The sequence below is a fragment of the Malus domestica genome, chromosome 15 (genome assembly GCF_042453785.1).
Source record: "Malus domestica chromosome 15, GDT2T_hap1".
Taxonomy (NCBI): domain Eukaryota; kingdom Viridiplantae; phylum Streptophyta; class Magnoliopsida; order Rosales; family Rosaceae; genus Malus; species Malus domestica.
Window position 1 is genome coordinate 4308081 of NC_091675.1, and position 70158 is coordinate 4378238.

Sequence of the window (70158 nt, forward strand, 5' to 3'; positions counted from 1 at the left end):
TATGTCACTACGATAAAACGCCATTTACGTATAATAATACACATTCACACAGTTTAAAAGTTTACGTATAATAGTTATTGAGGAGTATAATGATATGATACGTAGATTCGATGTTAATAGAAAAAAATATATGTCCTATATAACTACATGGGCGTATTATAATAATATGTGCTTAGTGTGTATATATGTCCCGGAGTACTAGACGGTGAGGATCTTATTGGAATTGTAGTTCCAAGAAAATCAGCAAACCTGATGATCACACAAAAAAAAGGTGATTCCAGACTAAGAAAGACAAGAAGAAAATTCTTGCTTCCATTCTGGCACACTCATTTTCCTCCAATTTTCTATTGAAGCAGACTTCTTTTTGCCACACCCTTTTTTAATTCCAATTGGCCCCGTTCCGGGAACCATACTTATCCCTTTTCATCACAATTTACGATTAATCAATTTACTCTTCCTCTCTCTCAAAATTTATGTGTATTGGAAACACATGTTACGTGATGTATAATTTTATGTATTATTATATAAATAGAGGATATGATTAATATATTTTACTTTTAAAGTTTACTAACAAAAAAATACATATATTATAATGTGAAAGAACTAATAACAATATATGACAATGGTCCACGTACACAAATTTCTCAAAAACTTCTCTCTCCAAAAAGTTGTTACTATTACTATATAAATGTGGAATAATTGTTTATCCTATAGTATATCAAGGTAGCTATCTTAGCTCCAATTAGATTCCAACAAGAAAGTAAAGATGGGGAGAGCTCCTTGCTGTGATAAAGCCAACGTGAAGAGAGGTCCATGGTCACCTGAAGAAGATGCCAAGCTCAAGTCTTACATCGAGCAACATGGCACCGGCGGTAACTGGATCGCTTTGCCACAAAAGATCGGTATGCAGATCTCTACCTTCTTCTTCTTCCTCTTCCTCAAATTAGTGTCCTGGTTAATCTATATCAAATTAATTAGTTAGAAGTTGCCAGCTGTATAAATTAGATGAAATTAGGTTTTTGCTAATTTAATTCTTTGATGGATGATTTAGGGCTTAAGAGGTGTGGGAAGAGCTGCCGGCTTAGATGGTTAAATTATCTCCGCCCAAATATCAAGCATGGAGGGTTTTCTGAAGAAGAAGACAACATAATTTGCAGCCTCTACATAAGTATTGGGAGCAGGTAGACACATACATGAATTTAGCGTTGAATATCGCTTTTATATAATGAAAAAAAGCATATATAAATATAACCACAATATCAATTACACATGTACATGTAAATTAGTGTAATTTAGTTCCTAGCTAGGGTAATTAATTATTTGATTATTTCATAAATATAGATTATGTATGTATGTGTATATGTAGGTGGTCTATAATTGCAGCACAACTGCCAGGAAGAACTGACAATGATATAAAGAACTACTGGAACACGAGGCTGAAGAAAAAGCTTCTTGGTAGGCAGCGGAAAGAACATCAGCTAGCTCGTAAATCGGGCCTAGTTAAACAAGACATCATCAAAAGGTCAGGCGGTGTTGGGGGAAACAGTAACTCCCATTCTGGCATTCTGGCCGCAGACGGTCAAAACTCTTACTGGCCGGAGCTTCCAGTGCTTGCAGTACCCACAGTACTACCACAACAACAACAACAGCCTTGCTTTAATGACCATGCTTCTATCAGAAAGTTGCTCATCAAGCTTGGAGGGAGGTTTAGTTCTAATCATGATACTAATCAAGCTACCCAAGATAGCTCCACCGATATTCAACCAACCTTTCAAGTTCTTGATGATAATAATAACATTCCCTATGCCGCTACTGCTGTTACTCCTACTCATCAAATGGATGAGCACTATTCTGGAAAGAACATGCAAAGTCTATTAGTTCCTCGACATGGGATTCATGCTCTCAACAGTTCTTCTGCTCCTGTGGCCTTAAGCAACATTGATGTCATTAGCCCTCATCAATTTGCACAAACACATTACATGGTCAACACGGATAATATTGATGGAGCTGGTAATGGTATAATGCATAATATGTTTCAAGGGAAAGGCGGTAATTATGTGACTGATCAGCTAAAGGAGATGGCGGTGTACAACAACAACAACACTGACAACCAACAGAGATTTGATGGGATGGAGTACTTGTATGGGGATGAGATGATGATTATGAATAATAGAATTGTTAGTAGCTATGGAGAAAGTATTGGGTGGGGTGAGATGCTGGGATGTCCTCCTGTGGCCTCCTCCTCAGACGACTATAATGCCGGCATGGACCGACTGATGCCGGCCGCACCCGTCCAAGAATGTGGTTTCGCCAACGACCAGTTGATGAGTAGTTACCCTGGGGCGCCATTATAAGATGATCATCGTGTACATTCAATTAATGTTATGTTAATATTTGGTAGCAATAGGGTGATCGGTGATGTTTTGCGCCAAATAGGGAAACCCTAATAATAAACTCATTAAATGATATGTTTGTTTCTTTCTTCTTCTATATTCTGTTAATTTTCAGACTGAATTTCTTCGTTAATGTATAATTAGCAGAGTTTGAAGCCCTACTAGCTACTTGGCGCAAATTTGATTTGTCAAGTACTGTAAAGCTTTTTCTCTGACTGAAAGAACATGCATGTTTCAGTGTGTTGTTCCAGTTGATTTTAGATGGTGGAGATCAGCATTTCTTGAAAGAAATTTACGAATAGGGGAAAAGGGTATGTATTTGTTGCCACTTGCCAGCGTGGTTATTAATTTATACTTATATATGTTGGTAAAAATGCATGTTCACTGGAAACCAAGATAGGAAAGCAGTTTCTTGGAACAAGTTTTATGAATCAGCATTCCAGGATTATGAAATCAAGGTAGTAAGGCTCGAAAACTAATGTCTTCAGTTGAGGAAGAGAGAGAGAGAGTTTTGAACACTTACCAGTTCTGAATGACACACATGCTTTGTAAGAATCATATGTCTTTCAGACTTTCATACTTTTTGTATGATTTAAACTTTTAAGACTGTCAGCTTTATTACTGTTATATAACAGTTTTAACTTTCAAGTATTATAAAAAAAATTAGTAATTAATACACGTAAGGTGTGCTTCAGTTTGTAAGACTTTCTCTTTTAATACATGCATGGATCATCCCCACTCTCTCTCTCTCCCTCTCTCTCAAGTCTGAACACACAAAACATTTGAAGTCTGACCACACAAAACATTTGGTTTAGCTTTTGACCTAGTTGATGATTCACATCATCTAGATGTGTACATAATTGCATATATATATTTTTGTTTGAATTTCTATTTCTGATTAAGCAATTTTTTTGTTAGATTTGAATATTGACAAAGTAGTAAACCCTATTCAGTATTTATTTGTGTGTATAGGTGCATGCAATACTCAACCTTAACTAGATATATACACAAAATGTATAGCCAACAATGTTGACTGAGATCTAGAGAACAATTCATCTTCTTCAGAAAAAAAAATAATAATAAAAATAAAAATAAATAAATAACATAAGAACAATTCATCTGCACCTATCAATACATCCACACTTCCAAAGATAACTGATTCAAAGTTTTTGTTATACTGCTAACTATAGGCAAAGCAATGCCATTGGTGTTTTGAGTATTATTTTTACTGAGTTTATACTAGGGTTAATGGTATGGGTGGGTAGGGTAATGAGTATGAATAAGCTAGAGATATAGGGTTCGAAACCCTCTGCGTAACCATAAAAATTCCACATAAATGAAGAAAATAAAGGAACTTCTGAGTAAGCTTTAAAATTCCACATGATCTGAGATATGTGCATATTTACATGTAATAAGTTATATAAAAGAGGATGAAAATAAGAAAGGCTCATATATGACTTGGTCTTTTTTGAGTACTTTAAATCAAGCTCTCGATATTTGTGTAACAAGCTCCAATCATATATGGTATGCAATAACTATCAATTCACCAGTCAAAAGAGTTGCATGTGCTTGGAGTAATGGATGTCAAATGAACATGCTTTAATTAAATTCAATCAATATCAAGTGACAGTAATTTCTTCTAGATCAATACAGCAGGCCGATGTTAATTAGCTGAGTAAGTTGCTTAATTTTGGTCTTCGATCATTAGCTTATTGTTTAACTACCACAATTATTTATTGCTTCCAGCTTCTCTTGTTAACTATCAAGCTCTTCCTTTCTACTTTCCAAATCCACTTTTTTCTTTTGCTTTTCTTTTTTCCAACAATTAGGAATCTAACCCTAGATCCCTAGGGTTTTTTTTCATAATCATAATTATTACTAGATGAAAACTACACATTATGTGTATTCCATTAATAAGTAGTATAAATTAATCGATGGATCTCATCTTCTTTCATAATTTAGAATATTTAAGTCTCTTTTTCATTACAATTGGTAATTCTAATGTAAACCACAATATAAGAGAATGATGGAGGATTCAAACTTGAGTGCACTAAAAATAATACAAATACCCTAACCACGAAGACAATCGACCATATTCGAATCTTAAGTCAAACAACATCTAGCTAGCTATGCCCAACATATTTGAAATGGCCTCCAGATTACTTAATTATGTAGTTATTTGTAGCTTAGGTCAGGAAGGTCAAAGAAATACATTGTCATCTGGACTCAAATGATCTCTTAGGTCTTCGCTGACTGCTACAAGTGCAAAAGTCGATTACAGTTGTAAACTGCAATCTTTGGATTACAATATTTACTTTCTGTTGACATTGCAAATTTTGCATTAATGTTTGGTAAGCCATGGTCACGATTTGTTAGAATCGGTTGACATATTTTGAAATTGGTAGTATAGTTGCCTCTTCAAGCTAGCGATTCAAATTAGTTGGCCCCATCATCTGGACCAACTCTTGAACTCAAAGTTAAAAAAAAAATGAGACTTTGGATGCGGTCCTTAGTTATGAATTTTATTTGATTGAAACCTTGTTGGTTTTTAATATCTGATCGAGGTCCCTGAAATTAATGTGATAATTTATTTCTATGTACATTACTATATTTTTTAAATTAAAAATTAGAAATTTTTGTTTTTTATATAAATGAGATTTTAAATAAAAAAACCATAATTTGTGGGATTAAAAATATTAAAATATAAATATACTATAGTGTGTGTGTAAACATGGGTCATCCAAAATTAACCAAAAAAATTATTGTATCAAAACATGGGTACATTCTTCAAAATCACAACAACAAAAAAAGATATTAGGCTTAATAACATTAGTAAATTTCTTCGATTAAACTTGACATGGATAAATTTTAAAATCAAAGAAAAAAGAATGTACCCATATAAGTTTAAAAATGGATTAGAAAAAAATTGAATAGATTTTATATAAAAAATTGTACATTTTACATATAACAAAATGGTATATTTAAGAATGAGTACATTTTAAGATTAAAAAGTTTTACATGAATGGGTACATATAATTAGCATGGGTACATTTAGCAAAATAAAAAGTACAAATAAAAAAAAACATATATGGGTACAAATACAAATAAACTTTAAAAAATATGGGCACAAAAAGAAATTAATATATGGGTACAAATTAAAACTGAAAAGAAAATTGGTACAAATTAAAAAAGAATTACATTTAAAAACTAAAAATAAAAATATATGATAAAAAAATTAGTCATAAATATAAATATACTAATTGTAACATTTTTAAAATTAAATGAATATATTTAGAAATTAAAAAATATTTTATTATTGAAATAATTAATGATGTTATTAATATCCAAGGACCTTGATAAAAATTTGAAAATGAATAGGATTTTAATCAATGGAGTAGCAAAATGAAGGATGAGAACCTAATTTCTCCTTAAAAAAATGTTCTTACTTAAGTTGATTCCACTAGCATATTCATCTATTTGCTTAATTATCATGAGTTCAATCATGAAAACATTACGGTTTTAAAAGGTAACCAATTCATACATTTCTCGAAGACGAGTATTATATCATAAAGAATAAATAAACAAGTCATTCAACTCATATTATAACATGTGAAAAATTATACTGCATAGTTGTGTTCTAGCTAGTACCATACAATAATTTTTTATGAAAAAAAGAAAAAGAAAAAGATAAAATAATGAGCTATTAATTAATTAATTTTTGGAATAATGTAAGCTCGTAAGTGGGATATCTGATCTAGGTAAAACATATCCATAAGATATACAGTCTCTCTGGCTTTCAGTATAGTATACTAGAATTATAAGCATACATAAAGCGGACATACACAAACTCCAGCAAGCAAATTAAGGAGACATTAACAGTTCTGAGGTCTAATACGAATTTAAAATAATCCCTAGTTATTCATCTAATTTCTTTCTGTAAAGTTAAAAGGAATATCCCAAACAAAGAAGAAACAGAACAGAAAAGTCCTCAAAGAAAAACCAACGTCTCAAAATTTGACTTCTTGTGGTTACCATACAAATTCCCGTCAACTTGGTGACGATAATAAACACCAGAAAAATTAATTAAACATATTAACTTATGAATATGTTAATGAGGCCTGGAAGTGACAAGAGCAAAAGGACGACTTGTGTCACTGCTTTTTAATTATTTAATCAACTGAATCAACCTCCCTTAGATATTTAAATCCAAAAAAATTGATCCTTAATTCACAATAATCCGCAAGAAATATAATATTTATTAATTGTCAATATTATAAAACGATAATGACACTCACTAACATGAAAAATTCTTGCACGTTTGTCGTGTTGTTCAGCTGTTGGACCAGAAAAAAAAGTGGGTTTGTAGGGTTTGTATTAAAAAATGAAAAGAAATTCATCAGAGAATAATATGGCAAAAAGACTGCAGAGCTGGAGTGCTAATTCTGCATGCGATATTCAAAATTATATACCAATTACGAGGTGAAGAATTAGAATTAGAATTAAGATAGAGCCGCCTAGGGTTGTGCTAATTTGATTGGTTTAGGGTTTCGAAATAAGATAAGGAGAGGATATGATAGTTTTTTTAACATACAATTCACTTGTCCGATTGATTTGGCTTATTTGGTTGCGTTGCGACAGTTTGTCGTTTGTTATTTTTGCTCTAGGGTTTTGGCCTTGGCTAATGCTTATGCGTTTGATGAAAGCTAAATGTTAGGTTGTATATCTTTTATCCAATGCCACACGCAAGCAAATTTAACACATGCTTATTGAATATTTAGTATTCCATAATTACTTTAAATTTGTTTGCCAAAAAATGATAGCGAAAAACTACTCCATCCTCGAGAAGTAAGACTTTAGTTGTTTTTGTTTTAATTTTCGTACAATTTTATTTCACAATCAATTTCTTCTTTATATCATAGAGTAGTGCTATATAATCGTCTAAACACGTATGGGTTGTTGTGGATTGTTGATGTCTAGCTAGCTATTGTGGTACTCAATTGAATTAACGACTGTTAGATACTTGCATACGTATAAATTATTGTCCTTATCATCTCTCTAAGAGCTTGTTTAGAATTGTTTTTGAAAAGATTAAAAGCAATTCATGATAATCAAAGTGCTCCTAACTACCCTTAACATAAAAACTTGAAAATATATGTGGGTCGTGGAAGCAATTTCATGAAGTAATTAGGGTGTGTTTATTGCAACATACTATTTCAAACTAGACTAATTTAAATGACTAAGCTGGACTTCTTACAAAAAACATTTGATGTTATATCGCGTACTAAAAAGTAGAATAATATAAATAACAAAAAATAATTATTTTTCTTTTTTACTTTTTTTTTCCTTCCCTTTTCTTCAAGACTCTCTCATGCTCTTTTTCTTCCCTCTCCCTCTACTCCCGTCCAACTTTCTCTTTTAGTGCAGTATACATAACTCAAAAATTAAAACCTAAAATCCAATAAAAATAAAAAAAAACTCAGAATCCTCCATTTCAAAAAAACCCCGAATCCAACACATGCAAATTGACTTGGCCATCCTTATAAATCGACTTCTCCAACACCTGTAAATCGACTTGGCCATCTCTGCAAATCTATTTCGATATCGATCTCTGCAAATTGACGTCAATCGATCTCTGCAAATCTGCAAATCGTTATATCAAGCGCACCGGGTGGCTCATGAGCCTCCTCAAGCTCTTTCTACTTCTCGAGGTATAATGACAGACCGAAAGGCTCGACTAGAAGGAATGGGCGGAGAAAATGCTATCCCCATTTGGACCAAGACATAACTTTTACTTGTTCAAATAACAATTAATGTGAAGCAGGATCAGGAACAATAAATATCTTTATGATGTTTCGGCTTATATTCCTACTAATGTAACTCCCATTATGGACAAATATTCTTATCTACCGATTTATTCAATTCTGGAATCAGACCGGCCATTACTTGATAAACTATGGAGGAAAGTAGGACAAATGGCAGATACTACTGGAAGGACTTAAGCCATAACATACATGAAAATGTATTGTTCAAGAATCCATAGTTCCCTTTTTGTTATTTATTTACTTTACTCCTCCTTGTTGCATTCACACCAACCATTGGGTTCATAAAGATCTCGTCTTTTGGGGGTATGGGTTTTGACGGAGCCCATTGGCTACGAGGACGATTCGAAGCAAACTGAGACGAGTTTGAGGCGAGGCGAAGCAAAACAGGTGTTAGAGACGAGATTAGCAATCCTCTCCATTCGCGCAGGGGGTGGGATCGCTAGCCAAGGATTTAGTCGGCATGAGTCCGACTTAATCCCTTTAAAGTAAGTCCCTGCTTACGCCATACACGAACTAGTAAGCTAGTCTATTCCAATTAAACTTAATGAGACCAAACAAAAGCGCCCTTAGAGCTTTAATAAAAAAAGGGAAAATTTTTGAAATGTCATATGAACTTGTATACATTTTTCAACTTGTCATATAAACTAAAATTTTAAGCAATTTGTCATATCAACTTTCCAAAATCATTAATTTGTCATCTCACCCTAACTCTGTTATGTTTTCCATCTAATATAAGTCATGTGCCTCGTACATGACTTGTATTCAGGATTATTTCAATCATTTTAGCATCTTTTTTTTTTTTTTTTTTTTTTTAACTTTTCCTTAGTACAAACACTTAAATTTTGTGTTCGAGGGTATTCACAGGGATCGATGTGAACAAAATGTCTGAGAACAAGTATAAAGTAGTAGTATGCCCTTCTATGGCTTTAGAAACCCTATAGTTTTTTTGTCAAATACAACTTAATAAAAGGGAAGTGAAGTTTTAGAATGACCCAAATAACCCTATACACAAGTCATGTGCGAGGCACATGTCACACATAACTTATATTGGATGTAAAACTTAACGGAGTTAGGGTAAAAGGACAAATTAATGATTTCGAAAAGTTAGTATGACAAATTGTTGAAAATTTTAATTTATATGACAAATTGAAAATTATGTATAAGTTCATATGACATTTTAAAAAATTTCCTAAAAAAATAATAAAAAATCATTCTCCTTAAATTATAAAAGTAAGCTCGAACGAGCCCTAGGCAATCAAGTCCATTCGGATACGAGGCCTAAGAAAAAATAATATAAAAGTTTACTGATTGAGTGAATTAAACATGCGGCCCAAAATTAAAAGAATATGAAAGGCCCAGTACATTTTTAATGAGTCCAAACTCCTCATACATTAACCAGCCCGGCCCAAATTAATATTTTAGAAAAATACAAATCTAGTGAACTTTACGTTGACGACAGTGGGAAATTCGAATCCCCAATTTGTCACCAGCTGATATATTAACCCTAGAAAATGAGGAGAAAACTCAGGCGATAAAACAGGACCAGCCAGACACCATCAATGGCGTTTCCGGCGTCAATTCTGTCGCCGCCGTCCGCAACCCCCAAATTTCCGGTATCATTCTTCACTCTTCACTCTCCCAAATTCCCAATTGCTTAAAACTTTGAAATTTTCAGGTTTTCGATTAAGTAATTATGATTGTTTCCAATTTTCCTTCTTTTCCTTCATTTCAGATTTACCTATTCAATCAGAAGCCCTGCCGAATTCGAAACAGCTTCCACCCAAGCTGTGTAAAAGCAGTTTCATCCACGGCACAGTTTGGAGAACCCAACAAAGAAAATAAGCAGAAGCTCCAAATCAAAAGCACTTTTGTGAAGGAGAAGCTGTGGGAAGCCGTACCTGCCCCAGTGAAGGAGCTTCCATGAAAAAAAGCGGCAGATACAGCGCCGGAGCAGCTACTTTTGCTTGGGAAAAAAGCATATATATGGTTATTTGTTACTTTGGGCATCCCTGCTTCTTATCAGACATCATATTTTCCATCTCCAGAAACTATGAATTGGTGATACCATTTGGTCTGTTTGTTGGGTGCTTCTTGACTGATGTTTTGGAAGAGGCATTGCTGCAATTGCTTCCCAGCTCAGAGGAGAATGCCACCAATGGGATCGAAAAGTACTTATTTGGTATAAGCTACTTTTTAGCTGCTGTTAAATTTGTCTCTGCTGGTCTCCCAATGCAGGCAAGGGGGTTTCTTCTGCACGTTGTGGTTGCGGAGAGGTTTGTTCAACAGAAACAGATGAAGATGATGTCGATAATCGCAATTCTTCACTGGTCATGGACGTGAAATCTTAATTTCGTCTATGCAATTCAAAATGTACTTCGAGAATCAAATAACCAAACTTTGCATTAACATTACGTAAAACTTTTCAACTGTTTTCGACACATTTGGTTTAAAATACAAACTATTTGCTCTGCACATATCACAACTATACACAAGATAGAGTTGCTTTGCACTCATACTGTAGAAATTGGGAATTCTCTCGGAATTTTGTAAATTTTTTTTTCTTGTATCACTTGTATCTGTACAACGCTCCGATGGTATTTCGAGTCAGAAGGAGAACCTGCTTCTTAAGTTACAGGAATCTCGTTCGAGCCGGCACCATAAACTTGAACTTGCATACAAGAACAAGTCAATTACGTCCCAGAAGAAAACTCACTTTAGATCTTCCTAGATTCTGCACCGTCGAAGGTGACATTCCATGACGGATTAATATGACTGGGTTCCTCCCCTGAAATGTGAAAAGCACAAAGAACCAAGCGATTACATCATTGATGCCGCATAGAGGAACAGGAACAGGGAACCCTCGCAAGTACTGGATGAATCAAACCTGGTGGCTTCGCATTCTCTGGATCTGGAACGATGTCCCCCTCATGGCGAGTTGAGCCTCCGGAACTGCACGAGTCATCAGGAGTTATTGGGGCCTGGCAATAAGCTGAATGCAGCTGTTGATAAGCCTCTTCCATCCTCCCTGATTGCTCATCCTTTTGGTCCATATCAATAAGAACCTGCAAACAATCCACTCATCAAATTTGAAAGAGTAGAGGGACATGGTCTCAAATACCACATAAATGCACGCGCACAAGCGCACATACAGTTCATTTTCAATCACTACCTCTGCAACGTGGTTCTTGAACACTGGCTTAAACTGCTGTCGACAGTACTCGTTAAACAAAAGAGTGAAGATAAGCAGTGGAATAGTGAAACCTGACGCAATTGGTGTTCTTCTTAATCCAAAGACACCGAGAGCAATTATTTGCATCATAAGCAATGAAATTATGACCGTATTGTGAATCATAGGCCAGAACTGTCCCCCACTTTCGTATTCTGCTATATACACATTGAGAATCTGAAATAGGCATCGTAACACTTAGCAAAATATTAATTATTTGAATGCCCCCAAACAAAAAAAAAAGAAAAAGAAAAAGAGAATAACTATGAAATGAGGACAGTAACTAAATACGACTAGAAAGAATGAGAGTAAAAACCACACGCGATGGCCAGAATGTGAGAGGAACTTACCTACACCGGGGGTGCTACAGTGGCATCCCCGTTGCAGGGTAGTTCTTCTCCCTAAAAAGAGACCTGACAGAAAAAGGAATGATAGATAGGAGAAGTCCTCACCTGGTTTCGATATATAAAGTAAGCAAGTACAAAGTAAACCAGCAAGAATGGCAATATTAGGGGAACCAAGATAGAACAGGTGAAGCCGATGAACCCAAACAGCAGGACTCTAGGAATTTCTGTATGATATGGAAATGACAGTGTGTCATTATACCCTTCTTTCAGTAATATGAACCGTCGGATATAGTTGCAAAGAAGAGGATAAATTTGCATGAGTTCACATGCCAAGCTTGCCCAACCAGATGATAAAACATAAGTCATGAAGAACTTAGCCTGAAATTTCAAGACCACAATCATAATTAAAAAAACAATAATAAAGCTTTAAACTTTCCAAGATATAAAAGGCTGGAAAACTTCTACTTTAATAAGCATCTTATTACTGATGTAATGTCTCGAAAAGTCAAAACAATTATCGGTCACAAAACTCTATGTCACTTTGTTAACCATTATGACCATCCGTAATTCGAACTAAAATTGATTGAAAAAGTTTACATGAGATGACAATTTCTAATGGACACTTGCAAAGCAACCCGTTTCAAACTTGACAAGGAAAAACAGTGGGCAGATGTAAGTGATGTAACAGTCCAAATAGACCTGGAACATAAAACTATTGATCTTTTAAACAAATTTAAAGATCAAGGCATATCACCTGTGCTGGAACTGCATTGGCAAGTTGCCCAGGTATGTCTTTCACACTAGAAAATACACTCAACTGGCTGATAACAGAACCGGTAAAAACATTAACAAAAAAGACATTCCAGATTGTGAAGTACAAGACTTTGAAGCATGCACTCTTTTTCCTCTGACTGCGGGAGATCCACCCCTCCACTGTTGAAAACAGCATCATGACTGGTGGAACTACGTAAAAAGCCAGAATTAAAACCACACTTGGTAGGTACCCCGTTATCACCTGGCTCATAAATTTCCTGCACATGCGCACAAAGAAACCATGCAAATGAGTCAAATCCATTGTGAATCTTTATCCCCGTACACGCAAAAAATTGGTCCATGTCTAGTATCCATGATAAACAGCATAACAAAAAAATTAAGGTAACAAGGAGAATGTATCTGTGTCAATTGACTTACTTTTTGAGTAATCCTTTCAAAGCTGGAAATTTCTTTTCTAGACTTTTTAGTGCAGTCATGCCCTGAACAAATGTGACAGGAATAAGAAACACAAGCATAAAAGCAATAGTAGCCAGAAGTGTAGCTATCTTCCGGATCCACAGTTGTCCGTACGGTATCCAAAGGTTTGACCAATAAACATCCTTTGGTTCCGGAGCCATATCTGTCACCCAATGCATGGGATTTGAAGACTGAAGAACCTTTGAAGTAACAACAGCAGCATAGCGAGTTTTGAAAAAGACAAAAGCAGCAGCACACACCTGTATGTAAGACATATATTTTAAGCTACAATGTTGAAAATTCCACAGAAGTTTACACTCACTCAGACAAACATTTATACCTAAATGATGACAACAAAGTCGAACTAATAGAACCACAAAATGAAAATGTCACTCATTTTGTTACGACGAATAGACAATACGCAAGATTCATCCTCATGTCTATGACACTGCCATGTCGGACTTTTTTACTAGCTACTTACTCCACAGATTAAGGTTCGTACTTTCCTATACATAAATGGAATAACTATGGGAAGAATGGATATGCATGTTTACTTGTGTGCATGTATGTTTTTTATCATAAAATAAACATATTAACTTATATAAATACATACACAAACACAGATATAGATATTACTTGAACATTGAACAACTTTTATTTCTACTTTTATTTTATTTGAACTATAGTAACTAAATAAGAAAACATCCAATATAAAAACTAAAGAGCCTATACAATTTATCACGCCAAACACAGTTCTGCTTCCAAACATTCAAGTCCAAATTTATGCTTAAGGTGTTATAACCACCACAATAATACCTGGCCAACTGTCTAACAAGAACTAGAGCCTACCGAAGCAAGAATACATGGTGATACTAAGAACACTTACAGGAACACAATATTATTCTAGGACTGATATGTACATAATTTTCAAGAACTCCATAGTCGGAAAACCATTCTTAAAGAACCAAATCAGATGCAAAGAGTCAAGCCATACATAATCACTAGTTGAATGTGAATAATGATGAAAACCAGAGCTAATTAAATTAATTGGGGCCAGAGCTTGCATGACCTTTTTTCTACCACCCAAACTATTGTCGATGAGGGATGACTTCCCTTTAACACTCTCTGAATCGGTCGCAAGTATCTTTAAAGAATCAGTAGCTCCTCCACACATACCACAATGAAATAAATCTGGTGTATGAGTCTGTTCCACAGAAACATCCCTAAGAATTTTGCACATCCTCCCTGCATTGCTCTGCAAAATTTGATTTTTCATAAAGTTGCATTAAAGAATATATGAGACATAATTGAACAGATGCATATGAGTGGAAGAAAAACCCAGCGATCCTATATTCAATTCACAAAAAAACCCAGCATATCGTTTATATAGCTATCTTAAACCACATATTGGTCTAAGTGAAACTCATGCTAGCAGTTATGACAATATAAGCCAATAATAAAACAATGTGCCTCAGGAAACAGCTGAAATAATTCAAGCCACATACATACCATCAGTTTCTGAACTTTACCAACTCGATACACCATTTGGTGTGACAAGTAGCTTGATGCGTGATATTTTGTGAAGAATTTTCTTACTGAATCACTATATGATTCTTCCGGTGACCATGGGATAGCACGAACAACAAGTGTAAAATGACTTGGACTTAAAGAAGATCCAGTAATATATGCCAGCCTCAGTCTAGTGATGTGCTTATATTCCTACAGAAGAACCACAACAGATACACCAAACCAATGTCTTAGGATGTTTATATATGTAAGAACTAAAAAGCATGATTAAGAACTTTTTACAATTTATATACTATATTGTACAAGAAGAGGGTTTTAAATCCTTACAAAGTATAGGAGAATACAAGCTGAAGCAGTGATAATGTACAATGCGAGACAATGGGTCCAGAGCCTGACATGAATTAAAACAGAAAGCAAATGACCAACTAGAAATTAGTTCCCTGGTGTACATAACCATAAAAAGTTAAATCAGAATTTAAACTTCATAAAGATTGAGAGAAAACAAAATAAAAGGCGGACTAACAGAACTTGCTCTGCACCTCCATAAAAGATGCAATTTTTAATAATTGTTTCAATAATCAAGAATATATGTCTCGTACCACTTTGAACCTTCTTGAACATTCAAGATGGTAAAGACTTCCAAGGATTCTTCAGGGATTCCCGGGTGATTCGTGGTTTGCCCATGATAATTCACCGGAAGTACTATAAAGACGCATATGACAGCAGCAATGGAAAAGATTCGAAGACTGTAAATAGAAAAAAAAATATTAGGTTGCACTGAACTTTAAAAAAAAAAACATTAGGCATAAACTATTATTCTGCAGGCATAAACCATAAATAAAGATCTAGGCAGGGCTTAATTACCTAAAAATAACCATCCTGATAAAAACTACTGAATCCAAGCCACCAACATCCAATAAATCATCTTCTCTTGTTCTCCATGCTTTCACTAGCCAACTAGCAGAAGGTACAAACCTTTCCAAGCAGAAAGGATCACTTCTTCTTTTGGTTATCGAAACCGTTCGGCCAAAGTAGACATTCACATTGCACGGTTGTTTCCTCAATACAGAATATAGCGAAAAGAGTATCACGCACACAGCTATATTAATCCCCGCAGAAGTCAAAAGAGCTGCAAGATTCATCTCTATCCACTAAATCTACAATCTTCAAAGTATCTCATCACCCATGAAAGCAAATTCGAGACACCCGATTACACCATAAGCCGAACACAACCAATAATCCGAAGTTCCGAACACACACAAATCAGCTGCTGCAATATTTATCCGTCGATCTGCCTAAGAATTCGAAATTTCGAACACAACTCAGAATAAATAAATTTAAAAAAAAAAAGGAATTTACCATACGCCATCATTCAATTATTGATAATATCCCAGATTCCAAAATTTCCAAAATTCAACTTCAATTCTCACTCGTACAAAACCAAATTTATTCACATTGCTTCAACTCAAATAATTCGAAACAATACATTAAATTTCATCACAAATAATCAGTAATTAAGAATTAGATGAGCGATTCAGAGTCTTCGAAAATCCAAAACAAAGTAGAAACTAAATCCAAGAAATAAAAAAAAAACTGAAATTCGAGTACCTGAATCAACAATTCGCGTAATTCGCAGACAACTCCAAGTGATCGAAGCGAATTAATCAACCGGAATTCCGAAGGCAAAGTGGGAATTAAGACTCGCACGCCATTAATTGCCGCGTTTTTGCTTCGACTTCAAAGAAAATCCAACAGTACAAAAATCCACGAACAAAAATTTTAAAAAATATAAAAAAAAATAAAGAGAGGAGAAAAGGCAAAACCTCGAAAAGAAACCCTAGATAATGTTTCAGGCAATTTTCAAAGATTGGGAGAGAAAGAAAAGAAGAGACATAGCCAAGAAAGAATAATCAACTTTATTGCAGAATACCGTAAAAGCGTCTTCGAGAGTGCCACGTGGCGTCTGATTATTTGTACTTCCACTAAAAAATACGCGGCTCTAACGGGTGGAACACGTGGAGGACAGCCACGGACAGTCCAGGCCTAACTGTCCAGGACACAAGTAACTGTCGAAGGTTCTTTTGGATTTTTAATTAATTTGTTTTATGGAAGAATTTGAATGTTATAAATTTATGAATTTTGATGAAGTTTAATTGATTTTTAGTAAATTTCATCAGATTCTCATAGAGATATGAGATTTGTAAATGTTAAAATACATAAACAAAAATATCTCTAATTTCCTTGAACTTTTCAACTTTTTAAAAGTCATTTCAAATAAATTGTAATTAAATACTCCTAGAATGTTATGAACTCATATAAAATCGTAATTGAATGTACTTGAATTTTGGTACATTTTAATTTTCTCTCTTAAAATTATGAATACACTAAACTTTCATATAATAAAATAAAATCCTTCAAGATCCCAATTGAATACACCCTTCTTTTTTGCGTCGATTTTAAGATACTGTCAGTGTCACCACGACACGATAATCGTGGGTCGCTGAAAAAATTAAACACTGCTCCCAGTAAGCAAATAAAAAATACAAAGAAAATAAAATAATTTTATTTTACATCACAAAAGTTTGTCTACACTTTTAGTGAAATTCGACTACTATTCAAGTGTTCAGTTAAACACATGTCAATAAAGCGTGAGCTATTAGCTTAGTAGGGCAAAAACCAGAATGCACAGCATAAGCTATAATGATGCATGAATGTAATGTTTCCTCTTAATATTGTTCTTAACCCAGTTAATAGATAAATCCTTTCTCTTTTCATTAGTCATCTTGTCAAACTCTCAATCCTCAAATATGAAACCCGTATAGATCGTTCATTGGACTCTAACAAAAAAGACTTCACTCTCTTATTTCGTGCACTTTGGGTTTGTTGATGCACAAAATCAGCGAGGACTTTGGTACAACAAAAAGTGTTAAGTTTGTGACATTCGCTAAATTGCTTCGGTCACTAGTGTGGATAAATATGTAAATGGATAGGGACAAGGAAGCAAACACAAGATGTACGTGGTTCACACAGATTGGCTACGTCCACGAAGTAAAAGAGTTCTCATTAATTGTGAAGGGTTTACACAAGTACATAGGTTCAAGCTCTCTTTTAGTGAGTACTAGTGAATGGTTTAGTACAAATGACATTATGAAATATTGTGGGAGAATGATCTCCTTTTTATAGAAGAGAGTTTCTAGCCTTGTTCTGACATTGATACGTGTCGTGTTGTGATTGGCTTCCGATGTTGACACGTGTCGCGCTATGATTGGCTTCTGATGTCGACACGTGTCGCTCTGTGATTGGCCTCCTGGTTGAAGGGAAACTCTTCTGGGTCCTTGACAGTATAACATTGACCGGTGCTCAGTAGTTTCGGGATTGGTCAAGTATGGTACAAACAGTGCTCCCCTAAGTTCCCGAGTGAGGGAAGCTCCTCGGTTGGGGACTTGCAAGATCCAAGCCGCTGAGTAATCACGAAATTTCTACATGCTTATTCTTGAACTGGGCTGGCGGGTTTTCTGGTTTCCTCCAGAGTATAAGGCCGACTTAAGAATTTGAGGGTCAAAACAAGTTCATCAAATCTATAGTACACTCGACCCTGATGATATGGGATACTTTTGTTGTTAACAAAGTAGTAGATGTATCGGCACATGTTCTCTTACGCTTGTATCCACATGCTTCCTTGTATCCTTCTCACTTGCCTGTTCCTCAGGCAGATGTGGTATCTTCTCTGGAAGCATAAGATGTTGAAGATGAGTACTCGAGAGCAATGCCAGGTAAGTAATCAGGCAAGGGGTTCCAGGCAGTCAGTTCCTGACTGGAAGCTTGATTCCAAATGCTGACTGATTGCTCTATTTCTCCTTGTCTTGCAGGTAAGAATAAGGCCAAAGGAAAAGACAGGGAAAAATCATGATATGAGATACTCTTGCTTTTAACCTTGATGATATGAGATACTCTTGCTCTGGTGTGGCTTGTTTACAGAGGTATTATCAGGGGGAAAAGAATCTGAGTATTTCGAGAGACTCTGCTGAGAATGCCCTCTCGGATGTGAAGAAAAGTTGAGCATTTTTCTTTATTTGCAGGTCTGCCTAGCTGTGGATGATGAAGGTCGACATATATAGGAATTGTCCTAACAGCGAGTGGTAACGCTGTTTCTTTACCCTTCTCGGTAATAGCAATGTAGTGGGAGCTGCAAGATTCACGTGTTTTAACTTTGTCAGAGCACTTTGAAAGTGATCTGTGGTATCTGGAAAGCTGATGTTGCGTGTGAATATTACAAACAAGTTTTATCCAAGGAAATCTAACTCTCGAAGTTCGAAGAGCGGTGCCTTTTCGATTTTTGAGAAAGCAATCATGTTGGAAGTCTGGCTCTTGAGATTCGGAGAGCGGTGCCTCTTCGATTTTTGAGCAAGTAATCCTGTTGGGAGTCTGGCTCTCGAGATTCGGAACGATGTGCCTCTTCGATTTTTGAGCAAGTAATCCTGTTGGGAGTCTGGCTCTCAAGATTTGGAGAGCGGTGCCTCTTCGATTTTTGAGAAAGCAATCATGTTGGGAGTCTGACTCTTGAGATTCGGAGAGCAGCGTCTCTTCGATTTTTTAGAAAGCAATCATGTTGGGAGTCTGACTCTTGAGATTCGGAAAGCAGCGTCTCTTCGATTTTTGAGAAAGCAATCCTGTTGGGAGTCTGGCTCTCGAGATTCGGAGGGCGGTGCCTCTTCGATTTTTGAGCATGTAATCCTGTTGGGAGTCTGGCTCTCGAGATTCAGAGAGTGGTGCCTCTTCGATTTTTGAGCAAGCTATCTTGGTGGGAGTGTTTTATCGAATGTGAGTAAAGGTTGGGCATTTTCCCAGTCTGCCTTGCCACTGAGCACGGAGGTTGACACACATTGGGACTTTCTAGTTATCAAACAATGATGTTGTTCCTTTACCCTTGTGGGTAATAGTAGGGTAGCTGGACCTTCAAAATTTATGTGTCTAACATTTGTCAGAGATCTTTGGCAAAGTTATCTATGGTACCCGAAGAGCTGATGTTGCGTATGGAAAGTGGTGCCTCTTCGAAATCCAGAGAATGGTGCCTCTTAGATTTTTGAACCAACGGCCATGTTGCCCTTTCTTTTATAAGGGCACCAATTGTGTGCAAGAAGTACATTCGGAGATTTATTGCTTGTAGGAATTTTCCCCTTACTTCAGAGATTTATTGCACCTCATTTCTCCTTCATCATTTTTGAGAATGTCTAGCCCATCCGACCGTCGTTTTGACTTGAACTTTGGTGAAGAGGCAGCTATGCCTTCTCAAGACAACATATGACATCCATCCTTCTTATCCCCTACTAGTCCTCTTACCGTTTGAGACTCTGTGATGAAGAATGATATGACTGCTGCTGTGGTGGCCAAAAACATTCTCACTCCCAAAGATAACAGACTACTTTCCAAACAGTCTAATGAGTTAGCTGTTAAGGATTCTTTGGCTCTCAGTGTTCAGTGTGCAGGTTCTGTGTCTAATATAGCCCAACGTCTATTTGCTCGAACCCGCCAAATTGAATCATTGACGGCTGAAGTGATAAGTCTCAAACAGGAGATCAGAGGGCTCAAGCATGAGAATAAACAGTTGCACAGGCTCGCACATGACTATGCTACAAACATGAAAAGGAAGCTCGACCAGCTGCAGGAATCTGATGGTCAGATTTTACTTGATCATCAGAGGTTTGTGGGTTTGTTCCAAATGCATTTATTGCCTTCGTCTTCTAGGGTTGTACCGTGTAATGAAGCTCCAAATGATCAACCTTTGGTGCCTCCTCATTCTGGGGTTTTGCCCAGTACTGAGGCTCCGAATAATCACCCTCTGGTGCCTCCTCTTTCTGGGGCTCTGCCGACTGCTGAGACTTCTCCTAAGCAACCTTTGTGAATGCTTCCTCTTGTTTGTTTATTTTGATTCATGTATATGTACATATTTGTAACTTATCGGATATATCAATAAACAAGTTTTGCTTCATTTCAACGTATTGTGTTAAATACATAAATGCCTTCTTCACTAAATTCTTTGAATTTTCCTTTTGTTGAAGCTTGTATGCTGAAACTTTGTGAATGAAGCATGTAGGTTGAGGTAGTGCTCCCTTAATTTCCCGAGTGAGGAAAACTTCTCGGTTGAAGACTTGAAAAATCAAAGTCACTGAGTGGTCGTGAGACTTCTAAGTATCAAGGTATAATAGCATATGGTAGGAGTCCCCCAAGTCTCCGGTCGAGGGAATTGACGAATGAGGCATTTCCTTTCTTAGTGGTAGCTCAAAACTCCTCCTTCATATATATTTGTTATGAAAGTTGTTAGGCCCAAAGAAGAGGAGGCCTAGGCAATTTTTTTTTTTTTTGGGAAATTTTTTTTTCAATTTTTTTTGAATTTTCGAATTTTTGAATTTTCGAATTTCCGAAAAAAATATATACATATATATATATATATATATATATATATATATATATTTTAAAGCTTTGTAGGTGAAGCTTTGGTGTTGAAGCTTTGTAGGTGAAGCTTTGAGGTTGAAGTTTTGTTGGGCACCATGAATTGATTTTGCTTCACACTATCTTGATCAAGATAGTGTGAAGCTTTTGTAGGTGAAGCTTTTGTGTTGAAACTTTGTAGGTGAAGCTTTGTGGGTCAAGCTTTTGTAGGTGAAACTTTTGTGGGTCAAGCTTTTCTAGGTGAAGCTTTTGTGGGTCAAGCTGGGTCAAGCTTTTATGGGTCAAGCTTTTGTAGGTCAAGCTTTTGTGGGTGAAGCTTTTGTATTGAAACTTTTGTGGGTGAAGCTTTTGTTGGTGAAGCTTTTGTATTGAAGCTTTTGTGTTGAAGCTTTTGTATTGAAGCTTTTGTGTTGAAGCTTTTGTAGGTGAAACTTTGAAGTTGAAGCTTTGGAGTTGAAGCTTTTGTTGGGTATCATTAATTGATTTAGCTTCACACTATCTTGATCAAGATAGTGTGAAGCTTTTGAGAATTTGTAGTTGTCATCCATTGATGAAGCTTTTGTTGGTGAAGTTTTGAGGTTGAAGCTTTGTTGGGCACCATGAATTGATTTTGCTTCACACTATCTTGATCAAGATAGTGTGAAGCTTTTGAGAATTTGTAGTTGTCCTCCATTGATGAAGCTTTTGTGTTGAAAGTTTTGTAGGTGAAGCTTTGGAGTTGAAGCTTTTTTTTGGGTACCATGAATTGATTTTGCTTCACACTATCTTGATCAAGATAGTGTGAAGCTTTTGAGAATTTGTTGTTGCCCTCCATTGATGAAGCTCTTGTTGGCACCATAAATTAGTTTTGTTTCACACTGTCTTTATCAAGAGTGTGACATTTTTGAGAATTGTGGTTGAACTCCTTTGATGAAGCTCTTGTTGGCACCATAAATTGGTTTTGCTTCACACTGTCTTGATCAAGAGTGTGTGAAGCTTTTGAGAATTGTGGTTGAACTCCTTTGATGAAGCTCTTGTTGGCAACATAAATTGGTTTTGCTTCACACTGTCTTGATCAAGAGTGTGTGAAGTTTTTTGAGAATTGTGGTTGAACTCCTTTGATGAAGCTCTTGTTGGCACCATAAATTGGTTTTCCCTCATACTATCTTGATCAAGAGTGTGTGAAGCTTTTGAGAATTGTGGTTGCCCTCTATTGATGAAGCTCTTGTTGGCACCATAAATCTTGGTGCCCCCGAAAGTGAATTCAACTACTTTTAGTTCCATATACTACCATAAATCACATACTTACCCAATTTCAGACTCAAAACAAATGACCATGAAATGATCATAGTTATTTGTTTTGATTGATACTTTCCTAACGATTCCACCATGCATGACATAATTATCACTTATGATAATTCTAAGACAACTACCAAATGATACTTCTAAAAAATTTCAACCAAAGCTTATATTCATAAGCATTTGAATAATGTTGTCAAGTAATCATACAATTTCACCAAATAACATATATCAATAATCATGTGTACCAGTGTATGAAGCTAAGTAATATAAGAGTTCCCCGAAAAACCCCTATCTAAATTCCAAAACTAAAACAAAGATGCGCATTTACTACCGCACTGGCAATGTTCCAAGAGTTTCACCGATGCTCTCCTCTTCTCCGTTGCACTACAAAGGCTTGAAGTATACCTAATCTCATTGCATGCACTGCACCTCTGCTTCTATTGTTTTGTTTGGGTCCAAATGCAACTCTGCTTTTAAGTTGATAAGTATTGCATGGAGCTTTCATTTGTCACAACCAGAGAGTACCGAGAAAGCACCTACGACGTCGCGGGTTTATACTTTAGTTATCTTGTATGCGGACATGAGGACGCTGCACCACACAAATTTTATTCTCCACGCGGTTTGCTGTGAGTGGCCCCTCGTTTGTGGTTAAGAACAAATTGGGTCAAGAGTGGGCCCATTATTTTAAGAGGGGCAACTTATGGGGGCTCGTTTGGTTAACCCGTGGGATATTGAATAACCCAAAATACAACAGCCCTGAAAACATATGTTATGTATTTCATACGGCACGTTTTGAATTCGTTTTTTAGCAAAGATGGTAGTTAAGGAGAGATTTAAAATGCCTATGTGAGTCTTCTAGGCCTCCAAAAGAGTAGACTGTCATGACGAAGGAGTATGATTCTCTTACCTCTTTTTTTCCCTCCCCTTCCCTCCTCTCATATTTGAACGATCACGGTTAAGCCACATTAACATCTTATATTAATTTTTTTATAGAAAGAGAAAGACAAAATAAAGAATGCGAGAGTAGAGGATTGAAGGAGATGAAAAGAGGAGTAAGAGATTCCTAGTCATGACGAAGCCATAATTTGATTTTTTTTTTTTTTAAGAAAAACATTTATAGTGTATATAAGTAAACTATTCTCTCTCTTATGTAAATCTCTTCTTAATACCAAATTGTATTTATGGGTGGGCATGTAAACTCCGAACCTCAGAAAAGAAAAATGTTTATAAATCGGTTTGGTTTTCAATTTTTTAAATTTTGAAATCAAAAGTGAACGAAACCTTAAAAAAAAAAAAAAAAAAAAAAAAAACTTTGCCCAACCCTAATTGCTTTACGGAACATTTCCTCACGGTTTGATTTGATGGGCTATTTTTATGTCATCGGTCCAGTGTCGTGATTACATCCCAGCCTTTACGGTGCATTAGCCTGTAGAAGAACGGAAAGCCCAAGCAAATATTTTATTTCTACGTGGCACGTTTCTACTGGCTTCATACTTCTTTATAACGATCTTCGCACCACCAGATTATTGCGCCTCCCCTGTACAATCTCAAAACCCTACAACACCTCCTCTCGAATTTTCCATCCCCCCGCATTTCTCAGCCGCCACCACCTCCATCTCCGCCGTCCCCCAATCTCCGGCGCTGAAATTTACTTATTTGTTCCATTTCACTGCCTCTTTGAGTAGCCGTATGAATCAATTTCAATTTCGTATTTTGGCTTAGTTAGGAGGCAGATATTAATTTGATTTAATTTCAGTGTTTTGTGACCGAGGCCTTTTGGATTTCTCAATCGATTGTCCTCCAAGCAGCCTCACACATTCTCAAATCTTTTTTCCCAAATATTCTTTAAGTTTTTGTTTGCTTTATTACTTTTGCCCTCCGAATAACCAGAAGGCGAGATGCAAATCCGACGCCGTTTGGTTCAGACAGGGGCACACAGCGATCCGAAGCCGTTTTGTGGGCGAAGATCTGATTATTTCTTCGTCCTTTATTTCATTTTTTCAAAAACTTTGCTTCGAACATTTTCATTTTTCGTTTAATTATTAAATAATTAAATAATTATTTTGATGTAATTAACTGTGAGTTACCCTCTTTTTAGCGTTGATTATGTCACTTGTTAAAAAATAAAAATAAAAATGGATGTGAGGTTAGGGACCTCTCAGAAACCGAAACGTGGATGTGAAACGGCGCCGTTCGGTTCACGCGGAGGCTCTCAGAGTAGGGGGAATGGCCCCCCGAATCAGTTTGAGGGTTAGGGATGAATGTTTTTCCATCCCTTTCCTATAGGTTGTTTCGGAAAATTATATATATTTTTTCCCTTCCTCGTATTAATTATTATTTTCTCGATTAGTTTCCTACATCATGAGAAAATAAAAAATAACGTTTAAGTATTAAATTTGCGAATGAATAATGCTGGATACACCGAATATCATCAGCAAATTATAAGGCTATTCAAATTCATCAAAATCTTGTACTTTTTAATTTTTTGCATTAACTAGCAATCAAATACGCGTAAATTTTTATAAACTTATTTTAATCTTGATTGGATACTCATAATTTTCATAAAATTAATTTAAATTTTAATTGAATAGTCGTAATTCAATAAGTGACTTTAAATTGTTCAAAATTAAAAAATGAAAATACTTAGTGGATATCCATTAACAACAAACCTAAGAATGGAGCACCGTAAGCCCAGAATACAGGGCCCAATAGCTTCTACACCTTTGCTTCGAAAGGGCAAACTGAAAGAGCTCGTTGGGTGAGATTTTCTGTGAAAGCTTTATGCCGAGGTATTCGTGGGTGCCGGCGAGGGTTTATTTTACAGGAGAAACGTATAGAAAATGAGAGCGACATTTGAAGCCCTTTGTCTTAGAGGAATTTTTCTATACGTATTATATCACACACTATATATTCTGCATGAGAGCAACATTTTCATAATAACACGCACACGTGTATATACATGAGATTACTTACTGATGTTACAATAACGTCTTGCGGACTACCATTCTATACGAATCAAAAGTACTACACAAAAATATAATGAATAAATACAGTAATTTGATTACAATACTAGTGATGAAACATAAAACTATCTTAAAGTACCAACCTTAATCTTTCTTTTATTAAAGAAACCTCGACGGTACGAGGGATATTTTATTAGTTTGAAAAAAGATGTTATACCTATCCGGGGGAGGACATAAAACTTACCCATCAGTGATAAACAAAAAAAAAAAAAAATAGAGGGTGGGGGCATGGACGGAGCTACATAAGGCCCAGGGAGGGCATCCGTCCCCACTCAGATTTTTGGGTGAGGAAAGCAAAAATGTCATGACAATTAAAACAACAATTAAAATTTTGATTTTGGTTCCAAATATTCCACGTTTTCTTACCTAAATCAAACTCAATTGAATTGGGGGTTTCATAAATACATTGGATTCAACTGATGAAGTATCATAATTTAATACAAAAATTTTACTCCAAAGTATTTTATATGAATTTACTTCATTCATTTGTTTGTGGCATTACAATTTTAAGTTTCTAATTTAGAGTTTTTTTACTGTATCTGGTCCTCAATAACCTAAAACCCATTATTTTACTTGGTTGTTTTAAGACGCCCCCAATCAAAAAAAATTCTAGCTCCGTCCTTGGGTAGGGGTATATACTTGACCTCTAGAAAGAAAGAGAGAGAAAAAGAAATACAACAACAACAACAACAAAGCCTTTTCCCACTAAGTGGGGTCGGCTATATGAATCCTAGAACGCCATTGCGCTCGGTTTTGTGTCATGTCCTCTGTTAGATCCAAGTACTCTAAGTCTTTTCTTAGAGTCTCTTCCAAAGTTTTCCTAGGTCTTCCTCTACCCCTTCGGCCCTGAACCTCTGTCCAGTAGTGACATCTTCGAACCGGAGCGTCAGTAGGCCTTCTTTGCACATGTCCAAATCACCGGAACCGATTTTCTCTCATATTTCCTTCAATTTCGGCTACTCCTACTTTACCTCGGATATCCTCATTCCTAATCTTATCCTTTCTCGTGTGCCCACACATCCCACGAAGCATCCTCATCTCTGCCACACCCATTTTTTGTACGTGTTGATGCTTCACCGCCTAACATTCTGTGCCATACAACATCGCTGGCCTTATTGCCGTCCTATAAAATTTTCCCTTGAGCTTCAGTGACCTATGACGGTCACACAACACGCCGGATGCACTCTTACACTTCAACCATCCAGCTTGTATTCTATGGTTGAGATCTCCATCTAATTCTCCGTTCTCTTGCACGATAAATCTTAGGTAGCGAAAACGGTCGCTTTTTGTGATCTTCGCTAGATTGCTCCGGTCATTAGTATGGATAAGTATATAAATAGATAGAGATAGGAAAGCAAACACAAGATGTACGTGGTTCACCCAGATTGGCTACGTCCACGGAATAGAGGAGTTCTCATTAATTGTGAAGGGTTTACACAAGTACATAGGTTCAAGCTCTCCTTTAGTGAGTACAAGTGAATGATTTAGTACAAATGACATTAGAAAATATTGTGGGAGAATGATCTCGTAATCACGAAACTTCTAAGTATCGGAGTGTGGTATCGTCTTGACATGCCTTATTTGTCTCATAGGTAGATGGGGCATCTTCTCTGGAAGTACTCTTCCTCCATCCAGGGGTGGTATCTTTAACTGGTGGAGATGCACAAGGTAATGTATCAATTTCACTTGAAGCTTATTTGTAGTTTCAGGCTTGGTCAAGCGCGATACAAACCATGTAGTAGGAGTCCCCCAAGTCGCCGAGCTAGGGGATCTGCTGAAAGAGGTGACAGACAAGGTAAGCAATCATAGCTCCGGCTGATTGTTCACAGTCTCCCTATCTTGCAGGCAGCATGAAGGATAAAGAGAAGAAAATGAGAAGAGATGATATGAGATACTTTTGCTTTTGAAGAAGTAACTTTCCAAAGGCTTATTCTTGAACTGAGCTGGAGGGTTTTCTGGTTTCCTCCAGAGTATAAGGCCGACTGAAGAATTTGAGGGTCAAAACAAGTCCATCAAATCTAGAGTACGTTCGACCCTGCTGATATGGGATACTTTTGCTTTGACAGAGTAATGGATGTATCGGCACGTGTGCTGTTACACTTGTCTCCACATGCTTCCTTGTATCTTTCTCCCTTGCCCTATTTGTTCCTCAGGCAGATGTGGTATCTTCCCTGGAAGCATAAAATGTTGAAGATGAGTACTCGAGAGCAATGTCAGGTAAGTAATCAGGTAAGGGGTTCCAGGCAGTCAGTTCCTGGCTGGAAGCTTGATTCCAAGTACTGACTGATTGCTCTCTTTCTCCTTGTCTTGCAGGTAAGAACAAAGTCAAAAGAAAAGACAGGGAAAAAGCATGATATGGGATACTCTTGCTTTTAACCCTGATGATATGAGATATTCTTGCTCTAGTATAGCTTGTTTGCAGAGGTATTATCGGGGGGAAAGAAAGCTGAATATTTCGAAAGGCTTCGTTGGGAGTGCCATCTCAGATATGAGGAAGGGTTGAGCATTTTTGCAGGTCTGCCTGTCCGTTGGGGATGGAGGTCAACATATATAGGAGTCTCATTAACAACAAGTAGTAATGTTATTCCTTTACCCTACTTGGTCATAGCACGGTAGTGGGAGCTGCCAGCTTCACATGTTTTAACGCTGTCAGAGCACTTTGAAAAAGTGGTTTGTGGTATCTGGAAAGCTGATGTTGCGTGTGAAGATTACAGACAGCTTTATCCAAGGAGATCCAGCTCTTGAAGTTGGGAAAGTGTTGCCTCTTCGGTTTTCGAACAAGCAATCCTATCGGGGATCTGGCTCTCGAGATTCGGAGAACGATGCCTCTTCAATTTTTGAGAAAGCAATCATGCTGGGGGTCTGGCTCTCGAGATTCGGAGAGCGGTGTCTCTTCGATTTTTGAGAAAGTAATCATGTTGGGAGTCTGGCTCTCGAGATTCGGAGGGCGGTGCCTCTTCGATTTTGGAGCAAGCAATCTTGTTGGGAGTGTTTTCTCGAATGTGAGTAAAGGTTGGGCATGTTTGCTAGTCTACCTTGCCACGAAGCACAGAGGTTGACACACAGGGACTTTCCAATTATCCAGCAATGGTACTGTTCCTTTACCCTCTTCGATTTTTGAGAAAGTAGTCATGTTGGGAGTCTGGCTCTCGAGATTCGGAGGACGGTGCCTCTTCGATTTTGGAGCAAGCAATCTTGTTGGGAGTGTTTTCTCGAATGTGATTAAAGGTTGGGCATGTTTGCTAGTCTACCTTGCCACGAAGCACAGAGGTTGACACACAGGGACTTTCCAATTATCCAGCAGTGGTACTGTTGCTTTACCCTTGTGGGTAATAATATTGTAGCTAGACCTTCAAAATTTATGTGTCTAAACTTTGTTAGTGTTGTTTCTTTGCTATTCTTTTACCCTTCTTGGTCAGAGCGATGTAGTGGGAGCTGCAAGCTTCACGTGTTCAACTTTGGCAGAGAACTTTGGCAAAGTTATCTGTGGTACCTATAAGCTACTGTTGCGTGTGGGAAATGGGTGATTGAACAGTACGACTCATGTGCTTTCTACTTCACCAGAAGTCTTCGACCGAATGCCCATAATTTCCGCAAAGCTGAGTGTGCGTGTGACAGGTGCTGACAAGGCTGGAAAAGTAGGTGCCTCTTCGATTTCTGAGATCGGCCCTCGTGGTCTCTGAGCAGCCCAGCTTTTGAGAAAGCAAGCGCCTCTTCGATTTCTGAGATCGGCCTTCGTGGTCTTTGCGTAACCCAGCTTTTGAGAAAGCAAACGCCTCTTCGATTTCTGAGATCGACCCTCGTGGTATCTGAGCAGCCTTGCTTTTGAGAAAGCAAACGCCTCTTCGATTTTTGAGCAGGCGCCTCTTCGATTTCTGAAGCTCCGTCGAGTGCAGATTTTTATAGAGGCTGGCATTAAGTTCCAAAGCACACTTGAATCTCCACCAGTATAAGCTTCATTCTTGCACTTCTAAGATCTTGATTTGTCCGACCTCTTCTCTCTTCAACACCTTTGAAAATGTCTGGCCCCTCCGACCGTCGTTTTGACTTGAACCTTGTTGAAGAGGCAGCCCCGCCTTCTCCTGACAACATATGGCGTCCATCCTTCGTCTCCCCTACTGATCCTCTTACCATTGAGGATTCCGTGATGAAGAATGATATGACCGCTGCGGTGGTGGCCAGGAACCTTCTCACTCCCAAAGATAACAGATTACTTTCCAAACGGTCTGATGAGTTAGCTGTTAAGGATTCTCTGGCTCTCAGTGTTCAGTGTGCAGGTTCTGTGTCTAATATGGCCCAACGTCTATTTGCTCGAACCCGCCAAGTTGAATCATTGGCGGCTGAAGTGATGAGTCTCAAACAGGAGATTAGAGGGCTCAAGCATGAGAATAAACAGTTGCACCGGCTCGCACATGACTATGCTACAAACATGAAGAGGAAGCTTGACCAGATGAAGGAATCTGATGGTCAGGTTTTACTTGATCATCAGAGATTTGTGGGTTTATTCCAAAGGCATTTATTGCCTTCGTCTTCTGGGGCTGTACCGCGTAATGAAGCTCCAAATGATCAACCTCTGATGCCTCCTTCTTCTAGGGTTCTGTCCAGTACTGAGGCTCCGAATGATCCCCCTCCGGTGCCTTCTCTTTCTGGGGCTCTACCGACTGCTGAGACTTCTCCTAAGCAACCTTTGTGAAGGCTCCCTCTTGTTTGTTTATTTTGACTTATGTATATGTACATATTTGTAGCTTATCGGGGATATCAATAAATAAGCTTTCCTTCATTTCAATGTATTGTGTTAAATACACCAAAGCCTTCTTCGCTAAGTTATTTGAATTTTCTTTTGTTGAAGCTTTGTGAGTGGAGCATGTAGGTTGAGGTAGTGTTCATTTAATTTCCTGAGTGAGGAAAACTTCTCGGTTGGAGACTTGGAAAATCCAAGTCACTGAGTGGGATCGGCTATATGAATCTTAGAACGCCATTGTGCTCGGTCCTGTGTCATGTCCTTCGTTAGATCCAAGTACTCTAAGTCTTTTCTTAGAGTCTCTTCCAAAGTTTTCCTAGGTCTTCCTCTACCCCTTCGGCCCTGAACCTCTGTCCCATAGTCGCATCTTCTAATCGGAGCGTCAGTAGGCCTTCTTTGCACATGTCCAAACCACCGTAACCGATTTTCTCTCATCTTTCCTTCAATTTCGGCTACTCTTACTTTACCCCGGATATCCTCATTCCTAATCTTATCCTTTCTCGTGTGCCCACACATCCAACGAAGCATCCTCATCTCCGCTACACCCATTTTGTGTACGTGTTGATGCTTCGCCGCCCAACATTCTGTGCCATACAGCATCGCCGGCCTTATTGCCGTCCCGGATAAAGGAGGAGGGGGAGGGCGTCAGGTAGTCGACAGCCAGCACTCCATGATCACGTCGAATCCTTATGAAAATGAATTCAGAACAAAGAGAGAGAAAAAGAAATACACAAGTAAAAAAGAGAGGGGGACATAAAACTTGGACCCCTAACTAGACCTAAAAAGATATATGTGAACGTACAAAAACAATCTTCAAAACAACAAAAGCGACAGGTTAGGGAAAAAAAATACTACACATCAAGAAGATGAAACAAACCTGTAAGTCGAGGCACACCGGCAGTGTTCATGTCAAATGGCTGGATAGGAGAGCAACCCCAGTTGTTAGCAACTGCATTTCTTTTAGGTCCTTAATCTCTTACCATCGTATGAAGCCTCCACTTGTTCTTTAAGCACCTGGGTTTAGTCATTACTAACTGCTTATGAACAATGGTACTGGAGTCCACAAGGGAATGGACTCGTTGCATTGCGACCGTCAGTGTTTCTTCAGACATGTTTGCGAAGCACGCTCTAAACCAACCGGGTTCAGAGCAATGACATGAAGCCCCGGGAGAGATATTCAACCCGAATTCACAAACCACTCTAAAAAAAAGCTCCTTTTCAGCTTCAAAAGTGTTGGACCTCAGGTGCCTCATGTCCACCCAGCAAAATAACCCAGCATTGCTTTCCAAACACCTAATCCCTGCCCCTTTGAGCCCACAGACAAGCATCTCCTTTCTCTCTTTAAGCCTCTTTTGATTCCCCTCCATGTAATTGGTTCTGAATTTCTTGTCTTTCAGCATCTCGGAAAGCATGTATTGAGTTTGTGAGGAGATAAGTCCACAGCTTGGCATCTTCGTGGCTGCGGACACAACTGTTAGGTTGTTGGAGTAAAGCATGCCTACTCGGAAACCCGGTAAGCCAAAATCCTTAGAGAGGCTGTACACAATGTGACATCCATTCCATATTTCGGCCTCTTCTAGGTTTCTTTCAGTTAGAGCTTCTGCGATGCTTAGGAAACTGGGGTAGTTGAAAGCTGTTCCCGAGTATATTTCATCGCTTACTATGTGTATTTCTTTTGCAATGGTGAAATCGATGATGTGGTTGAGCTCAAGTCGATTCACTGTTGTGCCTAAGGGGTTTGAAGGATTTGTGAACAATGCTCCTTTAACTTTTTATGGGCACGTTGGTAGGCCTCCTCCAATGCAGATTCAGTGATTCTGAATCCACTTGCACTTGTGCAATGTATTGGAACGATTTCAACTCCGGTACGCCAGTTGAGATCTCTATCAAACCTGCCCAAAAGTAGTTGTGATCGAAAAACATGTTTTGGCATAAATACAATGTCAGGCACACAGATATGATCAATACCCTGGGTAGTATGGAGTGGGGATGAGGAAGGCTTCACCAGGATCGGCAAGGCAAAACATAAAGGTCTCATTGGCAGGAGTTGAACCCGCGGTGAGCACAATCTTGTTCGGATCAAATTTTACTTTGTTTCCTCTCATTTCCGCCAAGAACTCAACCAACGCCTGTATATATAAGTGAATGTTAGTCTACAATATATATATACGTACTTGCATGCACAGAACACACACGCCTAAGTATATGTTCATCCAGATCAAAATTGTACAAATAAATTTATTTACTAGAAAAATATGTTATACATTTAGAAAATAAAATTAGAAGTAATTACATTCTTGAAAGCAGGGAAGCCGTTGTAGTCTTGAAAGAGAGCCAACTCTCTGAAAACGGATTCTTCATTTCTTTTCAGCTCCAGTGCATGTGGATTGCTTTCAAGCCATGACTCAACAAGGTCAAAGGAGAGCTGCCAAAAACAATTTAAAAAATTAATTAAAAATGTATATACATATGATTAATTGCATTATTATTGTTTAAAAAAAAATCCTTATTATTGCTAATTAACTAGCAGAGGGCACATATTTTGTGTGTATGTGTGAATAATTTCTATTAATAAGTGCATTTTTTAAAACTATTATTAAGAGAAGCCTCATTGTCAACTTTTCCCTTTTTTTTTCCTATTTGGCACTCCTTTTTGTCAATAGTGTGTATCAAAAGTGAGGGCAAAATAGGAAAAAAAGGGAAAAACCGCTCACCTCCTTCTACGTTCTCCTCAAACGCAACCGCTTCAGTTAATTCAAATTATCTAAACAACATCATGATTTCACTTATGTGTATGAAAAAATAATGGTGAGACAATTTCTCTTACTAAGTGCATATTTGTTAGCTTATGTAAATATTTCGATATAAACTTACTATTTTGCCCTCCTTATGTAAATATTGTGTATCAAAAGTGAGGGCAAAATAGGAAAAAATGGGAAAAAGTTTAAAACATACAAAATTACTATTTTGCCCTCCTGATGTCAACAAGTGAGGGCAAAATTAAAAGAAAATAGGGTAAAAAGTTGACAAGCCCTCTTCTTTTAATAATATAGATAATATAGATAATCATATAATATTACAACTAAACTAGGTATATATCTGTCACCTGATTCTCTGCAAGTCCCATCTGAATGATGCCATTTGGATTTTTATCTTGGTCATAAGGATTCTTTTCGTATTCTATCCACCCTTGGAAGTAGGATGAGTCTTGGCCATGAGAGTCGGAACTTGCTTTCTTTGACAACATTTTCAATACAGCCATGGTAGCTAGCTTTTTTTTATTTTGAGTAAATACCTGTTTACTAACATTATGTTTCGTTGTTTTCAACATTTAGTACATTAAGTTTTTTTCGTCCCAGAGTCGTACTTAAAGTGTAAATTTTGGGACAGTCTCATATATCTGTTAGTCAAATTGTTAAGTCTTTCGTTAACTGTGACGTGACGCCCACATGGCCAATGACTGGGCGCCACGTGGATTTTTTTTAGAGAAGGGGTTTCAGTAAAAAAAAAATATTCAAAATTCAATATTTGCGACCCCCCCATCTCCGTCCGAAACCCTACCAACATGCCATCACTCGACCTTGCCGTCGCTTGACCTCGCCGTCGCTCCACCTTGCACGTCGTTGTTCCACCTGGATGTCGCTCCACTTCGCACGCCGTCATACGTTGCACACACGTTTTTGGGAAAGATTGTCGTGAAGCCATCGCTGGCGATAAGGTGGAAAAAAGGGAGGATCTAAGTGGGTGAAACACCATTTTATTGTAAGTAACCTACCTTTTTCGAAGTGTAGATAATATGGGTTTAGGTTTTTCGATTTTTCAATTTTGAATTTTAGGGATTAGGGATTTGTGAGTTCCCATCCCATTTTTTTTCTATGGTTTCTGGAATTGTGTTTTGTAGTGGGTTGTGCATGTGGTGTTGTCTTCAATCGTGGTCCCCATGGCTTTGTTTTCACCTTTTTTTTTCTATGGTTTCAGGAAAAAAGGTGGAACTGTATTCATGGTTCCCATGGTTTTGTTTTCACCTTTTTCCCCTTGTGCCTCTAGGATTTTATGTTGTCTTTCTCCCTAACTTTGCAGTGCAGGCATGCCCGAATTATTTAGCCTTAAAATTAACCACACTAGGAAGTGGTCTGAAAGTGCATATACGGGAATGTTTGAGGCTTGGTTTGATTACGTAGACAAAGACTTCATGTCTTTTTTTCTAGATTGATGAAATGGTTAAGGAGTTAGGATATCATGGGTTTATGTTGTATCACTATAGGATTCCTGGGATGTTTTATTGGGATGGATTAAGGCTTATTGAACAGGACCAAGATGTGGCTGAAATGTGCACGTATGTTCCAGGGGTTAGGGAAATAGAAATGTACCTAGAACATCTAAGTCCGAAGCAAGCTGCCTTGAAACATAAGTTTTTGATGAATCTAGATGAGAGTGCCATATTAAAAAAAGGTGTCATTATAGAAGATGTTGAGGAATTGAGGGTGGCGATTCCGATTTTGTGCATCAACAAGGTGGAATGGAGAAAATGGTTTATCTTTTGGGGTGTGCAATCCACACACCCCTTTTTACTTCTCACACACCTCATGTTAATTTCTATCATTTGATCTTCTTTAATTCATCCGATCCGACGGCCGAAAATTAGAATGGTGTGTAAGAAGTAAAAAAGGGTGTGCGGATATCACAATCACACCCCTATCTTTTATTCAATGAATCAATCTGTAAAAAGAGATGTGTGGATATCACAGTCACATATAAAACCAAACAAATAAAAAAGTAGAATGATGTTCTGTTTATGGTCTGAGTTAAAGCATAATTAGAGTTTGGTTTGTTCGATTAAGGCAGGGTTTAGGGAAAATTGTGCCTTTAAGCATTATAGTGACAAGTTCAATACAGATCAAAACAACTTCTATGACTAATGACTGGGGTGTTTTTTTGTTGGAATATGACCGCAAGGATTTTTTTTTTTTTTTGTCCAAAACAAAGGATCGGATGCGAGAAGTGAGTCTCGATGAAAAATTGTGCGAAGACTTTCAGTCCGATCAAAAAAGAGTTTCACACTTTTACAATTAATGACAAGAGCTATCATCTAAAATAGAAGGTCCTTTGGCTACGAGTTTTTCCATTTATAATCGAAGACTGAAGGATTCGAATTTGAAGTTGTCACTAAATCATCAATAGTTAATTAACAGATTAACTGGACATTAGATGACTGTTTTTAGATTAAGGAAGTCCATTAAAAAGCACATATATACATATACATCTCACATATAGTTTACTACTATCATTGTTTAGATATTCTACAATATTAGTAACACTTCATCATTAATTTACACACATACATATACATATATGCATATGAGACTACATTTTCATTTTATTCCAATAACGTGCCGTGGACTATCATTCTTACGAATAAAAAATACCACACAAAATACAACGAATAAGTACAATAATTAACTACATTTTATGGTGATGAAAACATAATCTGCAAGCATCACCTGCTTAATCTCTACATTTATCAGCAAACCAAATAAATCCAATATGTCACACAGGATTAATTAGTTAATTAACTAACGTTCTGGTTCATGCTCATATGAAGCCAATTGGAAAACCCACTTGCTCTTTAACCCCCTAGATTTGGACAGTCCTGTTTGCTGGTGAACAATTGTGGAGTCAACGAGGGCCTTGACACGTTGCATTGCAACCATTAGGGTTTCTTCAGACATATTTGCAAAGCACATTCTAAACCAACCCGGTTCAGAGCAATGGCAAGAAGAACCGGGAGAGATATTCAACCCGAATTCACATACCACTTTCTTCCAAAGCTCCTTTTCAGCTTCAAAAGTGTTGGACCTCAAAAGGTGCCTCATGTCCACCCAGCAAAACAACCCAGCATTGCTTTCCAAACACCTAATCCCTGCCCCCTTGAGCCCATAAACAAGCATCTCCTTTCTCCTTTTAAGCCTCCTTTGATTCTCCTTCATGTAGTTGGCGGTGAATTTCTTGTCTTTCAGCATTTGGGAAAGAGTGTACTGAGTTTGTGAAGAGACAAGTCCGAAGCTTGACATCTTTGTAGCTGCTGACACAACAGTTTGATTGTTGGAGTAAATCATGCCTACCCGAAAACCCGGCAGCCCGAGATCCTTAGAGAGGCTGTACACAATGTGACAACGATTCCGTATTTCGTCGTCTTCTAGGTTTCTTTCAGTTAGAGCTTCTGCGATGCTTATGAAACTAGGGGAGTTGAAGACGGTTCCTGAGTATATTTCGTCGCTTATTATGTGTATTTCTTTTTCCATGGCGAAGTCTATGAGGTGGTTGAGTTCAAGTCGAGTCATTGTTGTGCCTAAAGGGTTTGAAGGATTTGTGACCAATACTCCTTTAACTTTTAGGTTGAATTTTTGGGCTTGTTGGTAGGCTTCTTGCAATGCAGACTCAGTGATTTTGTATCCATTTTCACTTGTGCATTTTATTGGAACAATTTCAACTCCGGTACGCCACTTCAGATCTCTATCAAACCTGCCAAAAAGAGGAAGTGATCAACAACAATAGTTGAGTTATATTTTCAAACAAAATATAAGTACTAATTAAGAAGTTATACACGGGAATAAATTATTAATTGTATGCACCAGTTCATGCATGTGAAACTCACAAGTTATAAATGTTTGTGAGACTCATTGTTGTGTGGTGAGTTTCACATGCTTGTAGCTGTGACATAAAGGTTTATATGTAACTAGTATGTACAAAAAATTCTCAAGTACAATTTTTATATGTTCTTACCAGAACTAGTCGTAATATGTAGCGGACAAAGATTAGATCAATACCCTGGATAGTATGGAATGGGGAGGAGGAAGGCTTCACCGGGATCAGCAAGGCAAAACATAAGAGTTTCGTTGGCAGAAGTTGAACCAGCTGTGAGCACAAGCTTGCTTGGATCAAATTTTACTTTGTTTCCTCTCATGTTTGCCATGAACTCTACCATCTCCTGTATATACAAGCGCATATTGTTTACAATATATACACACACACACACACACACACACACACACACGTATATATATTAATCCATGATCAAAACTGTAAACATATATATTTCTTGGGTAATACTAGAAAAACTAAATTTAGAAACGAAGTTTTGAAAACTAAAGAATATGAAAATTGATGATTGGTTTATTACTTAAACGTTGATAAACGTATTTATTCTTATTGGTGACACATCATTTAATTTATCAATTTAATCTCCAAATTTAGTCTCCATAGCATTAAATGTTTACATAAATTTAGAAGTAACTATGTACATTCTTGAAAGCAGGGAACCCGTTGTAGTCTTGAAAGAGAGCCAACTCTCTGAAAACAGATTCTCTATTTCTTTTCAACTCCAGTGCATCGGGATTGCTTGCGAGGCATGACTCAATAAGATCAAACGAGAGCTGCAGAGAGAGAGAGAGAGAGAGAGAAAGAGGTGCATATTGATAAGCATGTTACCGGAAGTGGAATTGCGTAAGAGACTAAAGATGTACAAAATATTAACACTCAAATAATTATAAAAATTAATTAAAAAATGTATAAACGGATATAAGACCATGCGCACGCACGCATGCAAAACCACCAACCAACTTGGATTGTGACTTTGAACAACCATGTACCATCTGATTGATTACATTATTATTTCTTATCATGATAGCTTGAGGCTTGACCAAGCTATGAGATCTTTTCAAAATATTTTGTGGCATAGAAGCTAGTAAGTAGTACTTTTTTTTTTCTTTTATTTACGTTAGAGGGCTTCGAACCTTATACTTTATTTACTAATTCCAATGGACTTTAGTAGCAATAATAGATCGTATATTTTCATGATGACGGATTCTCACCTGATTCTCAGCAAGTCCCATCTGAATGATACCATTTGGATTTTGAACTTGATCATATGGGTTCCTCTCGTATTCCTGCCATCCCAGGAAGTAGGATGAGTCCTGGCCATGAGAGTCACAACTTGCTTTCCTTGACAACATTTTCAGTGCAACCAAACTTGCTAGCCTCTGGTTAAGTACTTGTGAAATGAAAAGAACTTTTTCTTAACAAGCTTAGAGAGAGGGAGAGAGAGTAGAGAAGTTGGTTTTTAGGAAGGAGGGTTTGCTTTGTGGAAATAGAGCGCTGCATGCATATAAATAGGGAGCCTCAAGGCACAGGGGTACATGAGGGAAAAACGCGAAAGGCACATTAGTCCGACATTATGAATAATAAATTGACGGTGCTGATTCTTTGACCAGTGTTTACAAATTGTATAAAAAATTTAGCTTATAAAATATAAAGTAATTATTATTGTAATTACAATTAATCACTTCATAAATACTAGTCCGACACTATGGATATAGACATTATTATTAAAATTTTGCATGTACATACTTCTCTTACTATACCATTTGATTGTTATATATAGCACATAAATAAGAGCATTGCAGAGTTTTCGCACACGTTCACCCATACATATACAGAATGTTATAAATTCATTTTATTTAAATGCAAAGTAAAATCCATCTTTTTAGTAATCTTTTATTTATAATAAAAGTGGAAGGAGATGGGAGATCAAGAAAAATAGCACATACCACCACATATTCACGCAGCTAAATTACTTACAAACGAAGAGAATAATGGCTATATGCATGATTTTTGCTGCAATTTTTGACATATGGGGTTATGTCATTATTCCCATCATTAATTAAACATTATATTTTTAGTTGTTGTAGGTGGATAGATTGATTATTGGATGTCGAAGACAGATGGCACTCAGCTCTGACTTCCAGTGAAGCACCGACACGCTAACGTCATGTTTTTTTGGTCTGAAAGCGAACATCATGTACGAATGTCTTTTTGCGTCATCGATCTCCAATTAATCAAGTTTTTGAGTTTTCAATTTCATAATATATAACTACATAATCAAATGTCTTATGGTAGGAATGTGTGTGGAAAAGGATCTTCGTTGGATCATTTTTCTAGGGATTTTAGAAATTCCGTAATCGTGATTGTTCATCGTATATCGTGCGGTTAGAAATATTCTAAAATTTAAAATTAAATATAAATAGTACCTAATAAAACCTGACAATACGATGTACGATGAACGATCACGATCACGAAATTCCTGAGATCATTTTCCGGAATATGTAACCACGTTAATCAAGTGTGTTGTGGTAGGATTAATGTTATGTTTTCAATTTATATATTTAAAATTTGTTAAAATAGAGATTGTTGTTGAAAATACAAGTTAAATGCGCTAGCAAAATTTTGACACTATGTACTAGCTAAATTAGCAAATTTTAGTAACTCTTTGAAGTGCTGTTATAATTTAAATTAAACTACACACATAGAAGAGGATTCAAACTTAAGGGAAAATGGCGAGTGCATTCTTTCTTATACTCAAATTTATGTTGTTTAAATAAGACAAAATTGTGTAAAAAACATAATTTAAATAAGGATAAATTACATAAAACTACATCAACTATTAGGCCAACCATAGTTTTATACTCAATCTTTAAAACATTTCAATATCATACCTTATCTTACGAATTTGTTGCAATGTCATACCTCCGTCAGTTTGTTTATCAATTCCTTCGTTAAATGCTGACGCGGCTTGAGGCGAGCCCACACCCTGGCCCAACTGGATTAAAAAATTAATTAAATATTAGAAAAATAAAAAAAATAAAATCATTTAAATATTTTTATTTTAAAAAAAAGTGGGACCCATCCCCTACAAACCCATCACCTTCACCTTATTCCCAATTCACCCTAGACATCGACCTCACCCATCTTCGGTTACCCAAACCTCTCCTCCGCCACCTGTTTGACTCCCCCTCCCTCCGTTCCTCTCCTCCCATTCCTTGCCAAACTATCCACAACGGTCATTTGAACATGAAAAATATAATTTAACATAAACTTCTAGCTCTCTCTCTATCACTTTCCTCTTTCCCTCCTCCATTACTGTTGCTAGATTACTTGCAGGTTAGAGAAACAGAGGTGAGAGTTTGAACTCATCAACTCCCTCCGTCTTTCTCTTTTCTCCCTCTCCAATCTTGTCTTGTTGGACCCTTTTTCAACCTAGTGTGTGGCAAAATTCCACCAGATCTTTGCCTATGACGAGCTAGAACTCGACCTGATCCCCCTTGTCTTCCCTAGTTACCGGCTCGAAGTCCAAACGGAGCCACTGGAAAATTTATAGATCGTAAGCGGAGGTGTTGGACCATTGGCAGTGGTGGGTGGGGGAGGTGTTGGACCAGCTTGAGAGAGAATTTTGGGGGTCTTTAATTTGGGTCTTTTCTTGGTGCGTCATGAGCTTTATGGGTCGAATCTTCCCGTCGAAGAACAACTCATCAGCAGAGCTCATCTTCTTGTTCAAGAACAACTCAGTGAAATTGAGTCACAATGATGTTGAGGTTATGAGTATACTGGGTGAGTTGATGAATATTTTTTGTTATTGATTTGGGACTCAGCGGCGAGGAGAGTGTAAGGAAGATGAGGATAACAACAGAGGAAGAGGGAGGAGAAGGAGTGGTGGAGGAGGTTTACCCAATGAGATCAGCTTTAGAATTTTTCAACTAAAAAGTGATTAATTTGGTAAGATTTGTGTAAAAAGGTTGTGATTGTGGTGTATAGGGCTTTGGATGAAGTCCATGCGAGGGAGGAGAGGGCGAGGTTGATGTCCTCGGGTGGGATGGGGAAGAAGGGTGGGGTGATGGTTTGTAGGGGGTGGATCCCACTTTTTAAACAAAAATATTTAAATGATTTATTTTTTAATATTTAATTAATTTTTAATCTAATTAGGCCAGGAAGTGGGCCCCGCCTCAAGCCATGTCAGACAGACAAACTGACGGAAGTATAACATTGCAACAAATTCGTAAGATAATGTATGATATTGAAAGGTTTTAAAGATGATGTATGAAACTGTGGTTGACCCAATAGTTGAGGTAATTTTGTGTAATTTACTCTTTAAATAATGGCTTATTTATATTTCTTAAGATCAAGATTTGTCTTTTAGGATAATAAGCATGGTTTCATTTTTTATCTTTAACTCAAATATCATACAAAGATGCGGATGTGTGTCTATTGTCTAAGATAATATGCCGATCACTTTGTATTCAAATTTGAATTATCTTATCGTGAATTAGAATAACTTAGAATATCAAATAACATTATTAACCTTATTTTAGTTGAGAAAAAAAAAAAGTTCACGTCTCATGATACTTATAAATCGGTTTGATATTTCGTAAAAAAGAAAATTGATATATTTGCATGATTGCATCCTTTGGAGAAGAGGTGGTGAAATATCACTATTATTAGAGTGTCCTGAGTAGTTGTAGTCAATCGTGGAACCCAGGAAGTATACTTCTGCAGATCCCTCCAAATCAGGTAACCCAATTGGGGAACATTTGGGACTTGCCTTTGAGTTCCTCTTTGTTTTTATTTCTCGGAGTGAAGAGAGAGCGGGAGAGAGATATCACTTTGCAAAGCTTGTCATATGATGCCATGCCAACCACGATAATGTTAAGGAGACTCTCTTGAAATGAAACTCTCCATAGACTCTTGACCACTTTATGTTTTGACACAATATATTATAATGTCGTCATACAATTGTGTCAAAAATATAAAATGGCCAAAAATTCATAAAAAATTTATAGAAAATCTCATTTGCATTTCTCTTACCATATGTTTTCCATATGGACAAGGATTGTCTGCCTTCCCACTTCCGGTGCCCTCTTGTTTTGTGTGATCACAGTTAAGACACGTCAACATTTTATATTATTTAATGAATAGTAATATAAAATGTTAACGTGGCTAAACCGTAACCACACAAACAGAAGGACACGAAAGAGCACTAAAAGTGGGAAGACAGACAATCCTTTTCCTTTCCATATATCCATTCAATCCAATGGTCAACACAAACTAGGTGGTCCATACTGTATCATTAGATGCACAAAATGGTAGAGAGGAGTTCCTGGTTGTGGGCTGTTGCCAGGTGTCGGGGTTATAATTCGGACATCGGGTGGTCCATACTCCATGGTGTTTACGAGCAATGAGAATCGATTCTCAATAGAAAGCGTGTAGGTTTAGGGTAAGGGCTAGCAGTGTCATGGTCCAAATCCATATGATATACGGGTCCCATCTAATCCTTTGCTTTTCAAGAAGGATTTACATGGAACATTTTTATTGTCACGTGATGTTTAGATCTAATAATATATTATTATGTTCGATTTTTTTTTTACACAACAATAAATTATTATTACATCGAAACACTCTTATAACAGTCAACTTGTTTCATATCATATAGTTTTCTCGGCCATTTTCTTATTGCCTCCTCCCTTCTCCTCATTGTTAAAGCTTATCTCCCACTTTATAAATCTCATGAAGTTAATTAAATTTATTTTATACATGAATAATTTACTATTAATCACATCCATATTTTTGCATAAAATCGGCTCTGACAATTATTAGACTATACAATTAATTAAATTAATGACAATATCAATGTTAATTGACAACGAATTTTTGAAACTTCATAGAAATTCTGACAGTCGTCCTTTAAAAAAAATACTACATACATTCTGCTTTAGGAGATATTTTTCAGTGTGATTGGTATACGGGATGGTACACTACTTGTCACTAAACAAATGGTGGATATGTGTGGTAAAAAGTTAATACCTTAAAAAATGTCATTTCTCACCATTCATATCAAAACACATGATGAATCACTTGTGTTCATGTCACAACTAAAAATTTCTCTTACTTTAGATGAGTTTCTGAGAACCAGCTGAAGTCTTATCCCATATCTCAACTGAACCCTACTAATTAATTTATATAGCTAGCTAGCTCCCACTGCATGCTGATTCGTTTTAAGGATTGGCTCTGTAGCTATTGAATCATCATAGAGAATCAAGTTAACACGTGCCCGATAAATTAATATATAATCCTTGGAAAACTAATCATTCATACATTTTGTATGATTTCATATAATTGACAGTTTGTCAACATAACATATTATATAGTTTACGTATAATATATAGATTGCTAATTAATTTTCTGTTTTTATCCTATAGCGCTTCCACTCTTAAAACCTAAATATTTGAGTGCTAATTTAACTTTGACCTGCAGAAAAGTTATATATACGTGTGATTTTCCCAACACTAATACAACACAAAGCAGTAAATTAGCTAGATTGATTATTTAAAACAAGTGATTAAGGCAGGGACAGAAAGGGTTGGTGTGTGGTTTATTTTCTATCCATTAAACTTGTCTTATTTAGCATAATCACACGCGTTATATAGTGAAGTACAGCTCAACCGCAAGATTTGTTCTTGATTCTCTGGCACTGAAACTGCAATTATTTTCTACAGATTCTGTCTTAGAAAAAATAATCTAAAACTAGAACTCGTGAGTTTAATATCCAATTCAAGTTGACCACATAAAAATTAAAATATCAATTATTCATGCAAAAGAAGAGCTTTTTTTTTTTTTTTTTTTTGAAATAGAAACTATCATGATGAGCTGCCTGAAAACGATCTAGATAGAGATTATTTATTATATTTAAGAAACTTTAACGATACGAGTAAAATTTTATTAATAATGTAAACTAGAAAGAATGCTGATATCTCCACCATTTTATCTTATTTTCCCACTTATATCTTAATAAACAATTTATTTACAAGTTTACCTCTTAACAAAATGACAAATAAGGACAAGAAGTTGTTCAAAGTTCAATCTTTGATTTTTACTGTTCTTACTTTGCTCTCTCAGCTCCTTTTCATCCCCTTTCCCTCACAATATTATCCTCCTTTTTTCTTTTTTCCCCATCTGATTTTTTTCCCTTTCTAAATGTTTTCCCCATCTGGGTTGTTTTGTGAAAGCCAAATGACGCTACTTATGTTAGTGTGCTTTCTTCCTGTGCTAATTTGGATGGGTTGGGATCTATTTATTGGAGAAAGCAAATCCATAGGCATGTTATTTGGAATGAGATTGAATTGAATGCGTTTTTGGGGACTGCGTTGGTGGATCTTTACAGGAAGACTGGTTGTTTGATAGCGCTGGATACGTGTTCCAGCAAATGGTAGTTAAAAAAATGTGTACTTGGAATGCGATGATTTCTGCACTTTCTTTGAGAATGAGGCTTTGGACTTGTTTGAAAAAATGAAGACCGAGAGGTTGCCGTCGAGTTGCGTTGTGTTGTAAGGGGTTGGGTGGTAGTTGGGTTGAGTGATTTTTTTTAGTTTATTTCTTTCAATTTCTGCAAAATAGTAGAATATGTAAAGGACATTTTAGAAATATAGGTGGGTGGAGAAGGAGTGTTTTAATTTTTTTTAACTTTTTTGAGGGGTGATAATATAAGATGGGGTGGGTCTAGTAGCTCTAAAAAAAATTACATTTAATCGAAAGGATATAAACCTAATTCGTCATAATACCACAAAAAAAAACATAAACATTATCTTCAAAAACAAAAACAAAAAAAACAGGAAAAGGACATCAAACCTAATCCCTCCAGAACAAAACCTAAAAAATAATAATATGCAAAACTAAAAACAAGAAAAGAACAAAAAAAGGAACTAGATAGTGACGAATCAACGCGGTTTTGTAATATGTCATATTTTCTGCTAGATGAGACCTGTGTGACCATGGGAAATAAATTTTACTTTTATTTATTTATTTTTCTAATTTATGTAGAAGTTGTTGGGGGTTTTTTTTTTTTCGGCCTTGAGGGGTACTTTTTTGTGTGCAGTTTAATTTAGATAACTTGATCGACAAAAAAAAAATTTAGATAACTTGAATTATAGTATGTAAGTTGAGAGATTTTTCGATCCATCTAGTACACAAGTACATGACATTTTAGTATAATGTGTGGATTTTTACTTTATTAGTATACCTTAGAAAGCATATCAATTGTCTTCTACTTTCAACATGTAGAATAATATACCACCTGATTTGTGTTCTTGATACCTCTAAAAATGCATGATGTTGGTGATGATGTGTTTCGAAAATATCGAAAATATTAAGTACCTTTTGAATTGCTAGTTGAATGTTTTCAACAAAGTTATTCCCATTATCCTTACGTAAACACGCACTTAATGGTAACAAATAGTAGTTTAGTTTTAACCATTTTAATTTGGGTCTATAGATGTATACAATAATAGCAAAAAATTTACTAATACATGTCACTCTGCTCAATTTCAACCGATTGAGTTAATAATGGGGGCAAAAGCACCCGAATAAGGAGAAAAAAAAAACAATGGTCAAATTGATTACACAATAAGTACGCTAAATGAGATGTTCATCCAAATACGTAATTGTATTGAGGTATCAAAACCAGCATTTTCTTCATTCAGGAAACTCTTTACATGATGTTGGGACTGCATCTCTTATATAACTTTGGATAAGCAGAAAGTTCCTAGCTGCTATTGCATGCATGCATGGCCACCTTCCAAGCACACCTAATTTTGTGAACATACATATGCCACTTGTGCATTTGTCTTTCTTGTTTTGCTTAAGAAAGAAGTTCTTAAGAAGGCATAGAGGTTTAGCTTAATTTAGCTCTTGTATGATGGGAATGCATATATATAGTCAGTTTTTTAGAGTGGAAGAATTCGTGTCTTGAAAACAATTAAGAGTGACGGAATCCTAACATGTGATTTGACAAAAGAAAAAGAGAATATTAGATATGAGAGAGAGAGGGGGATATGTTAAGAGTTGTGCTATTTATATTTTATACACATTTTTTTAATTTTTACATATTTATTTTTATTTTTTCCATACCCTCTTAATTTTCGGTTGTTAAAACGAATGAATTGAAGTAGATCAAAATACATGAATTAATAAAGAGTATGTAAATAGTTAAAATTGATGTGTGAATATCATGTCCTTATAATAATTGGGTACAAGAGACGAGCGAAAGGGAAGGGGGCACGTGGTTTTGTAGTACAAGATGATAGAGGTCCTTTGTCTGAAAACCCTGACTGCCATGTGGAAACCACATGAAGTGAGGAGCAGTTTGTTCCCCGGCCACACTGATCATTTGTATGACTTTACGGGCTTAGAAAAGGCCCCAATGTATACCTGGTGACAACCAACATGGCTCCCACGTTCACTTACTGATATTTATGCCCTCATGCAGCATACCTTCATCTTATATATATCTCATTTCGTAAATCAAACGCACACGCCAGTTTGTTAAGTCTTAATTAACTAGATTTTTCCATGCAGTTAAGTCTACTAATTAGTACTTAATTATTAGAAATGAGCCAAATGATTGGTACTATAAGCAGAATATGTTTTCCTCAGTAGCATTGAAGACTTACGTACACTAATGGAGCTATATATAAAGACTGATCGATGATGATAGCAAAGAGTCAAGTCATCGACTCACCGTAGGGAAGGACTATAGAGGTATACTAGTACGTAACGTATTGGATTAAGATAATACGAAGGACTACATACAAATTGTGCTCTGTAGGCATTCCAATGATAATTTGACAAGTGTGCATAGATTTTTCGCTTTATGTTTTTATGAATATTTTTGCATATGTGCTAAACTGTAACTTGCAGAAAAGAAGAATGGCCCATTCCAAGGAACGGCCAATGTCAATGTCCTATATGTTTGGATGAGTGAAAAATGACTTAATAATACAAAAGTATAATGTGTTTTCATAAGTAATATACAAAGATTTGGAGCGATAAAATACTGATCGATGATGATCATTTTAATCAGACACCTATAGAATACATTAAAAGAGTAGATACAAGATGTGTTTTGTATGTATGATCACCGTAGACAAGGACTTTAGATGTGTACTAGTACGTAACATTTGTTATTAAAATTATAAGAAAGTATGTAGAAATAAAGTTTCGTACGTATTTTCCATATGATAAAAGTTTATCCAAAGAGCACAAAAACAACAACTAGGGTTTAGAGTGAAGAACAGAAGTGCAGGTAGCTACTTGGATGCGACTGCATTTGAGCCGTATGTGATTTAGATGTCAAAAAGTAAAATGCGATGTGATTCAAGCTGCTATACTTTTGTCGACAGTTTCATAAGGTTTGTACGACCATTATAGTATGCTTCTGTAACACAAGCAAGAAAATTATAGGAACCTTGTCTGATAAATTTAGAGTTAAGTGACATTTCTCTTTTGACCTACGTGTAGCGATGTAATTAGTACGTACCTTGCAGACTTTTCTCGCTAAAAATATAAAATCATAGAGCATGCTTGTGGTACGTACGTCTCGACATGTATGATGAAATTCTACATATGGCTTTTATTACAAGCACTTTTACAATAAGATAATGTGAACGGTTTTCTACCTGTATCCAGCCAAATGGGAAAAATTACAAAAATAAGAAGCTATAAAGTGTAAAATTGCCAACAATCTTTGAACTATTTTGTACCGATCCCCTGCATTTTGTTATAAATTCCAAGGCTGGTTGCAGTTGGAGGCTCCAATACTCAAATGTTGAAGCTCTGTTTTTAGGTCCAATTAAATTTACATGGATTAGGTTAGGCTTTGGTCCTTTCATTAATATTATTTGAGAGCTGACAAGATGTTGCAAGTAGGCAATGCATTGCATGCACACTCGGTCTCAGCTCAAGTCAAAGATCTTCAGTCATGGCTCATGGGCAAGCTCTTTAAGTATCCACCTCAATTGATAATGCAAAAACTATGCCGGCCGGCCCACGCGTGTTGTATGTTTTAACCCTCAATGGAAGGAAAGACCTTGTTTTTCTAAGGCTAGCTCCAAGAGGTGGTTGGAAAGAGAGTTGTGGGAAAAATGACACTTTTAAGTCGGAACGAGGTTGGAGTCTGAATGAGGTTGGAGTCGGAACGAGGTTGGAATCGGATGGAGAAAAAATTGTATAAGGTACAATATGTCTTGTCATGTGACAGTACTGAGTCTGGAAAAATAACATTTAATTAGAAATTGAAACGAGGTTGAAATCAAACAGAGAAAAACTTTTTTAGAGTTGTTTGTCTCGTGTGCGTGTGTGTGAAAATATGACTTTTACTTAAGAGTCTGGACCGAATGGCGGCAAATTTTGACTAGAGTTGTGTTCTATCACGTAGTAACTATTAAGTGTGAAAACTGACATTTGTTAGGAGTAAGAACTAAGTCATAATTGGAGCTACAAAATTTTAAATAAAGTAGTTTTCATCACATGACAATAGCTACAATACTATTAGCACGTCATTCATATCAACGTATTTTAAATCACACAAAATTATCACTTAACATATAATTTTCATCTAAACCTAACTTCCAATATCCTCTCATTTACGTCAAAATCCAAGGGCCACTTTTTTTTTTCTCGTACAAAGTAGTTTGGTAGATGTCATCTCCTCTTATCTCCAACTTTATTGGATTTCACATAGGGAACAAGAACCTCTTCAAATTCTCGTACAATAAAGTGACCAACCCAAGCAAAGCAAAAGCATAGTTTTTTTATTTTATTTTATTTATTTTGTATATGTATTATATTTTTAATGTGAGGGGGTATCTCAGCAGAGTCTCTGAGTTTGTTCTGCAGACTCACTTAAAAATGTCTCCCACTGTTTACCACAACAGCTTCAGAGAATATTAACTTTTTACATCTTTTTCTTTTTCAGCACTACAAGTTCTCATGGTTTCTTTTGTTGTTTTGCTCCAACAACATTGGGTTGATTTAGTAAAAGAGTTCAGGTTATCCCAAAGCCCCAACTTAATCCATATATATTTCTAAAAGGAGAAATGATGCCTTCACAAAACAGGAACGATTAAAAACACCGGGTATGAGATATTTTGGTATTTTTAATCGTTAGATATTTGTTTAAAAATACAAAAATCGAAGTTCAAGGGTTAAAATGTCCAAAGTATAGTGCCATTAGTAAATAGACGGAACTCTGATAATTGAATTGTGAGAATTTTTTTAAGAGTAATTGAAATTTGCACCTCTGCGAAATGGATGGAAATAAACGACAACTGATGAAATAATTAAAAGGACAAAATGTTCAAAAAGTTCGCACTCTAGGGACGTTGGCACAAATTGAAATGTTAGAGAGAACCAAACTAAAAAGTTCAAAAAAGTGAAGTGAAACAAGACCTATAATTCAAGGAATTTGTTTCTGTAAACGAAATTTTAACTTCTTGAAAATCAGTTGTAAACTTGTAACGCAAGACAACAAATAAATTTTGTAATGTAAAAGCTAATGGCAAGAAGAATTTTTTTTTCAACAATCACCTGAACTAAGCCAAGTTAATGGCAAGAAGAATTGTTGCCCTGAAGGAGTTGTACCATAATTTCTCCAGAGTTTGCTAAGCCCAAAAAGGCAAAACCTACAAACTCCAAACCACAAAACCCCACACCAACCAACCCAAACCTCAAAAGGCCTAACTCTATATGTAATATGGAGCAGAAAAGCAAGAAAACCAGCAAATAAGGGAGCATTGGCAAAGGGGAAACAGAAAGGTAGTAAAATGCTTTGATACAACTGTACTCATTGGTCAATGTCAAGCTAAGAACTGTACTACATTGGCGTTCAGAGTTTTAACTTTGGCTAGCATCAGTATTTTCTACACTGCAAATCTGAAGCGTTAAAATGAAAAACCGAAAAGCGAAATATGGCGAAATGCTCTTTTCTTTTGAAAATTAAGAATAGATGAAATCCTAGGTTTGATTTATCTTGAAGAAAGTAGACCAATGAATTGGCTCAGCATACTAATTTAGCCGACGTATCTGAGCACTCATGACTCACCAAACTAATGCATGCTTCGCTACACAAAACAATTTCAATGAAAGAATAAACATGTGCAAGAATAAGGTTAGACAATATGTCGTAAAGGTTCCCCAAAAAATTGAATTACTGTACCAAGCAGCTTCAGGATGGCTCATATGTCAAGACGCCTATTTTAGTCGAATGTCAAGACATCAATTGAATGACTTGAGGTGGAAAACTTGGCAGTTTGAGACATATGACATCTTTGTTGCTGCCTCATTGAATTTCTTGGCGGCATCATCATTCTCTTCTAAGCTAACCTGACCAAAAAACTTAGACCACCAGGATGTGCTCCTCAATTTGGCCTTCGCAGAGAAAACACGCCAATATGTCAGTTATCTAGTGAATAAAAACAACGATGTAAACCCTGATTAAATTTACAAAAACAAGATAAGGTAGAATGATAAGATGGATGATCTGAATGTTCGTCCCTCCTTCCCCCACCAGAGGAAGATACATGTACATTGTTCACGCATGGGAAAGCCATAAGGGTGCGTTTGTTGCACCGGACTGTCTCGGACTGGACTAACTTCAGGGACTAAACTGGACTGGCTTAGACTAGACTAAGCTAGACTAACTTAATGAAGCATTTGGTGCAGTGTCGGACTAAAAAGCAGATACTTAACAAACTACAATATTGTATTATTTAATACATATTTAATAATATTTTATTATTATTTCAACTTTTTTCCTTGTTTTTCCAAAAAAATCCTGCTCTGGAAACTTCTCTTTCTCCTCTTTGGTTCCGTCCCGTCCTTATCTCCCTCTTTCTGCTTTTCCATCTCTCCATTTCTCTTCGTCCCCATAACAACTTTCTCTCCCCTTTTCAATCCATTTCTCTACTCCTTCCCCAACTAATGGCAAATGATATGGATCTGGGTGGATTTTGGTGGTTCTTTTCGCCATATGCAACTCTACGCTAAAAAAAACAAACAAGATTTTGAGATTTCGGCGGTGGGCGTGGACGGCGGGCCGTGTCCAATTTTGATATTTAAGCGGTGGGTGTGGCCGCATCGGCTGTGAGTTGCTGTTGTTCCTCCAGATCGGGCCACGAAAGAGCAAGCACTGCCGACTGGCTAGCCACAGTGGCGGGGCCGCAGAAGAAAGAAGTTAGAAGCCCAGGGACTGGATGTTGGTGCCGACATCGATCCAAGTCTGGGTTGTCGGTGCAAAGAGATAGAGGAAGGGAGAGAGAGGATGCGAAGTGCAGGAACATACGAGAGAAGACGAAGGTCTTAGCAATCCCGTGGTTTTGCGAGGGTCTCGCTAAGAACTCCTAGCGAGGCCTCTAATCCACACGAGTCCCCTTTAGTCCCATTTAACTGAGTCCCAATACAAACCAAACATGGGACTACAGTCTAGTCCAGTCCCAGTTAACGAGGCCAAACAAACGCCCCCTAAAAGTTTTGATATCCCAATAAAACAATCAAATGTGAAACAAATATTAAAAGGCAGAAGGGTATAAAGACATGGACAATGAACATAACATATCTATCTATTCGGCACGTTCAAGGTTCATAGAATAAGAATAACTATATGTGCAGCAGTTACTTACCGCCCTCCCAAATTTGGAGACCTCAGCAGCTTTAGCTCTCTGCTTGCGAGGATAGCCTGTATGAAAAATTATCAAACATCTCACTAACTCAGATAGATTTGTAAATTCCTCCCACCAAAATGTGAGTTTTGTAATGCTACTTGAGACAAATAAAAGATCATGTTCCTGACAAGAAAGAAGACAAAATATTCTCCAAGAACAAGAAATACATCTTCAAATTCGTATGAGGCAAAACCAGGTGAACTACATGGGAGTCAAAAGGCACATTTCATTGACCTTTTCAAAACAACCGATAGTGTTCAGTGTCACAATCCGCCAAAAATTCTTAAAACACATTGTCACAAATTGTTACAAGAGAAGACAGGTTATAGAGCTCCTAATCCAAACTCATGACATATTTGCTGTAAGGCATGGATTCCAGAAACACATAAAATTGGGATTATATGGATTTGAACAGTAACTGAGATTCAATGAAATAAGAGCTTACCTGTAAAGACCACAAGACCATCAGACGACACCCTTGCCAAATCAGGGAGGGTCCTGTTGAGGTATCTTTCAGACAAATAATCCAACGCATCCGAAACAAGTACAAGAGAAAATGACTTTGGCCTGTACGGAAGTGGATACTTGATATCAACAACACGCACAATGTCTTTGCGCACGAGAGCTTTACAACTTCTACCAGCATCCTCTACATCGTAGGGTTCCACACCCCAGGCTTCAGTTTCTTCCTCACTCAGCAATTTAGAAACCACAGTACAAGTATCGGGGCCAACGTGCAAAACCTTATGCATGCTGTCACCATACGCTTTCTTCAAAACGGGAATTGCTCGGTGGACCTCCACCGTGCATGAGTAATCACCTGCAGCTAAAAATCCTCACATGAGGTAGCATAGAGACAAGTTCATACACCAGAAAAAATGCAAGAAAACATTGAAAACATGAACCAAATTTGCCACCAGCTTAGTCAACTCATACCATTTTCCAAGAGCGTACTGATTTTCACACTCCCGTTCTCTCCTTCTGCAGTCATCTCCTTATTTATGTTCCTTTATTCTCCTTTGATTCACTCAATCCAAGGGCTAAAAAAAAGAGACAAGTGCCGGAGACAAAAGGGAGTGCGAAAATCACTTCCCTTTCCGAAACTACAGGCTAGGATTTAACTTCACAAGCTTTAACATAACTTTGGAACGAAATTCTAATCATTTTCATCCAAACATTAAAAGTACTGTCTTTAATCTATGTTTGGATGATGGAAATAAGGAATTTGAATTAAAATCGGAATTTATGATTGACATGCACCAATTCCCTTGTTTGGATTCATAAACATAGAAATTTAGAATTTCCGCGTGGAAAAACAACTTGAAATTTGGACCTCCAATTCCCAAGTTTAAATTCCATGTAAATAGATGTCATTTCCCAATTTCTATGATTGAGAGTTTAAACATAACAAATTCCGAATTCAATTTCATTGTTCTTTTAGGTTAACCAAACAAGAAAATTCACAAATTCTAGAAAATAAAATCTCGTCATTTCAATTTCCGTCATTTTAAAATTCCGTAGTAATCTTAAATTGCTTCATCCAAACATAGTGTTATGCTCATTTTCACTAAAATAAAAAACAGAAAAATGTTATCTTTAATTTAAGCATAGGCTATATGAAAAAAAAACCCCAGAAAATGAAACAAAATTACCTTCAACCCTGCTAACAACACCTTTAAGATTGCCACCTCCACCTGCATTAATCCATACATAATACAAAACAAATCCAAATTAATTATACATTAAGCAAACACGAATCTATATCTTATAAAAATCAAAACTTTAAGAAAGCAAAACGCTAACACTTTAAGAAAGCAAAACGCTAACCTCTGCCGCTGTATGAATACGCAAGAAGGAGCAATGCCCCCTGAAAATTTAATCATTTGCTTTGATCCCATTATTCTAATTAACCAAGCATTAACTTTTAAACCAAAAAAATTAAGGGAAATGATAAATGAGTGTTAATTAATTACCACGGCAACTAGGGCGACCAATAAGATCGGAGAAGACTTGGATTTGGAATAGGAAGAACCTGAGAACAGAGCTCCGCCGTTGTCCCCGAACCGTCGAGACGTGTCCAAATTCAGATTCACCGGCCTCCGTGACATGGCTGTTGGACGAAAATATGACTTGCTGGAAAATGGTAATTAATTAGCGAGCAATATAATTAATTAATTAATTTGTTTAATTATGAATTAATTATACTGAATTACCGGAAGAAGAGGCGCTAAAGAACCCACATTGGATCGGATTTGTCTGGTGCTGACTGAGACTCTGGAGGTTCTGTGTTCTGGCTGGGAGTTGAAGACGATGGTTCGTTTTTCTTGGAAAGAGATCCTCTCCGGCCTTTGAATTTTCTATGGGCGTATTATTGGGATTTTGAAGGGTTGTAATTCTTTTAATGAATTTATGGGTATTCAATTAAGATTTTAAATGATTTTCTGAAAATCAATGTGTATTTAATCAAGATTTTAATATAGTTTATTAAAATTCTTACAAATCTGTTGTATTGAATTAGGATTTTAAAGAAATTTATAACATTTTAGGTGTATTCAATCAGAATTTGATTTTAAATAATTTCAAAAAATTGAGGAATTATAGGGAATTGAAGAGATTTTGTAGTGTATTCTAAGTATTTACAAATCTTACCTCTCTCCATGAAATTTTGAGAGAATTAAATCAAAATTTTAGATGGAATCTCTACAAATCAATTAAACTCTATAAAAATCCATGGATCTATAAATCTATTAAAATCTCTACAATTTTCAATTGAATACTTCATCCAACGGCCCATATCCTTTAAAAATTATAATAAAAAATAATTTTTTACCGTTAGATAAAATTTCAAAGATTCGGATCACTTGATTTGATGATCTTGGTGGTAGAGATCCGAAGAGGATCTCTTTCCGTTTTTCTTTTTGGTGCGAATCTCTAACGATCTGGATCGACGGTGAAAATTAGGGGGTGTATTCAATTGATAATTTGATAAACTTTAATGGATTTATAAATTCATAGATTTTTTATGGAGTTTAATTGATTTGTAGAGATTCCATATAAAATTTTGATTTAATTCCCTCGAAATCTCATGGGAAGATGTGAGATTTGTGGATGCTTAAAATATACTACGAAATTTCTCAAATTCCCTCAAATTCCTCAACTTTCTCAAATTCTTTAAAATCAATTTCTAATTGAATACACCTGAAATGTTATAAACTTCTTTAAAATCCTAATTGAATACACCCGGATTTCTAAGGATTTTAATTAAATATCTTAAAATTCTAATTGAAGACATCTTGAATTTCAGAGAATAATTTAAAATCTTGATTGAATACCCCTAGATTCATTAAAAGAATTAAAATTCTGCAAAATGTCAATTGAATACATCCCCTTAGTTTGGACTTGTTGGGCTCATGAGCCGAACTGCCCATCAGCCACATTTGACAGAATTGCTAAAACTTTTCATTTTGTTTCTTACTAATAATTAGTTGGGCCTATTGAGCCATCATCATGAGGCCCACCAATCAATAGGCCCATGTCATCAAAGATTGGAGATCGGGTTCTCTGAATGAGGTGTCCGGCGTCCCTCCGTCCCCATCTCCATTTCCATTGAGAATCGAGAGAAAGTCGTATTCAAAGGCGGTGTAAAGCCAATACAATTCGTGAAAAGTCCAATCTTTCTGCTTTTGAAGAGCAAAGAAGAAGGGGAAAAACCCCAACCATGGTTGCTGGGTTTCCTGAGCATTTACAGTCTGCTAAAAGTGAGGATTGCTGAATTCGATACCCAAAGTTTGAGAATTTCAGGAAAATGGGCGGCGGCGACGACGACGGTGATCGGAGTAGGAATAGGAAAGGGCCGTGGACGCTGCCGGGAAGACCGTATGAGGCAAAAGAGGAAGACATAAAGATTTGGGGGATTCTGGTGTTTGGTCTAATTGGCGCCACCGCCACCACTCTCGCCGTAAGTTCACATCTCTTCATTCCTATATTTTGCTTTCGGTTCGAATGCGAGTCCAATCTGCAGCAGTAATGGCGGAGAGGAATTGAGAATTGAGAATTGTGTGGGAATTTGGCAGGTTTCTCAGCTCCGTAGGACTGTTGATTGGGTGTATACACAGGTAGATATCATATGAGTAATGGGTTTATCGTCGATTTTAATAAATTCGAAACCTTTTCGTTACTTGAGAACCGAAAATTCAAAGCTTGAAATGGAGAAGAGAACGTAGTTAATGTAGATGCAAGTCCTTATTGAAAGTGATGCATTTCTTTCTTTGTAGAAATTAATGTGTGGGTAAGTTAGTAGTACTTGGAGCTGACCATGTCTGTTGCATGAAAAAGTTGTTCAGATCACCGTCGACAGGGAGAGGAAGTGGCAATTCATTCCGGACAGCTTTTCAGGAGGAAGCATGGAAAAGATATAACCGTCGGATGCAAGAGGAGTATGAAGAAGAAATGGAGAGAGTGGTGAGTTATACCTCTTGTATGTTGTTCTTCGATTTTCTTTTCGGCATCTTTTGATTAGTTAGCACGCTTAATTGTAAGAAACCTGATTAAAAAATTGTGGCTCTAATCTAGTATTTTAACTCTGAGAGTGCATTTTTCTGGCCACCTACTATAACTGCAGTTTTGCCTAGTCGTCACTTGCGGCACAGAAACCTTCTCAGGCTCTCAGCTCTGAATTTGATATTTTCAATTCCAATTTTAGAGTTCTTAGTGACATTACTAAGTTGACTTGAATCGAGATTTTCATCATGATTTTTCTATCTTATGTAGGAACGTATTAGGCGTATGCAAAATGTTTTCAATAGAGAGAGGAACAAACACAAAAGGACCTATGAGAGCTGGAGGGAAAACAGTCAAGGTGGATATCATCAGCAATTCCAGCGAGAGGATTGGTATTGGAAGACTGATACATCCTTTAAAGACAGGAGGAGTAACTACAGGGAAACTCCTAGAGAAAATGCCAACTATTTGTTATCACATCACTACTCAGTTTTAGGCCTTGACAGGTAAAGCTAGTGTTTGCAGAAACCTAATCGCTTTATCGTAATCATTTCCTCACTTTTGTATTCTTATGAACTTCCTGTCAGCTGTAGTTTTAAGAAAATAAATATGGTGAACTTGTTAATTGTATTGGAGGAAAGCAGTTGGATAGAAGAACAGAATGTTGATGGAACTTCTAAGCTTTCATACTAATTTCCCTCTCTTCTTGGGGTATTTAACAATACGATAGATACAGTTTCGTTGATTGTAGCTAGCGGCTAGAAATAGTAGATTATCCATTCCCATGTCCTGAATCTTTGTTGTTTGTTTTATAAATTTGAACTTCAGTACACAATTAGGTATCTTGTGTTGGAATAGCACTTACTCAAATTTATGGAGTTTTGCAAATATGTTGCCAGGAGGCCAAACCTATCTATGTCAACGATATTTTTTAGATTCAAGCAATTTAAGCGGAAGTGAAGCAAGATGTGTGCCATTCTGAAACAGATAAAGTTTCACTTCATAAAATTGGAATAAATCTGTGATCTTCGTTCCTGTGTATCTTTTATTTTAAGATGTAATGTCCTGAAGATGAGGTCTGCTGGACATGCGTTTGCATGATAATTCAATCCGATCAATAACAAACAATAAACTTGAGATTTTTACTTCTCTTCTTTTTTCAACAGGTTTAGAAAGGCACCTTACTCGGATGCGGAGATTAAGGTATTTCCCCACGTTTTTGCATACTGTTTAAATGTGAAGTGCTTTTCCAAAAGAAAATGTGTTTGCCCCTCGTTCCCCTATTACTCCTACGACTATCTCTAAGTTGACTAGTTTAGAGTGTGTTGGTTGTGTATCATGTTCTTTTATTGCTGCAGAAATGCGTGATTGACTTGCTACATTTTCCTGTAAATATAACATTTGTCTTCCGAATGACAACGGTGTAAATACGGTGGACTGATGTATGGTAAAACATGGGATGGTTAGAACCATATGCTGTGTTGAAAAAACCGTTTACCGAGTCATTTTTGCTTCTATTATGTTGTATTCTTGCATTGGCAATGGGGGACAATGGTAATAACTTCAGTCTCGCAGACAGCATTTAGGACCAAGGCGAAGCAGTTTCACCCCGACCAGAACCAAAACAACAAAGGTGGGTATTATGGGCACATTAGCGAATTCTAGTAAGCCGGTGACATTGCTTCGCATTGAAGTTTGTTTTATGAATTTTGATGCAGGGGCTGCTGAAGCAAAGTTTAAAGAGGTAATGACGTCGTATGAGGCAATAAAGAAAGAGAGGGGGAACTGAGTGAGTGAACTGGCTGATACAGCTGACATTTTGGCGAAGTTGAAGCACGCTGAGGTTGTGCGGTATTCAACTTGGCACTTCTACATTCCTTTGCCGTACATTAGTTAACAGATTAAACATAATCTCCGAGTAGGTTAATCTTCCGCCCTTTCGAGATGGAATTTGAAAGTTTGTTTCTAATGTTGTATCATACGGGAATAATTCGCCGTTTTTTTTTTTTGTATACCGGCATAAAAAGCAAAGGGGCTATGTATTTGGAGAACATATTATGCATTCATACTATAGCCTTTTGTTGTAACATAATTTGATTTTAACAATTTTCCACATTATATAAGGTACATATAATTCAGTTCTACTTCATGTCTCCAGTGGTTTACATTCGTTTGGATGTGCTTTTAAAATGACTGAAAGTATTTTTGGTGAAAATCCTGATTCGTTCGGATGTGTTTTTAAAATGACTGAAAGTGCTTTTGATGAAAATATTTTTAAAACCAATCTTTAGTAAAGATGCAAGTAAATCCTGATTCGTTTGGATGTGTTTTTAAAATGACTGAAAGTGTTTTTGATGAAAATATTTTTAAAACCAATATTTAGGAAAGATGCAAGTAAATCCTGAAAAAGCACTTGAAGTAAGCACATAACTGATGCTTCTTGCAGAAAGCACTTTAAGTGCTTTTGGAACCCTAAAACATTTTCTCTAAAAACGTTTTTAGTTATTTATAAAACACATCCAAACGAGCATACTCACGTTTATTGGCCATTAGAAGTGTTGTTTATTTTTATGGATTTTTTTCTTGCGATACAAGCAAATATCGAGGGAGGGAGAAGTCAAACTTCGGACCTCAGGTGCAAGAAATGATGCATGGATTTTGAATCTTCCATTATGTACTTGAAAAAAAATAAAGGTATGAACACATAGAAAGAACGAGTCCTAAAAAAAAATCTGCGGTTGCTACAACAAATCTTTCTGTTTTTTTGCATTCACCTTCCCCTCAACTGCAAATGAGGAATGGCCGGGAGCGGTGCCCATCGGAAAATCCTCTCCCAACAGCGCGGTACCATCAGCTTACGCAACCTTCAGTCTTTTTCAGCTGCTTCTCGCTTGAGACGGGTGCTCTGTAATATGCCGGAACAGTTGCGGGGAAAAACATTTGTCTAACTCCTTCCGCCTTGATTATGGGGAATATGATTCCTGAGGCACTCTGCAGCGGAGACAATCGTATAATCAGAAATCAATTACGAAGCATATCCCGGATAAGTCTTTTACGGAGAAGGGGAAGAAACAGTTTAATACATACAGAAATTAATCTGGCTCCAATCCAGGCGCGTTTAGGTGATGGAAATGGCAGCAACAGACGACCAACACCATACACTGCAACGGCAAAGAAATGGAGAACCAAACTCAAGGGGCGAGGGTTCAACCCCGAAAGCAGAGAGACTGGTCCTGTAGAGAATACACCTCCGAGACTTAGATAGTCAAAGCAAGCCTGGCGCATTTCCTTCCTTGCTTGATCAGGTGAAGAAGAAAAGACCTTGTAAAGGGCACCCGCCAATGTATTTATTGTGGATGCCACTGGCTGCAAAATTGGAAGATTATACAGACAGTGAGCCAAACTTTAGATTACAAAAAACGCAGAACATCCTGTTTTAAAACCCCAGAAAATTATTAAACTTTATTACAACTTACCTTGCGAAGAGTGTAGAAGGATTCCAGATATTTGGACAGTGTAGATGGATCATTTAGGTTGCCCAAAGGCTTAAGAAGATTCCGCAGCACAACAATATCAGACAAGGCCACAGTCATTCCTCCGCCCGTCAGAGGGTGGCGCATGTTGAATGCATCCCCCATCAATAGAGCTCCAGGAGTTGGGTAGGGAGCGGCGGGCATGCTTCTATTTGGCATTGTCCTTATGGTACCCTTATCCACTGCAGCTACGAAGGAATCATAAATTTGAGGGGGAATCTGCAATAAGAGAGCAGAGAAAACTTTAATCAAAATCCTGGATTTAACGGGTATGCAAAGTGCAGAGAAAACAAACGTTACATAACAAAACTGCAGAACATAAGATATGTACCTGAGGAGCCACCACAGTCTTCAAATACTTTGCCATTTCACCATTTGAAATGGAGGGAACTTTTTGTCCAGGTACATCAACCAGACAGCGAACCTCTGTGCTACTGATTTTATAGAACAAAATAGGAGAAGGGTCTGCTAATATAACATGTCCGTGATTAGCATGTGGAAGATTGCAATTCTCCAGAACCAACCCAACAAAACAAGAAGGCACATCCACCTGCAGAACACAAAATTAACAAATAAGAAGTTGACGGGAGCTGCTAGACATTAACAAGAAAAGTTGAATCTTAATTCTGCTTTGAGTTACTTTGCAGACAAATATAATGATATCACAGCCTTAATATCCAAACCTCACCTTAGGATCACAAAGAGTGCGACGCAAGTTGGAGAAACAGCCATCACAAACAACAGTAAGAGGTGCATATGCGGTCATCTCTTCGCCAGTTTTAGTCTTGTATTGCACACCTTTAATTGTTCCCTTTTCTTCAAGCAGTGAAGTAACCGTTCCTTGCTCCAATCGCACACTATAGAATATAAAAGAAAAAAGAAAGCATAACTAGTGAACAGAAAGTCTTCAAAGAAAGAAATGTATTGAACATTAGCACATAAAACTCGCCACCGAGTCAACAAGAAGAAACAAACACTAGAAGAAACCAACATTAATTTGTATCAAGTTATCAACCAAGGGAGAAAGGATGTACTTGGGAAGAGTTGCAGCCTTCTCCCTCATTCTCTGTATGAAACGGCCATTGTGAAAGCTCCTCCCAGACACATCTGAGTGAAATTTCTCCAAGGGATAAGACAATCTAGTATTTTTCCCATCCTTGAAAAGAGCATATCCAAAAACCCGCTGAGCATCAATTTGCTCCACACAATCTGCAGTCAGAAACAATTTGAAGTTTATTAACTAATGATTTCTTATGTAATTTAAGGAAAACAAAATAATCATTATCAATTCCAACATTCATTAACGAACTGAAATGGCTGCATAACATATAAATCTCAATGGTAAAAAAGTTAAAATGAGTTTACCTTCAAGTCCCAGCTCAATTAATTTAAGGTAGCCTCCAGGTTGTAGTAATTCACCAACAATTCGGTCTGGCTCTGTCAAGTCTCGTTCAATCACATGCACCCGACGTCCATCCTGCAGTTTGAAGTACTTTGATCAATTTTCAAAAGGAAAAGAATTGACACTAGAATCTAAACAGGTAAAAGAAAAACAAGCCAAGCCTAGGCCAAATTGCATCTCCCTTACAGCATCTTAGCTATAGCTTTAAAAAGTTTTGACAATCTTTCGAAGTAAGGATACAACATTTTTTATAAAAAAAAAAAGGGTAAATTGAACAATATAAACAAGAAAATTAACTGCAAAGTGCATCACATCTTAATTTTTTGGGAACTTTAACGAAAAGTTCATGGTACTGTTCACTTTAACGAAAAACCATATTTTTACACTAAAAAGTCAATTCTGGTACTATTCATTTTACTCTTTATTTTGTCCTTATAGTTAAAACTCAAAGTTTTCAAGTATTTTTCATTAGTTTTCCTTAATTTTTTCAATCCATGATCCACAATGTTAAGCTTGAATTTGGTCAGTAAGACAAATCTCAAAAAACTGCAGGCCCTTGTAATTACGCTAATTACAGGACCGGGAAATGGAATGAGGATCCTTTCCGGATTCTCAAATCATGTTCTTTCATCATACATCGCGCGGTAAAAAATTATTTTAAATATTTTTATTTTAAATTAAACATGAACAGTAGCTCAAGAAAAATGACCGTACGATATACGATTATACGATGAACGAACTTGAGGATCCAGAGAGAATCCTTGGTCCTGGAAATGTTAGCAAATGGATTACTGAGTCACCATTATTCTTCTTTGCTATGTCGCATTAGACTCTTCAAATTTAGGGAATCTACTTTTGACAACTTATGCAGAGTGGTTCTACCTACACCCATTCCGTCCTCTACGATAAAAAGTCCTTACTAGACAATAAAGGACTTAAAAGTAAATTAAACTAATTAATATCTATTCAAAAAGTAATGTTTAAAACAATGACTACTCTAAACAAGAAATCTCAAAAGCTTGTGAAAAATATAAAGAATTTTAACGAAAAGTTTCTGATACTGTTTATTTTAATAAAAAATCACATTTTTACACTAAAAGTCAATTTTGGTACTATTCACTTTACCCTTTATTTTTTTTTCTTTTTGTTAAAACTCAAATTTTTCAAATCATTTTTATTAGTTTTTTTTAAATATATATCCTTGAGATTATACCCGTACGAATTCGACTAAATAACAGGCTTGATCAGTCTCCAAAATAAAATAAAAAATAACAGGCTTGATCCAATCAAATGTCATACTACTAATGGTAACTTCAAACAAGAAAATCGCTCGGTCGGATGCATTTTAAATTAATAAACCACTTACAATTTTACCAATGCAGCATAAAAAATCCACAAGCAATATGTGCATAACGTAACGTTTGAACGTAACTATTTGAGTGATACAATAACCTTATCAGAGACTCGAAAACCAAATCGAATACCGCATCTTCGTTCATAATTCAGCATGATTAAGAAACTCATTAAGCAGGATTTTTGTTTGTTAAATCTAATGCTTGTTCAACAAGGTTATTAGAGTAAGTCTGCATAATGCTTCCATATGAATATGCATGTGTTGGTTGATGTCAATGTAGAATTAAATTATAATATATTAAATCAAAAAACCGAAACAACCTTTTCTGGAGCGTCAATTTTTTTGTTTTCCTTTCCAATTCAGGCGAATTCAAACGCGTGCTTGGCAATCACAATTCCACATTGATTTAAATAACCACAAAAATTAAATCAAAATGTGTTTGTTTCCCGAGAAAATGGAAGCAAAAATGTGTTTGTTGTTTGTTTCCTGAGAAAATGCAAGCAAACCAGAGATGCAATTCAATTAAGCATTTTCAATTTCGCTCACCTTGCCGAGAGTGTGAGCGAGAGCGGCGCCGGCGACACCCGCACCGACGATGATGACGTCGACGTCGCCGTCAGTGGATCTGCATTCTCCGTTGGAGACCATCACGCTCTTCACGCACTCGCTCCTATTCTCCTCCTCCACCAAACCTCTCCCTTTCTCGTCGCTCCTCTTCGCCAGCGCTCTGTAAAGAAACACGACGCCCAGCACGGTGGCGAAGATCCATCCGAGCAAGTACTGATCCGCCATTCCTCCCAAACAACGACGCTTCTCCCTCCCTCAATTTCTCTCTGTGCGTGTGCGCGGCCTTTTATGGATGCCGCGGCTCACACACAGAGTCTCGCTCTCTCTCCGGTTTTGTGGAATATTCGGCAGTCTCTGCGCTGGCGAATTGCCTTTTGAGTGTTTTGTAACCGTTTGTTTGGGTTTGTTACAAGTTTACAACGGAGCCACGAGATGCCGTGTCCAACGTTTAACAGGGCCTCGGCCTACCCACAGCCACAGGTCACCACCACGACGACATATGCATACAGCTGTGCTGCTGATGCGAAATACGATGCGTTTTGTTGGATTCTATTCTAACCTGCTGCGCCACGGCCCACGTGAGTGTGTTTTGGCTTTAACCGCGCGGATTGGGAGCCTTTAATGTTTGGAGTATTGATTTTTTTCTTTCTTTTCCTCACAGTCACGATTAAATCACGTCAATATCTTGCATCTACTTATACATACAAAGAGAAAAACAAAATTTAAAAATGTGAGAAGAGACAAGGAAATGAGAGGAGAATTGGAAGAGAGAACACCGCGGTGATTCACTATTATATATTCCATTTGTTATTTGGAGTAACAAAAATTAAAAAAATCAAAATTGAAGATGTAGGATCCATCAACACATATGCGTTCATCTCGATTATAAAGGTTAAATGTGGTATTGAAAATGTGATAGGACTAACATTTTTTTAAAGAGATTTATTATGATAATCATCTGATTAGTCTGAAATTTAAACCCTATTATGACAATCAGAACGAACTAAATCGAATGATTAATGCTAGATAGACTAATCTATTAGAGCACATTTACAAACCATGTAATATGTTACCATCAGAAAATAAGTACGTTAATCAACACTTGAGTAATAATCAAATCATCAACAATCATGTTCTATAGTTTACAAATTTTGTTTTAAACAGATAGTCACCTGATATTACCCAAACCAAATTTGATCATTTTTTGTTTTTTACTCAAAATTGAGAAGATGTGTGTGAGATAGAAAGATATGCGTACATCACGCTTAAAATAGAGTACAGATGAGAAAATAAATATTAAATTATTCATAGGACCGTAGCCATCGTACTGATGGATCTAATTTGGTGCAGTATAATATTGAGGAGGGGTTTTTGGACTAAAAAGCCCCCCAAACAAAACAAAGTTACAACTACCAACATCAAAAGGGTTATTATCTACAAGGACATTTTGGTACAAAATGTGACAGTCCATCCCGGAAAATATTGATTTTTTATAATTTTATTAAGTGATTTTACGAAATTGCCTTTCGAGACACGTGTGTTGACTGAGATTATTTACGGTGTCGTGTCACCTAAGAATTTCTTTCTTGGCCTATCCTCGTAATACTCGTCACTACGGACGTGTGGGCGCAAGCGGTTCGTGATTTGGAGCTATAATGAAGAAGTTATTAAAGTTTGAAATTTGATAAATTTTATTATTTTCAGAAAATACGGATTCTTCCTTTATAAAATCTGGTGTGCTATTTGGATGGCCCATATTTAAAGAAGAAGAAATGGATGGTGCGGATGGAAAGGAAAGAAAGAAAAAGAAGAGGAAGAAGAAGAGATTGGGCAAGCTGCCCAACCAGAGGAAGAGATGCAGGAGCTTCGGGAGAGAAATGAGAGGGAGCTGGCCGAATTGGGAGAAGAGAGAGAGAGACTAACCAATCAGAATCAGGGAAAGGAGGAAAGAAGGGAGAGAGTGGCGCTGGGGATCGGCCGGATCCCCTTGGCTCGTTCTTGACCCGGTCGGCACCCATGTGTAATTTCGATGATTTCCACCCGTTTTTCCGGTGAATTGCTTCAAGAAACCTCATGGGAAACACTCTAGAACCCTTCCTCTATCCATTCCATCTCAAATTTGGAGAGATTTGGTTTTAAAAATAGAGAAAACCGCAAGAAAGGGGTGCGGCGGCCTTGGCTTCGAATCACCCAATCCCGAAGCAATTTTTTTCAATTGCCACCACCCATGGCATCCTCTTGAGGCCTAGAACAAAGCCCAAGCAATGGTTGGGACGACAGAGTTGATTTGAGGACGGATTAAGCACACCCAAATTCTAGGGTTTCCGACGGGTTTTGTTGAAATTGGAGGCCTTGGCCACAGGTATGAAAGTTGCTCTACTCATTGAGATCTTCATTTATGTAAATTTTGGTAATTTTTGGAAATAGTTAGATTTTCCGGCGAACTGGGGCGGCCGACCGCCACCCACGGCAGCGCATGCGGTGGCACGTGGCCAGTGGGCTGCCAATGTTATTTTTAAGCTATATTTGATGTCATGAGTTCAGTTTTGATAGTGGCTTAACGTTGGTTGATCATTTGGACTTAATTTCGATACGATTCATGGTTAGGCCAAAAGGTCAATCGACGATCCAACCGTTGGATCGTCACCAAACTTTGATACGTAGTAGTACGTAATATTTGAAGAATGTAGGAACTTACAGATTGGAAATCTGACGTATGGATCTTCCCGAATTGGATTTGTAAGTTCATAAAATAAAAGGTTAACCGCCACTCAGTTTTGAAAATTGGCGGAGATCCAACCGTCAGATCGTAACGAAATTTTAGTATGTTGTTCTAGAAGCTTAATCTGTATCTTGGGAAGTGACGGATTGGAAATCTGAGTTGTGGATCTTTCAGATTGAGTTATGTGGGGTTATGACCCTACCGTCGAACTTAGTCGACGGTTAACCTTTGATCAACGGGTCTTGCATTATTCTTGAATACCCTTGTGGATGTGTGTTATGTGAATTTCATATTCTATGGATAAGAGTTTTGAGACGTGGTTTAATAACTGTTTTAGGCTCCGAGCGTTTGGGACGCCTTGGTTCTGATGTTAGGGAGTCGTAGCGCGGACCCCAGGTGAGTGGGCATTTGTTTTCTATATATACCTATATACTATTGATTTTCCCAGAAATCGGATTTAAATGAAAGCATGTTTTAAAATGCCATGCATAAAGCATGTTTTAAAATGCCATGCATACATATACATGAAATATATGAATTAGTATTTGATGCATATATATGAAATGGTGTTGTGGACGCACATGTGAGTATTAGGTGAGTTTATATTGTTTATATGAATTAATGACGATGTGATTTGTGTTGAGAGCTCATAACCTGCACCCCTGGTGTTAGTGCTTATATTATTCACCCCGCACCATACGCTCACCTTGGATCCAAATAGGTGCATGTCGTACAGACCAATAGAGGGTTCCGACATGTCGTACAGACCATGAGAGGTGGTTCCGACTGTAGGTGACTTTAGATTATTATACAGTTGTTGATGAGAAGCACTATAGCGTATTCTTACACCATTCTTGTCGTACAGACTACTTTAGGTAGTTCCGATTTATGTGCAGAGTAGTGCCGTACAGGTCACAGTTGGTGACTCCGGTTGGATTGGATATTGAGCTATAAAATTAACCGTACAAGACCAGCTGCAGGGTCTCCGGTTGATTTATCATTTCACCTGATTTATATTGATGCATCCATATTATGTTTTGATGCATTGCATGGCATATTTTCTTAAAAGTGTTAAAGGATTGTGATTTGAGATATTTGCTGATATATATGGTTATATAAATTATTTTCTAGGAAAGTATACAGATTTTCAGCGAGGGGTTATGAATGTTGATAAATGAGATATTCTTGAAAAGCTTTATTTTCGCCCACTCACGTTTTCTGTTTTGCGCCCCTCCAGGTTCTAGTAGCAAAGTTCCTTATCGACGAGGATTCGTGGCATGTCCCTGTTAAGATGGCTACTTTTGTGGGTATGGTTTCTACCTACATTGCTGTACTTGACTATGCTCTGACATCACGTGTGATTTGGGTTCATACCCACGCACAGTGCACTCTGTTATTTAGGCACATTTAGGTTTAAATTTATTTGCATCTTTCTTTATCATCACTTTATGGCTTCGTCACCTTCCAGGTGACGGCCAATATAGCTCGATTCGGAGTCCTAGTGGACATTTCGGATCGGGGTGTGTCACAAAAACGTATCAGATAATTAAAGGCAAAAAGATAAAATAATTAGATAAAATTAAATTTAAAATTTTAAAAATAATAATAATAATAACGTGGGAGGAAGAATCACCACGTTTAGCACATTTAATTCTCAAACTGCATAGTAGTTCCCATTCAGTTTTTACACTCTCAAAGCCTTTCATTATCAATTCCCGATCAAAATTAAAATATTACAGGAAAAAGGAGATAATTGCCAATAGAAACCAACCCACCCACGTCTGTCTTTTATTCCCCCATTTTCTGATCAAACTTCTTCTTCACACAAACCTCTATATACAATCGATCATTCCAGAGACTTTGTAACCTCCCACAAAGAAAATGTGCGTTAATTTGAAACATTGAAGTGTCCCTCTTTTCCTGTGTTGCTAGGTAGATAAAATGGATGAGGAGGGAGTGTTTGGACTGGTGAGGATGCATCTTCACTTGGTTTAGTTGATGTCGTTGGTTCTAATGTGGTTATTTTAAGATAGAAGGAGACGAGAGGGAAAAAGAGAACGAAAGCTCAAAACGGAATCACAAAATCATAGAAGGAGTAATCAAAACAAATGGAGAAGAAAACACCATGAAAGACTAGCAGAACACACTATGTTCATGTCCATTTTTGTAAGATCATTTTTTAAAATCATGCAACTCACATATAATAAATCATAGCAAAGCATAATTTTTGGAATTTAGGAAAAAACTGTTGTAAACTTCTTTTATTTGTTTCTCTATAAATGAGTTTGGTTTTTCTAAGAGTTTAAGATAAGCTGTTATAATTATAAAACATAACAAAACTTCATTTTTTTCCCCACACGCATATTGTGTAAGCATTTTGCTAAACAACGATCGTTGCTAATGTTTGAAGTTTTAAATTCATTATTTGACTTTTTTTTTAAGGGAACTTTAACGAAAAACTTCCGGTATTGTTCATTTTAACGAAAAATCAAATTTTTACACTAAAAAATCAATCATTGCACTATTCACTTTACCATTTATTTTGTCATTTTCGTTAAAACTCAAAGTTTTCAAGCATTTTTCATTAATTTTTCCCTTTTTTAAATCTTTGCAAGGGTCAATTTTGCAGGTACTAAAAGAACTTAAAGACGCTTGAAATTCAAGGTCAAAAGAGTGTATGGTTTATCAGGGAACTTCCAGTTCTGTCTTCTGCAAACTATCCCACTACCATGCAAATCGAGCCTCAATAGCTTTATCACCACTTTCAAAATTGTTCTAGATGGAATAATACATATTAAGACATTAAATTCTACTGTATATGCTATGCTCATTGGGACGTTTTGTAGATTCGATGTTAATTTCAGCTTCACCGTAAGTTTACACAAGTTTCCTTTAGTTTCTTCGTGTTGTTTCGATTTCAATATATTGGGATTTCTAATATATTATGTGTTGTAACTTGATTTGAGTATTTCATGTATCATAGGATATGAGGATTATGAACCCAATAGAGAGGAGATTTTTCAGTTGGCGAAGAAAAATGTGAACGGTCTATTTGTCAGGAAGGAAAACGATTGATGCTTCATGCATGTATATCCACTGCATTTCACACGCATGAAATTGACTGCAAAACCAGAGGGCTGTTTTAATATTAGTCACTACCAAGGGTGAAAGACCATTGTTATTTCTTTATTCCTAGCTCTACCAAAGGCATGCGTACATATGTTTTTTATTTTGAATTTAAGGTTTGATCAAGTTTTTTTTTTTTTTTATCAAACATCTATAACAATATTTGAAGTTATATTAAACGCTTTTTCTTAGACGATATTATTGCATCTTTCTTTTTCATGATAATTTTCCATCACTTTCTTTCCACACCATCCCACTTAATCATCTTTCTCTCTATAACAAGTTTCAATGCTGAGATGTGAATTTGAAAAAAAAAAAAGAAAAAAAAAACAACCGTGTCTTTGCATTTTTAGATGTCTAACAGTTCCTTAATTTAGTTTTTCTGTGTCATGGTTTTTTGCAGATCAATACACAACGATTTAATTTTGATAAAACTCCTCATAAAAACATTCGTTAGAAGAAAGTTTAGGACTCAAATATTATTCGATCTACATTCTTATTTGGATATAATTGCAAACATGAATGTACCATAATATATAGTAATTGTAAGGGTGAACAAACACTTATTTTTTGTTCTTCCAATTTCTTTTTTCATTGCTCGACAAAATATATTTAATTATGTTGTGTACATTTTTAAAGTAAAGGAAGAAACAAAAATTGATGTTGTGATTTGTTGTGAAATGGTAAAGTAAATTGTCTTCTTTTCATTTGTTTTGTCATCTTATCTATTATTTTCCTTCAACTGAAGACTCTATAATATTAGGCACTAGAAGAAACAAGAGCAGCAAATTCTAAACAAAAGAAAAATGTAGTATGATGATGTTGATGATATGCCATGTTCAATGACAACCCTAATGCCCTAATGATTTCAATCATTTGAATTTTTTTTACAGCTCTCTCAACCAAATATATATTCTTTAGGCAAATAAAAGGCCCTTAACAGAAGAAGAAATCAGTAGAGAAATTATGTATTATGGATTAATATAAAGTAAAAGATAGAGGGACATAGAGCAAGATTATAAATAAATGTCATATATTTAAAAGAATTTTAGGGGCGCATAGTGCCTTTGCTTAATGAAACTTTGTAGGCCGAACGTAGCACATTGGGATGTAAAAAAAGCATTTCGCACGCGCAAGGCGTGTGCAGGAAATAGCTAGAGCTTTTATAAATGAAGTTTTTGAAGCTAGAGCTCTGTAAATGAAGCTTTTGAAGCTAGAACTTTTGTAAATGAAGATTTTGAAGCTAGAGCTTTTGTAAATGAAGATTTTGAAGCTAGAGCTCTGTAAATGAAGCTTTTGAAGCTAGAGCTCTGTAAATGAAGCTTTTGAAGCTAGAGCTTTTGTAAATGAAGCTTTTAAAGCTGGAGCTCTGTAAATGAAGCTTTTGAAGCTAGAGCTTTTGTAAATGAAGCTTTTGAAGCTAGAGCTCTATAAATGAAGCTTTTGAAGCTATAGCTTTTGTAAATGAAGCTTTTTGAAGCTGGAGCTATGTAAATGAAGCTTTTGAAGCTAAATCTTTTGTAAATGAAGCTTTTGA

The 70158-nt window shown here is 36.7% G+C and overlaps 7 protein-coding genes, 1 long non-coding RNA gene and 2 other non-coding genes across 15 annotated transcripts; 5 read left to right on the forward strand and 5 right to left on the reverse strand.

Annotated features, from left to right (window-relative positions):
• The first annotated feature begins 702 nt into the window (after positions 1-702).
• On the forward strand, positions 703-2478 carry LOC103415404 (transcription factor RAX3-like). The gene is made up of 3 exons (XM_008353738.4): positions 703-902; positions 1052-1181; positions 1367-2478. The coding sequence occupies exons 1-3, from the start codon at positions 767-769 to the stop codon at positions 2352-2354; spliced, it is 1254 nt and encodes a 417-aa protein (XP_008351960.2). The 5' UTR covers positions 703-766; the 3' UTR covers positions 2355-2478.
• A 7188-nt stretch (positions 2479-9666) lies between these two features.
• Positions 9667-10653, forward strand: LOC139192041 (uncharacterized). The gene is made up of 2 exons (XR_011575823.1): positions 9667-9828; positions 9948-10653. It is a non-coding gene; the product is annotated as an uncharacterized lncRNA (long non-coding RNA).
• Positions 10598-16490, reverse strand: LOC103400118 (CSC1-like protein RXW8). The gene is made up of 12 exons (XM_029095259.2): positions 16154-16490; positions 15410-15840; positions 15145-15291; positions 14873-14936; positions 14528-14737; positions 14088-14273; positions 12980-13278; positions 12543-12819; positions 11894-12166; positions 11385-11618; positions 11100-11277; positions 10598-11000 (listed from the first exon to the last, which is right to left on the reverse strand). The coding sequence occupies exons 2-12, from the start codon at positions 15685-15687 to the stop codon at positions 10930-10932; spliced, it is 2217 nt and encodes a 738-aa protein (XP_028951092.1). The 5' UTR covers positions 15688-15840; positions 16154-16490; the 3' UTR covers positions 10598-10929.
• A 7497-nt stretch (positions 16491-23987) lies between these two features.
• LOC114821900 (small nucleolar RNA U19) lies at positions 23988-24096 on the forward strand. Its single transcript, XR_003769737.1, has one exon. It is a non-coding gene; the product is annotated as a small nucleolar RNA U19 (small nucleolar RNA).
• A 50-nt stretch (positions 24097-24146) lies between these two features.
• LOC114821907 (small nucleolar RNA snoR138) lies at positions 24147-24300 on the forward strand. Its single transcript, XR_003769744.1, has one exon. It is a non-coding gene; the product is annotated as a small nucleolar RNA snoR138 (small nucleolar RNA).
• A 6708-nt stretch (positions 24301-31008) lies between these two features.
• Positions 31009-33302, reverse strand: LOC103400119 (1-aminocyclopropane-1-carboxylate synthase 8). Its single transcript, XM_029094999.1, is given in 5 exon segments — positions 31009-31814; positions 31817-31932; positions 32009-32169; positions 32334-32465; positions 33147-33302. Coding segments are annotated over 5 exon segments (1371 nt in total).
• Positions 33303-35385: 2083 nt separating this feature from the next.
• On the reverse strand, positions 35386-38178 carry LOC103415406 (1-aminocyclopropane-1-carboxylate synthase 8-like). The gene is made up of 4 exons (XM_008353739.4): positions 37912-38178; positions 37342-37473; positions 36868-37028; positions 35386-36562 (listed from the first exon to the last, which is right to left on the reverse strand). The coding sequence occupies exons 1-4, from the start codon at positions 38050-38052 to the stop codon at positions 35614-35616; spliced, it is 1383 nt and encodes a 460-aa protein (XP_008351961.2). The 5' UTR covers positions 38053-38178; the 3' UTR covers positions 35386-35613.
• An 11522-nt stretch (positions 38179-49700) lies between these two features.
• Positions 49701-53812, reverse strand: LOC103455854 (probable pectin methylesterase CGR3). 5 transcript variants are annotated; one of them, XM_070814065.1, is made up of 7 exons: positions 53631-53812; positions 53391-53550; positions 53245-53284; positions 53070-53111; positions 51863-52237; positions 51376-51431; positions 49701-50125 (listed from the first exon to the last, which is right to left on the reverse strand). In XM_070814065.1, exons 2-7 carry the CDS (start codon positions 53523-53525, stop codon positions 49973-49975), a joined length of 801 nt encoding a protein of 266 aa, XP_070670166.1. In that variant the 5' UTR covers positions 53526-53550; positions 53631-53812; the 3' UTR covers positions 49701-49972. The 5 variants fall into 5 exon arrangements, with proteins under 5 accessions (XP_070670166.1, XP_070670164.1, XP_070670167.1 ...); XM_070814063.1 differs by having other exon boundaries at positions 51863-52243; positions 53631-53808; XM_070814066.1 differs by having other exon boundaries at positions 53658-53800.
• A 1134-nt stretch (positions 53813-54946) lies between these two features.
• On the forward strand, positions 54947-58061 carry LOC103455856 (uncharacterized). Of its 2 annotated transcripts, XM_008395462.4 has the most exons (7): positions 54947-55375; positions 55491-55532; positions 55753-55878; positions 56188-56423; positions 57084-57120; positions 57493-57550; positions 57636-58061. In XM_008395462.4, exons 1-7 carry the CDS (start codon positions 55223-55225, stop codon positions 57704-57706), a joined length of 723 nt encoding a protein of 240 aa, XP_008393684.2. In that variant the 5' UTR covers positions 54947-55222; the 3' UTR covers positions 57707-58061. The 2 variants fall into 2 exon arrangements, with proteins under 2 accessions (XP_008393684.2, XP_008393685.2); XM_008395463.4 differs by lacking the exon at positions 55491-55532 and having other exon boundaries at positions 54979-55375.
• Positions 58062-58562: 501 nt separating this feature from the next.
• Positions 58563-63342, reverse strand: LOC103455855 (squalene monooxygenase SE1). Its single transcript, XM_008395461.4, has 8 exons — positions 62753-63342; positions 60816-60927; positions 60485-60659; positions 60139-60307; positions 59782-60000; positions 59394-59669; positions 59005-59283; positions 58563-58908 (listed from the first exon to the last, which is right to left on the reverse strand). The coding sequence occupies exons 1-8, from the start codon at positions 62996-62998 to the stop codon at positions 58768-58770; spliced, it is 1617 nt and encodes a 538-aa protein (XP_008393683.2). The 5' UTR covers positions 62999-63342; the 3' UTR covers positions 58563-58767.
• Positions 63343-70158: the final 6816 nt, after the last annotated feature.

Bases quoted from the DNA above. Each gene is read 5' to 3' on its own strand.
- LOC103415404 (XM_008353738.4), top strand. From the start codon at position 767: ATGGGGAGAGCTCCTTGCTGTGATAAAGCCAACGTGAAGAGAGGTCCA. The intron at 903-1,051 runs GTATGCAGATCT...TGGATGATTTAG, and splicing joins CGCTTTGCCACAAAAGATCG to GGCTTAAGAGGTGTGGGAAG. The intron at 1,182-1,366 runs GTAGACACATAC...GTGTATATGTAG, and splicing joins TACATAAGTATTGGGAGCAG to GTGGTCTATAATTGCAGCAC.
- LOC103400118 (XM_029095259.2), bottom strand. From the start codon at position 15,687: ATGAATCTTGCAGCTCTTTTGACTTCTGCGGGGATTAATATAGCTGTG. The intron at 14,937-15,144 runs GTACGAGACATA...AATTCATGTCAG, and splicing joins GTTCAAGAAGGTTCAAAGTG to GCTCTGGACCCATTGTCTCG. The intron at 14,274-14,527 runs GTATGTATGTGG...CAAATTTTGCAG, and splicing joins GTAAAGTTCAGAAACTGATG to AGCAATGCAGGGAGGATGTG.
- LOC103415406 (XM_008353739.4), bottom strand. From the start codon at position 38,052: ATGTTGTCAAGGAAAGCAAGTTGTGACTCTCATGGCCAGGACTCATCC. The intron at 37,029-37,341 runs GTACATAGTTAC...TTGTATATACAG, and splicing joins GGTTCCCTGCTTTCAAGAAT to GAGATGGTAGAGTTCATGGC. The intron at 36,563-36,867 runs GTATTGATCTAA...TCTTTTTGGCAG, and splicing joins CCCATTCCATACTATCCAGG to GTTTGATAGAGATCTGAAGT.
- LOC103455854 (XM_070814063.1), bottom strand. From the start codon at position 53,525: ATGTCACGGAGGCCGGTGAATCTGAATTTGGACACGTCTCGACGGTTC. The intron at 52,244-53,069 runs GTAATTTTGTTT...GAGGATTTTTAG, and splicing joins TGTTGTTAGCAGGGTTGAAG to CTGCAGGTGATTACTCATGC. The intron at 51,432-51,862 runs GTAAGCTCTTAT...TTTTTCATACAG, and splicing joins TGGTCTTGTGGTCTTTACAG to GCTATCCTCGCAAGCAGAGA.
- LOC103455856 (XM_008395462.4), top strand. From the start codon at position 55,223: ATGGGCGGCGGCGACGACGACGGTGATCGGAGTAGGAATAGGAAAGGG. The intron at 55,376-55,490 runs GTAAGTTCACAT...GGAATTTGGCAG, and splicing joins CCACCGCCACCACTCTCGCC to GTTTCTCAGCTCCGTAGGAC. The intron at 55,879-56,187 runs GTGAGTTATACC...TATCTTATGTAG, and splicing joins AAGAAGAAATGGAGAGAGTG to GAACGTATTAGGCGTATGCA.
- LOC103455855 (XM_008395461.4), bottom strand. From the start codon at position 62,998: ATGGCGGATCAGTACTTGCTCGGATGGATCTTCGCCACCGTGCTGGGC. The intron at 59,284-59,393 runs GTAAGTTGTAAT...CCAATTTTGCAG, and splicing joins CCTTCTACACTCTTCGCAAG to CCAGTGGCATCCACAATAAA. The intron at 58,909-59,004 runs GTATGTATTAAA...TCTCCGCTGCAG, and splicing joins TTGGAGCCAGATTAATTTCT to AGTGCCTCAGGAATCATATT.